The 72,089-nt window shown below is 41.0% G+C and overlaps 1 long non-coding RNA gene across 1 annotated transcript; it reads right to left on the bottom strand.

The window, feature by feature from the left end:
• Positions 1-48,780: 48,780 nt before the first annotated feature.
• LOC147917362 (uncharacterized) lies at positions 48,781-57,003 on the bottom strand. Its single transcript, XR_015552099.1, has 3 exons — positions 56,877-57,003; positions 52,909-53,879; positions 48,781-49,639 (listed from the first exon to the last, which is right to left on the bottom strand). It is a non-coding gene; the product is annotated as an uncharacterized LOC147917362 (long non-coding RNA).
• Between the last annotated feature and the right edge of the window lie 15,086 nt (positions 57,004-72,089).

Here is a 72,089-nt window from a genome sequence, read left to right as displayed (position 1 = left end):
ATTTAAAGTATAAAATTCAATTGTTTTTAGTATATTCACAGATAAGGTGCAAACACAACTGATTTCAGGGAATTGTCATCACCTCCAAAAGATTACCCATTACCACATTTCCCCTCTTCTTTCAGCAACAGGCAACATCTAATCTACTTTCTGTGTCTATAGATTTGCCTGTTCTGGACATTTTATGTAGATGGAATCATACAATATGTGGCCTTTATGTCTGGCTTCTCTCCTTCAGCATAATGTTTTCGAGGTTCATCCACAGTGTAGTGTGTATTAGTACCTCGTTCTTTTTTATGGCCGAAATATATTCCATTGAATGGATGTTCCACATTTTATTTGCCCATTCATTGGTTGACAGACATTTGGCTTGTTTCCAGCAACGATTTCTACTAATTAGTGTGTGTGCCAGATGAGCAAGGCAAGTGAGGGGTCCAAATCTGTCCCTTGGCCTGGTTACCCGTGGGCCCCTCTGGCTGCGGGGAGAGAACTCTCACCTGACTGGTGACCCAGGGCTTGTTAGTGCTTTTCAGTCGTCAGCAATCTCCCTTCCTCTCCTTCCATGGACATCGGGATTTGGTTATGCCGACCTCTCAGCCCTTCCTCAATTCCATTGGTCCCCGTTTTGTCCTCTCCTCCAACACTGTAGATTTATCATTGCCAGTGGTTCTGGTTCTACCAGCCTCTGGCAATACTTCAAGTGCTAGATAACCTCTCCAGCAGTGCAGAGATTTTCAGTATCATCTCACATAATAAACTCCTATGAAGCTGCCTCATTTTGTACTTAAAATCTCTTTGACATCCAACGTCATTTGATGTTAATGTTTCCTATAGGCATCGTGCTTTACAATTTGCAAAAACACGCTGACATATTATCCCACCTGATTTTCATGCCTGTGCTGGGAGGGAAGAAGGTGGACATGTCTGTGCTCATTTGGCAGAGAAGCCGAGACTTAGAAGCCGAGGCAGCAGCAGCAGCATTGGCTCCAGGTTCAGATTTCCTGACCAGCCCTCTACTCCTCTTTCGGAAGGGCCCGTGCTGATTTCCACAGTGCTGTGCTAACCCCAGCAAGATGTGGCCGAATTGGGCTGCCAATGACAGCCTGTCCACGTGTGTCAGGGTCCTGATCACTCTCCCCGCTACCTTGGCGGGACTCTTAAGAACTGTCCTTCCTATCTGGAGGTGACAGTGGCATCTGCTTTCCTGCTTGCCTTTTCTCCGGTACCGCAGATGTAGCTATAATGTCACTTCATCTAGACGGGGGAGGTGAATGGATCTGCATGGTCTTGGTGACTGACTAATTGCAGTTGCTGAGGACACGCTCCTATTTCTGTTGATGCGCCGTGGGAGTGCAAAGAATGGAAAATGGTGTGTCTGTGGGAGAGAGACGCCAGCAAGAGGGGAGACAACAAGTGGGCTCAAGTCAGAGGAGGGAGGGTTTGTTCTTGGTGGCGTTTTGTTCAACATGACTGTGGGGTGGTAAAATTGTTTCTGATTTCAGTCTCTTTCCCTTAAACTGCTGTGGGAACACTGGGAGAGCAGGCATAGCGTAAATACATGATTTGACCTTTAGTTTTAGCCTCTTTTCTCCTATAAGCCCAAGCTACTGTTAAATATGTTCTAGGATTTTCTCAGTGGTGTTTTGTCCATGAATAGTTGCTACTTGTTTTTCTTGTGAAGGGGAGCAAAGCCGGGAATGACCTGTGTTGCCGTCTTGGTGACACCACTCTCCTAAATATGTAAACTAGTTAATATATCTCTTATCACTTTCATTTATCCTTCTCAACTTCCCAAAATAACAGGTGGTAAAACTGTCCCTATTTACCAATCCTCCTCACAAAATACATAAAGTCACAGAGAATCATACCACCATCACCACCACCACCAAGCAACCAGAATGCCAAGGAGTCTGGATGATCCATCCACAGACACAAGAATTGCCCCTGTCTGATCTAAGTGTGTCCTGCCCAGGAAACTCCACACCGGTAAGATTATGCCCTATTGCTTGTTGCTGCATCCCTAGATGGGGCCTACTGAACGTGATGACTGTTACAGAGTAGGCACTCCGTAAATATTTGTGGAATAAAGGAACCAATGTACATAGTAGGCTCAACAAATATTTGATTGATTCCGTCTTCTTTCTCATGTTTAAAGTAGTTTCATCTTCTCACTGAAAGAAAAAAGAACATATCCCTTGGCTGTGAAAAAGTCAAGAAAGATGAAACCTTTTGGGCGAGTGTAAGCAGTATGTGGGAAATGATCAACTGTGACCTCATTTTTGTTTTTACCTCAGATCATTTCTTAGACTTTATTCAATGGGACTCCCTGGATGAAGACTCTGGAAGGCCCCAATATTTTTCTTCTTGCCTTGAAAGAACAATTAGCCAAGGAAAAGAGAGGAAACAAACAAAACAGGCATCTGTTTTAAAGTTTTCCACAGAAAATTTCTGCAGAATTACTTCAGAATACAGCCGAAGTAATGTACTTTAGCTTAATAGGTTTTGGACTATATCCTGAGATTACAATGCCCAAGAGGAAGATTGAGCCAGGTGGGTTGGAATAAACTCTGAATTGGCCAAATTCTCTCTTTCCCACGTGACAGGAGAATACATTTGATTTAGGACATCATGGAAGCCGTGAAGGCAAGAATCCAAGAATGGCCCTGATCCATGGTGTAGTCAGTGCAAACCAGGTTTTCTGTGAGGTCTGCTGGGCCAGGAATGGCCACTGGGGGAGAAAGAAATCAGGTGCTTGGACCCAGCCCAGTGATCTAGTCCAGCAGGGCTTCCGTAATGATAGTGTCCTAAGGAGCAGGGAGAAAGAGGGTTTGGTCAGCATTGAGGTCCCCAGTCTCCAAGCCAGTGAGTAGGATATAAATCAGGAGTCTCCAGAAATTGACCGTACTTGAAATGAGGTAGGTAACAGTATCACGCTTCTGGATAATCCATTGCATTCGGGGGAAAAGATCCAACCCTCACTAGATGGTGTAAATTAGAGCAAGGTACCTCTTAGCGTCCCAGGCAAGTGAGCTCATAAAAGGCTTAAGTCCAGGTGCTAGAAAGTGGGGAGATAGTTAGAAAGCCTTCAAAGGATTAGGGATTAGGCAGACATGGGGGTAGTTGCGGGGTGGAGGGGGACAGTAGTTCTGAAGGCTTGTGGGTGCCCGAGTTCACTACATATACACTATATGTAGGATGGCAAGACTGATTCCAGACCCCATCTTCTGATGGGAATGATCCTACTGAACTTTCTGGGGACTTCCTAGGCTCTAGGATTGCAGGTTGGATGTGTCGAAAAGTATTTGGAAGAGACCAGGACTGATGAACCATCGTTGGCCCTGTGTTTTAGTAACAGAGCTCTCAGAAAAGCCACCCCTAAGATGAACATGTGCAAAAAAAAAGATTCTGGATTTTTCTCCAAAAGCTAGAGAGTTTGAGTAGGACTTGTAGCCTACGTGCCACTGAAATACAAAACACAGAAGAAATCTTACTGTCGTGATAAAGACCTATAGCCTCTTTTGTTCTGATGCCGTGACTCTCGGTGGGCTCCTGGGTAGCTTCAGGATGGGTGCTGGTCACCAGCAAGACTAAGCCATGAGTAGAAGCTTGGGACTCTCAGCCCTATCCCCCATCCTCTGGGGAGAGGAGAAGGGCAGGAAACTGAGTTAATAATGGATCACGTGTGTGTGATGAAGCCTTTGTAAAAACCCTTAAATTACCGGGTTCGAAGAGCTTCTGGGTTGGTGAACACCTGGAGGTACTGGGAAGGTCCATGCCTGGAGAGGTCATGGAAGCTCTGCGCCCCTTCCCCACACCTTGCCCTATACATCTCTTCCACCTGGCTGTTTCTGAGTTATATCCTTTGTAGTAAACCAGTAATAGTAAGTGAAGTGCTTTCCTGAGTTCTATGAGCCATTCTAGCAAATCATCGACCCCAATGGAGGGGATCGTGGGAGCTCCTGATTTTATAGCAAGTCAGTCAGAAGTACAGGAGGTCCAACTTGCAATTGGCGTGTGAGGTGGGAAGCAGTCTTGTGGGACTGAGCCCTTAACCTGTGGGATCTGCACTAACTCCAGGTAGTTAGTATTAGAATGAATTAAATTATGGGACACCCAATTGGTGTCTGCAGAAGATCAGAGAATTGCTTGGTGTAGAAAACCCACACATTTGGTGTCAGAAATGTTGTGAGTAGAGAAACAGGTTTTTCTTTAACCTCCCAATGAAACTATTTGCACTTTAATCCTTGTCTCAGCGTCTGCTTAAGATAAAGATTAAGATAGATTTTTTTTAAATAGACTTTTTTATTTCGTTTATTTATTTATTTATTTATTTTTTGCGAGGAGGACCAGCCCTGAGCTAACATCCAATGCCAATCCTCCTCTTTTTTACTGAGGAAGACTGGTCCTGGGCTAACATCCGTGCCCATCTTCCTCTACTTTATATGGGATGCCGCCACAGCATGGCTTAACAAGGGGTGCATCGGTGCACACCTGGGATCCGAACTGGCAAACCCGGGGCCGCCGCAGTGGAGCACGTGCACTTAGCTGCTTGCGCCACTGGGCCGGCCCCTGGACTCTTTTTTAAATGACAAGATCATTCTATTTGCAACAATATGGATGGACCTTGAGAGTATGATGTTAAGCGAAATAAACCAGACAGAGAAAGACTGTATGATTTCACTCCTGTGTGGAAGATAAACAAACAGGGATAAAGAGAACCGATTAGTGGTTACCAGAGGGGAAGGGGGGAGGGGGAGGGCATAAGGGGTAAAGGGGCACATACGTATGCTGATGGATAAAAACTAGACTATTGGTGGTGAACACGATGCCTTCTATACAGAAACTGATTTATAATAATGTACACCTGAAATTACACAATGTTATAAGCCAATATGACCTCAATAAAATAATTGAAAAAAAATAGACTCTTTTTAAAGATGTCTAGGACGATTAACACCTCCCCCCAAAAAATTCATACACAAAAACTTAAAAAAACAAAAACATAGACTTTAGCCACTGGAAGGTAGCATGAGTATCTGACAGGTGTGCATAATATTTTTGTCTTCTCTGTCTGTATATACCCTCTGAGAAGCTGAAGTTGGGTGTAGAGCCATACCCAGCGTGAAATGTACCTGGAATGCTGTTAAAAGAGGAATGAGAAGAGAAATAACATTAAAGGAGTATTTACCACAGAGCTGGCACCAAATCAGGCACTTTTCCCATATAATAATCTCATTTAAACCTCACAACCCTGGGAAGTGCATATCACTGCCTGATTTTTCAGCTGGAGACATTACTATATGAAAAGGCCAAGGAAGATAGGGATTGTGTCTTATCTGCCGTTGTATCCAGTTCTTAGCACAGAGCCTGGCGCACAGTTAACCCAGAAAAAAATATTTTTTTGATGAATGAACAAGAGATATTTTAAGAGGCTTGTGCAAAGTCACAGAGCAAGTGACTTGCAGAGTTGGGATTGCACCACATCGAGCTGCTCAAGGAATAGCAGCTTCTAGCAGTTGCCCCAGACCGCGCAGCAACACTTTGATAAGTACAGCAAGCCCAAACCGATTTCTTCTCCATGTCTCTAGAAGAAGTAAAAGCTGGGGCTTCACACTCTTTTCTATGTATTATGTATTATGTAATTTATAGGCAATTGAACAGAATGATGGAGCCATATTTATTGTCATCCAGATAACAAACAATTTGCTGTGACTTTTTAATTAAGAAAATGTTACATCTTGGTGAAAAGAAAAAAAAAGCTGACTTGGAGAAATAAGAGGAAGAACTTGATCACGACAAGGATTTCTGGCGCATGACAGCCCTCATGCCATTTGGTGTGTGAGGAGCTACAGGCTGCTCATTCTGAGCGGCTCTTCTTGACTCATCTACCACTCAGACTGTGGTGATTCATCAAAATGAAAAGGACTAGCTCTTGATAGCTCTTGATTGATGGAATTTGGGGTGCTCGTGGTGGATGACAGGAGTGATAGATGCTCCAGGAGGAAGCAGAGGTCAGAGAATGAGAGGGAAGATGGGTTACTGTAGAGAATGGATATTGCAGGAAAAGGACAAACCAATTCCCAAATCCATTGTAACCAACACATGTTTGTAACTGGAAACCAAATGGACTTCCACTACGGACATGTTCCAGTTCGCAAGGCAGTGGGCCTAAGAAGGAAACAGCAAGATCTGATATGCACTGCAGAATGAGCTTATGTTGACTGCTTGATGCCAGGGAATCAAATATGGCAGCAGAATCCATGATTTCTTAATTTGGTAATATTTTTCTCTCATATCCAGATGGGATCCCACCAGCTCCAAAGCTTTGTTGAATGGAACTTTGAGTGAGAAAGTAAACTTGTGAACCCAAGGCTGATCGTGGAATTCCCTGTTTTGGTTTAGTTCATTATTTTTGCTCAACATGAGAAAACAGTACCAGTTATTGGCTGGGCTACATGATGACCCAGATTGTCAAGGGGCAAGGCAGGCTGGATAGGGGAGAAAAAACACACTTCCTGCAACAAGAGTTTGTCTTCTGGCCCTCCACCATCGGTGTGATTCAGATGCTCTCTGCTTCTGTGCTGTGTAGTGTGTCTCTTCCTTATACTTCTGTTTAGGCGTTTGCTTCTTCTGCTTTGTGATGAGAACCAAAACCATCCACACAGCTGACTGTCTTCATGAACGTAACTTTACTATTCCAGGAGACTCTCGCCCAGGAAGATAAAAGTTGTAAATAACTTTATTGTTCATCCCAGTAACTTCCTGAAAGATCCATCAACCATTCAATGGAATGCATCAAAGACCAGTTTATACCCAAGATTCTTTGAACCCTTTCCCTCAAATTCCTCACCTTGCCATGTGCATCAATCCTAAATTATTATATCATAACCCTGACCTAATCCTAGTTAAGCTCCTCCTCCTCAGCCAAAGAGCCCATCTTAAACCAGACTTGAAAATTTCAATCAATATCCTGACTTTGCCATTTACCCTTTGAGACGCTACTAAGACTGTTGAGGTGGTCTTCTCTCTCAGCAGGTAAACAATAGACTCAGCTTTGTCTCATCAATAGGTTGTTTTGGTGACATGTTGGGGAGCCAGCATTTGACAGTGGCATTTGTATGCTGCATTCTCTGCATCTTTCTGCTTCAACTTCCTTTACTTGCTGCCAAATTCTGTACTTTAAATCCCAAATCCCAGAAGTGTAAGAGTTTAATAAGTTTGATTAACTGCTGTCATCCCTGTTGGACGAAGCTGAAGGACCAGGCCTCTTTATGGACTATGGTCAACTCAGGGATTTACTGCCTTTGGGTCAGGTCCCTCCCCTGGTCCAAAACATATCATTGAGTGCTGGAGATATGTGGTACAACACGTGGCCATACAAGTTTAAGGAATTAATTGCAACCACTTTCTTAAGCAAGTATCTGTGGAGAGGAGCTCTTTAGCAGGGGACTAAGGGCATAGTAGGCATTCTGAGAATGGACTCTGGTGGAGCTATAGAGGAGAAGAGCATTATCTAGGAGCTGAGAACAAGGCTGTGGTATTAACATCATGATTTAAAGATTGGGCCGCTTCTATCTGTTGACAGCAATGGATACAACCAGCAAAGAACAGAGGGTGTCAAATGTTTGAGGCTCTCCCAGGATTTTGTTTCAGAGGCTCATGGTATCTACCAAGCTTGTGCCAAGTATTGTTGTGAGGATTCAATAAGATAATACACAGGAAGTTATTTTTTAAACCTGTAAAGTATAAAATGGTATCAGGTGTCATTCATTTATTTATCCATTCATTTAAGAAATAATCATCTAGGGTTTACTATATGTCAGAAAATGTTGTAGGCTGCAGGCTTACAAACACAAATGAGTCCTTCCCTTCAGAAAGCTCACAATCCAGTGGGAGAAACAGATACAAGAACAAATCATTGAACAACAGAGTATGGGCCATGATAAAGGAATGTATGGAGTTTTATAAAAACATAGATAAAGAATAGATGTTGAAAATATTTGTACTTTACATATATTTCACTAATCCCTAGTTTGTCCTGTGAATTATTATTTTTCCCTTTTTATAGGTTAAATAACTGAAAGGCTTGGTAATGCAGGCTGTAAGTGATAGATCTGGTACTCAAAGCTAAATATTCTAACTCAAAGTCTAGTTGTTTTCCTTCCCAATATTTCAAGCTGCTTCATTTAGGAGTGGGGGAGGCCTGAATCAAGACTGGAAATCCAGGAGTTAGTGAAAAAAAAATGCACGTTTTGAAGAATATTTAATGAAATAGGAAGCTCTTTATTACATAGTGTTAAAATGAAAAAAGCAAAGTACAAAACACTCAGAAAATGAAATTCCCATATCATGAAAACTTATGACTGTTTAATATGGTTTTCATAGGCCTCGCCTGCCTGTGGATACTAATGGGTTTACACTAGTGGCAAACCCCCCTATTTCCCTGGCCCTGCCTCTTTCCTGCATTATATGGAACTTAAGCTCCTTACAAAACATGTTCCAAATATGTCTTGGAGTCCTGGAGGTGGGAGGCTCTTATATATGCTCACCAGCAAGGCTGTTCCCATTGGGCACTGAGGCCAGACCTCTGTTCCACCCAGCTCATCACAGATGCACTCAAGCCATCTCCAGGCCCCAGGAAAGAATGCCTCTCTCCACTTTGTCATAATCTGTAAAAGGGTCTCAAGGCAGTGTTGTCTGAACTCCAGTGTGTCAGAGAGTTTACTGAAATTTCTTTCACGATTTTCAGTCACAGGGCCCTTCCATACCATCACAGGGCTCAGATTGTAATTGGCTGGGCAAGCCCAGGACATCATGTATGTAGCAAGTAGAGCCACCCCTGCCCTCCAACAACTGAGGGCTTCCTCACCAGATCAGGCCCATCATGGGCACTCCTTCAGGAAGGCTTCCCAATCTGTACACAGATAGCGTGCTGAAGGGCAGCCCCCAAGCTGAACAGATAAACCCCAGGTGTATCTGAGTCACCCATGAACTCAAATGCTCAGACTCTGCGTGCATTTCAGTGATTAGCCCTGGGTGCCAGTATCATGTGGGTGGAGAGGGAGTTTCTCTTTATTATTTTCTATATTATGTACATTAAAAAAATAAACATTAACTTTATAAACAGGAAATGTTTTTTTAAAAAAACACAATGAACATAGACTATTAGATATTTTGGTGGTGAACATGATGTAATCTATGCAGAAATAGGAGTACAATGATGTACACCTGAAACTTTTACAATGTTATAAACCAATGTTACTGCAATAAACAAAAAATTAAAAAAAAAAATAAATTAATTAAAAAAAAATAAATAAATAAAATGCTTGCCCTAAAAAAAAACAAACAAAAAAACATAGACTATTAGAATACGGAGTTTGAGAAGGTTATAGATATTTAAAACAGGATGATTTCTCATCCCCTTGAGTAGTTTGAAATGTGACCCTTCAAATTAACTGAATGACCTCTTCATCTTAGGTTTCTATGAGTCCCTTGGGTTTCTTTGACCCTTTTCTTTCTTTGACTCATATCTAAGCCAGAGACAGTAGGATTCTGTGAGAATTACAGAACGTTGAAATTATTGAAGCACTGACATCAGAGTTTCTTTGAGTTTCACGTTGAAATGACTTCCATATAGATCTCATTTAACTGTGGTTGATAGAAAATAGCAATATTCACTTTAATGAAAGTTGTGTGGAATTTAGGAAAAGAATTACGAACAAGGGTAGCTTGACACAGAAATAAATTCTCCTCACGGAACTTACCCAAACTCATCTCTGTTCCAAGGCTCGCAGCTGTATAATAGAAGTTTCTTTCAGAGTTATTTTAGTAAATTTCAATAAAAAATATTATCAAATATAACAAAACATTCTTGGAAACACAGGAGGGATTCATGGCATTTCAGTTGACATTAAAAGAACTAATGAGCTTTGCTCCTGATAAAGAGTTTTTGCATTGTTATTTGCTTCAAAGAATGATACCCAATTAACAATTCTGAAACACATACATCTTTTCCATTTTTATTTTTCCTGCTTGGTGCCGGAGTTTTCTTGGCTAGTGCTGGAATATACTGAATAGGCTGGCTCTACTTCCGATCTGCATATTCTATGCATCTGGTGGCTCTGAATCTTAGTCACTTGAATAATGATGGAAACCAAATGTTCCTGATGAACATACCTTGTATATAACCAGGTATTGCTAACAAATAGAAAAAAAAAAAAGGCTGATGTGGGCCCGAGCAGTACATGTAAACTGTGTTCTTGCCAAGCTGATGTGTGCACAGCCACAAAGGGCCCAGATCCTTTGGTAAGCAATCGTCACAGCTGAGGTATAGGGCACAACAGTTTAATATATTTACCATTAAAAAAAATTCCCGTTACTAGTTTGTTTTAAAATCCCTGTGGCTCTCCCCCCATTTACATTCAATTTCCTCTGGGAAGGAGTGTTATAACAGAGAAAAAATTAGGAATTAATTCTCAGGTTTGAGGTTAAAAATGGACTGTTGAACCTCTTTACAGTTTGAAAGAAAAAGCTTTGATTTCAAAAGCCTGAATTTTGAATATGCAAAGCTAAGATCCTGAAGGATTCAGTGCATAAAAGTTTTGTCATTAACACACTGGATGGGAAGGAATGCATGTGGGTGTCAGAGCGTGTTTTTCCTGTTGGAAAGGAGCCATGGATCCTACAGATTAGGGGAGGAGAGGAGAGTCGGAGGGCAACATGGGGTGATACCACTGAGTCTCTCCGAAAAAGAGTCGTGTGCTCTGATTCCCAAGTGGAGCTGAGCCCAGGGTGGAAGATCAGAGGCCTGCGCGTGTTCCAAACCATATGTAGATTTGGGTTTCTGGCAATAGGCAGGATCTGTGCTTTGCTTTCTAATCGAGGCCAGACCAGGTGTCAAACCTCTGCAGAAGCAATAGCATCCAACAAGGCATGGGAGCAATAGAGTAGAAGTGGAATGTATGCGGCATCTAGGCAGATGGTCTGAGAGAGTCCATAGAACCCCCTTTGGCTACTGTGAATAACGCTGCAATGAACATGGGGGTGCAGATATCTCTTCCACATAGTGATTTCATTTCCTTCAGATGTTTACCCAGAAGTGGGATTGCTGGATCATATGGTAGTTCAGTTTTCAATTTTTTGAGGAACCTCCATACTGTTTTCCATAATGGCTGTACCAGTAAAATTCCCTCTGTGTTCAAGAGTTCCCTTTTCTCCACATCCTCACCAACACTTTTTATCTCTTGTATTTTTGAGAAAAGCCATCCGAACAGGCGTGAGTGATATCTCATTGTGGTTTTGATTTGCATTTTCTGGAAGATTAGTGGCTGAACAACTTTTCCTGTACCTGTTGGCCATCTGTATGTCTTCGTTGGAAAAATGTCTTTGCCCATTTTTTAATTGGATTATTGTTTTTTTGCCATTGAGTTGTATGGTTGCTTATATATTTTGGATATTAACCCCTTATCAAATACATGGTTTGAAAATACTTTCGCCTGTTCCGTAGGTTGCCTTTACAATTTGTTCATTGTTTCCTTTGGTGTGCAGAAACTTTTTCATTTAATGTAGTCCCAGTTATTTATTTTTGCTTTCGTTGCCTGTGCTTTTGGTGTTATATCTAAAAAATTGTTTCCAAGACCAATGTCAAGGAGCATTTTTCCCTATGTTTTCTTCCAGGAGTTTTATGGTTTCAGCTCTTACATTTAAGTCTTTAATCTATTTTGAGTTAATTTTTGTGAGTAGTGTAAGGTAGTGGTCCAGTTTTGTTCTTTTGCATGTGGATATCTAGTTTTCCCAACACCATTTATTGAAGAGACTATCCTTTCTCCATTGTGTATTCTTGATGCTCTTGTCATAGATTAGTTGACAGTATATGTGTGGGTTTATTTCTTAACTCTCTACTCTGTTCCATTGATCTATGTATCTGTTTATATGCCAGTACCACACTCTTTTGATTACTATAGCTTTGTAATATAGTTTGAAATCAGGAAGTGTGATGCCTCCAGCTTTGCTTTCTATCTCAAGATTGCTTTAGCTATTTGGGGTCTTTTGTAGTTCTGTATGAATTTTGGGATTGTTTGTTCTATTTCTGTGAAAAATGCCATTGGAAGTTTGCTGGGATTGCACTGAATCTGTAGTTCACTTTAGGTAGTATTGACATTTTAACAATTTTAATTCTTCCAATCTATGAACACAGGATATCTTTCCTTTTATTTGTGTCTTCCTCAGTTTATTTCATCAACGTTTTATAGTTTTCAGTGTATAGATCTTTCACCTCCTTGGTTAAATTTATTTCTAAGTATTTTATTCATTTTGATGCTATTATATTTTATTTTATTTTATTTTTTTGTGAGGAAGACCAGCCCTGAGCTAACAGCCGAGGCCAATTCTCCTCTTTTTTTTTGCTGAGGAAGATTGGCCCTGGGCTAACATCCATGCCCATCTTCCTCTACTTTATACGGGATGCTGCCACAGCATGGCTTGCCAAGCAGTGTGTCGGTGCACACCCGGGATCCGAACCAGCAAACCCTGGGCCGCCACAGCAGAGTGCGTGCACTTAACCGCTAGCGCCACCTGGCCGGCCCCCTTTTTGATGCTATTTTAAATGGGATTGTTTTCTTAATTTCTCTTTCCAATAGTTCATTGTTAGTGTATAGAAATGCAACTGATTTTTTATATTGATTTTATATTCTGCGACTTTACTGAATTTGTTTATTAGTTCTAATAGTTTTTTGGTAGAGTCTTTAGGGTTTCCTATACACAAGATTATGTCATCTGCAAACAGAAACAAATTTACTTCCTTTCTGATTTGGATGCCTTTTCTTTTTCTTGCTTAATTACTCTGGCTCAGACTTGTAGTATTATGTGGAATATAGGGCATCCACTATCAAGGATGCATACTGTCACTACTCTCAGTGCCTTTTCATTTTGTTGATGGTTTCATTTGCTGTTGAAGTACATTCCATCTATACTTAGTTTGTTGAGAGGTTTTATGATGAAAGGATGTTGAATTTTGTCAAATTCTTTTTCTGCATCTATTGAGATGATCATATGATTTTTATTCTACATTCTGTTAATGTGGTGTATCACTTTAATTGATTTGTGTATGTTGTACCATCCTTGCATCCCGGGAGTAAATCCCACTTCATCATGGTGTATGATCCTTTTGATATGCTGTTGAATTCAGTTTGCTAATATTTTGTTGAGGATTTTTGCCTCTGTGTTCATCAGGGATATTGGCCTGTAATTTTCTTTTCTCGTAGTGTCCTTGTCTGGCTTTGATATCAGGGTAATGCCGGCCTCATAAAATGAATTTGAAAGTGTTCCTTCCTCTCCAATTTTTGGAAAGAGTTTGAGAAGAATTGGTGTTAGTTTTTCTTTAAATGTTTGGTAGAATTCTCCAGAGAAGCCATCAGGTCCTGGGATTTTCTTTGTTGGGAGGTTTTTCAATATTGATTCAATATCCTTACTCATTATTGGTCTGTTCACATTTTCTTTTTCTTCATGATTCAGTCTTAGTAGTTGTATGTTTATTAGGAATTTATCCGTTTCTTCTAGGTTATCCAAATTGTTGGCATATAATAGTTTATGGTTGTCTTTAATGATCATTTGTATTTCTGTGGTATCAGTTGTAATGTCTCCTTTCATTTCTGATTTTATTTATTTGAATCTTCTCTCTTTTTTTCTAGTTAGTCCAGATAAAGTTTTGTCAATTTTGTTTATCTTTTCAAAAAACCAGCTCTCAGTTTCGCTAATCTTTTCTACTGTCTTTCTAGTCTCTATTTCATTTATTTCCACCCTTATTTTTGTTATTTCCTTCCTTAGTAATTTTGAGCTTTGTTTGTTCTTCTTTTTCTAGTTTCTTGAGGTGTAAAGTTAGATTGTTTATTTGAGAATTTTCTTTTTTCTTAATCTAAGCATTTATTGCTAGAAACTTCGCTCTTAGAACTGCTTTTGCTGCACCCTTAAGTTTTGGTATTTTGCGTTTCCATTTTTGTTTGTTTCAAGGTATTTTTTGATTTTTCTTTTGATTTCTTCTTTGACCTATTGGTTGTATTAGCATGTTGTTTAATCTCCACATATTTGTGAATTTTCCAGTTTACCTCCTGTTGTTGATTTATAGTTTTATACCTTATGGCATGAAAAGATGCTTGATATGATTTCAATCTTGTTAAATTTGTTAAGACTTATTTTGTGGCCTAACGTGTGGTCTATCCTGGAGAATATTCCATAAGTGTTTGAGAAAAATGTGTATTCTGTTGCTTTTGGATGGAATGTTCTGTATATGTCTGTCAGGTCCATGTGTTCTAATGTGTATTTCAAGTCCAATATTTCATTATTGATTTTCTGTCTGGATGATCTATCCATTGTTGAAAGTGGGGTATTGAAGTCCCCTACTGTTATTGTGTTGCTATCTGTTTCTCCCTTCAGATCTATTAGGTGCTCTGATGTTGGGTGCATAAATATTTATAATTTGTATATCCTTTTGATGAATTGACCTAATTATAACTATATAATGACCTTCTTTGTCTCTTGTTACAGTTTTTGACTTAAAGTCTGTTTTGTCTGATAGAAGTATAGCTACCCCTGCTCTCTTTTGGTTTCATTTGCATGGAATATCTTTTTCCATCCCTTCATTTTCACCCTGTGTGTTTCCTTAAAGCTGAAGTGGGTCTCTTGTAGGCAGTATGTAGTTGGGTTTGTTTTTTTATCCATTCAGCCACTCTATGTCTTTTGATTAGAGAACTTAATCTATTTATTTGAAGTAAGTATTGATAGGAAAGGACTTACTGATGACATCTTATTAATTGTTTTCTGGTTGCTTTGTAGTTCCTTTGTTCCTTTCTTGCTGTCTTTCTTTGTGAATTGATGATTTTCTGTAGTATTATACTTTGACTCCCTTCTCTTTATCTTTTGTGAGTGTGTACTGTGGGTTTCTGCTTTGTGGTTACCATGAGGCTTACGTAAAAACATCTTATAGTTGTAACAGTCTATTTTAATCTAATAACAACTTAACTTCAATCTCATACAAAAACTGTACCCTTTTATTCCCCTCCATTTTGTTTCTGATGTCACAATTTACATCTTTTTATATTGTGTATCCATTAACAAATTATTGCAGCTATAGTTATTTTTAATATTTTTGTCCTTTAACCTTTATACTAGAGTTAAGTGATTAACACACCACCATATTACATTAGAGTAATCTGAATTTGACTATTTATTTACCTTTACTGGTGTGTGTTTTATATTTTCATGTTACTAGTTAGTGTCCTTTCTTTTCAGTTTGAAGAACTCCCTTAGCATTTCTTGTAAGGCAGGTCTAGTGGTGATGAGCTCCCTTAGCTTTTGTTTGTCTGAGAAAGTCTTTATCTCTCCTTCATTTCTGAAGGACAGCTTTGCTGGTTAAAGCACTCTTGGTTGGAGTTTTTTTCTTCTTTCAGCTCTTTGAATATATCATCCTACTTTCTCCTGGCCTGCAATATTTCCACTGAGAAATTAAACAGTTCATTGATCCCCTGCCCTGCCTGAGCCCAGTCCTGGCCCAGCTGGGTCCCATCTACCCATCCTACCAGTCAGCTCTGCTCAAAACCTCTCATTATCCAGGGTTGACTGTCACTCTGCCCTCTCCCCAGAATACTTCAACCCCCTGGCTCTGAATCTCCCTGCCCCCAGCCTGTCCTTTCACACCTGCCCTTTCTCTGGGCGGGGGGTGGGGTGGGGGCGGGGGTGGTGGAATGCTGCTGGCCCGCTCTGCACTGCCTGTACTCCAGAGTCAGCAGCCTTGAGACCTCTGCCCTCAGGTACCCAGGCCAGACGCCCTCCAGAGGAGCCCCAGGGAATGTTTGCCTAAGGCCAGGCCGGGAAGCAGGGGCACTTGCTTGGGGGAATCCTATCTGGCTTTGTGGCTTCCAGGAATGGAATTATCATGAACGTGGAAAGCGGGTTACACTGTACCTAGGGAAAACATAAACAATGGTCCATTGTAAAGATGCAGAGCTCTAAAACAGAAAAGAAAAAAACTGGGTCTGGTTCTGTAAAGGTAATATTAATTACAAGAATTTGTGAGAACTTACCATTTATGGTTAATTACCACATGAACTAACATTTATATAGAGAGGTAATTTGTGTCCAATCAATTTTGTTGTAAGTTGGAGACATTTGGGAAGAGGACCTTCTATAAATGCAAGCAGAATAGTTTCCTGCTTCCTCACACTATTCTGGAAAAGGACAAAAGTTACCAATTTTAAGTTTTACAATATCCTAGAAGGGCACATGTTCCTCTGTGGACGTCCAGCCGTAGTGCTCTGAAAATTTAAGATTGAATTCAGTTGAGGCTCAGTGGTTCCATTAACAAAAGGAGTCATACAAAAGGTCTCTGTGACACGCTATTTCTTTCATAGGTTAGGAATTGGTTCCACAGTGTGCGTGATGACTCGAACATCAGGCAGACTTCTCTAGAAGGTCTGTAATCCAGGGTATTGCACTTCAGAATGCAATTTTTGTTCACTGACCTTTATGAAAAAGAAAGACACCGCAAATTGATGGTATGAAAGTTGGAAATTCATGGGCGTGAGCTCTATCCTAATGGCACATTTAAAGCTTGAGGGAGCTTTCAAGAAAATTTTAAAATGTGAAGAGTCTACATTCAAAAGAAAGATACATTTGAGAATAATATGTTAAGTATTTTATGGACTGTTTATGTTCATTTGATAAGCAGTTTCTTTTGGTGAAGAGTCACAATAAACAAACCCTCTTTGTCACGTCCTAAGAGAGAGAGTCCTACTTTTAGGAATAACTGGCTAAGGAGCTCCACTCTGCAGCTTTTCTTCTGTCTCTGATCATTCGAAGGGCAGTGGGTACAGTGGAAAATGTGCAGGGTGAGAGAGCTGGATTCTAGCTTATGCTCTGTCACAAATCTCCTATGTGGTCATAAGTCCATCAACTGCTCTGAGTCTCAGTCCTCCTATCTATAAAATGGGATTGTTGGATCCTATGTTCTCTAAAGGTCCCTTCCAGCTCTAAAATGCTGTGGTTCCGAGTGGTGATGATTAAATGTGCCTTTATAACCACACGAAACTTTGTCCTCACTTTTGTAAGCCATAATGCATGGACAAATCTTTTTCTGGTGGAGATGCTGCTTTGGTCACTTGTTTGAATACCCATCCATTGCTGGCCCATCATGTTAATGGAAGGCCACATTAAATCTAATTTGTTGTTGAAAGAAAGCAAGTTCAAAGCTATGTCCCAAAACCAATCAGACTTTTTTTGCAATATTCTGCAAAAGCCATTTAGATAAATGAAATTTATGTTTTGAAGAATATTGGGTTCTTTTGCATAAACTTTCATTTTGCACATTTTTCTCCCAGAAAGTGTTAGTGGATTTCATACTGATAGAAGAATTTAATTCTATCATCTCTTCTAAGTTTGAACTGAATGTGTCTTTCCTGGTTTCTTTGCTTTTTCCAAGGTAAATTGAAATAAACCTTGGAGTGCGAACTTTCCTTTTTCAGTTAACACAGCATTGGTACTTATCATTTCCTTTCCCCAGGGCCGTGCTTGTGTCAGTCCCTCACCAGACAGCTTCTTGAAAGGATCCCTAGCTCAGGGCTGCAGTGATACCTCCCAGGCTCCATTGCACCTTCTTGGTACTGCCCTCTTCTCATTCATGTAAGCCCTCCCTCACCAATTCCTTTCTTTCCTTCTTCCACACATCTCGAATCTCTCTACTTCCTCCGTCTCCACTCCTTCCATCCTAGTCCCAGCCTCCATCATCTCTCACCTGGACAACAGCCTCCTGACTGGTCTCTCTGCTTCCGAGCTTACCCTCCCCACCATCCAGTCTCTACCCTGCACCCATATTCCTCATGCATGTGGAATCATGTCACTCACCTCACTCCCATCCTTTGGAGGCTTCCCGTTGCATACAAATAAAATCCCAACGTCCAAGGTGATGGCTGTGGTAAACACTATGGTGTCCTGCCCAGATCCCCCTTCAAGGAAGGACTTGTCGCCCTGGCTCCTGGGGGAATGCTGTTGGTAGATGCCTTCAGCTGTCAGCCTCTTCAGGAATGGCCTCAGCAGCAGGGAGCTGCCTTGCCCAAGGTCCTGCCCTTCCCAAGGTGGTCCCTATCCAATGAGAGGTCAGTGCAGGTGTACAAAGGCTTGACCATCAAGCCCCAATTCTGAACAACCTTGAAGGACCATTCCAGCTCCACATGGGATTGGCTGCTGCTGTCATTTGGGCTGAATCTCAGCTCACTTCTTGCTTTGCCCCATCTTGCTTGCTTCCTTCCCCTCTTCTGCAGGTGTTGACCCAAAGGGAACTCTTTAACAAACGTCCTGCGAGCTAAACTCGGTCTTAGAACCCAACCTGTGACAGTGGCCTATAATGCCCGGTATTATCGTCTTGCCTACTTCTCCAACTTCATCATGAGCCTCTGGTGCCCTGGCACACTACACTCCAGTCTACTCTCAGTTCTTGGATTGTTCGTTTCTATTAAGATCTTTGCACCTGATGTTTCCTCTTCATGGAAGCTCTCTTCCAACTCTGTCCAATTCTTGCTTATCTATTAGTTCTCAGCTTGAATGTCACCTTCTCAGAGAAGCTTCCCTAGCCCTGCCCCCTCCTCCCATCGTCACTCACCTAGCAATATAAGTTAGATTATTTCTCCTATTCTCTCTCATAGTATTCTTTTCTTTTCCTCCATAGGACTGTTCACAATTTGTGATTATATATTCACTTGTCTGTTCACCAGTTTATACCCACTGTATCCTCGGCATTTAGCCCAGTACTTGGCCCCTGGTAGATGTTCAGTAAATATTGACTGAATGAATGAATGGACTAGAGAATGCTGAGGGAGAGGCCTGAATTTCTCTAGCCCTGTGGCTACTTCTCCTTGAGATCACCATTCAGGGAGCTGGACTCCTTTAAAGACTAGATAGGACTACCCTGGGGCAGGACCAGCACCACCATAGTCAGTTGCCCCGCTGAATGTTTTAATGCAGGTAGGTACCTTCTGCATCTAGTGGGGAACTATCTGGGCTCCAAGCCAACTGCTGCCATGCCTGCCTTCTTACTCTCCTGTCTCAATCACCTCCTTTCTTCTAGAGCAGTCTGCTTCAGTTTCCTGTGATCCCTTCATGCTTTATGTTCTCACCTTGCCTCGTCCAGCTTTGCTCATACCACTGTATCCAGCCCCAGTAAAGGCATCTCATTATCCTATACTTTCATCACCCTTTGGGGAGACCCTCACCTCAGGACACATACAGCCTACCTGTAAAACACAAAATCACTATTCAACTCCATTGAAATTTAGATGCTATTACTTAGCATTTAGGTAGGACCAAGCAGAGGCTGAGATCTTTATGAGGATTATTGCATTCAATTCTTATTCAATCCCAACCATTCTATGGAGTCATTATTATTATTATCTCCATTTTAGGAAGCTTAGACTGGGGAGAGTGATTCCCCCAGGGTAAGAGGTGACATTGGGATTCAAACCCAGATGGTCTGACTGTAGGGCCAAGCCATACTCTTAGTTCTCCACTGCATTAGACTCTAACTACTTAACTCACTCCAGTGAGACCAAAGGATGTTACTTTATTTCCTGGTAAAGAGTTTGTTTTGAATTCTGCTTTGGTTTCTTTCTTTCCTTGTTTTAAAATATAAAGAAATTTTGAAAAAGGAAATTAGAATGACTTAGGCCTTAGAGAAATCAGTCATTGTGTCATCGCCTTCTTACTAGTTTTGCTTTTGAGTCCTGTTCTACCATGGGGAGTGGGGAAGGGTCCATGGTCATTGTGGGGCCATTTGCACTTAGGTCCCTCCTCTACATGGGCAGAGAAGGTGAGGGAAGAGGCAGTGAGCACCCATTGGTGCTGGTACAATGGACAGGAGCAGACTGAGCTAAAAACTTTTTTTTTGCATTTTAAGTCATCCTGTGTTCTCTATCTTATGTACTAACCTTTGTTACATACGGAAAAACAGCAGAAGCTTATAAAATATTGATATGAAGAAATGTTACCAATGTATTTAACTACATGACAAATTTACTAATAAGAAATGTCCATGGATTTGTTATTTTTTTAATATATTACCTATAATGTAATAGTTTATATACTGATTTTTCTCAGACATGGTTGAAATTTATATTTGACTTCCCAATATGAATGAAACGAAGTATTTTAAATTAGATACTCAAAAGCAAATTAAATAAAAATTTAAAAATTCATTATGTGCTTTCTCTTTAAATTATAAGAACATTTTCCACCCACTAGATTGATAAAAATTTTACCAATTTTTTAATCAAAAGATTAATAATATTTAGTGTCTGGTATTGGTTAGAATGTAGGAGAAATGTGTTCTTTTATATACTGGGGTAGGAGGGAAATATCTCTGAAAGCTGACTCAGCGATTCCATTCCTTGGAATCTACCCTCCAAAAATACTCAGCCGTGTGCACAGTAATTGATGTATAAATCATTGCAGCACAATTTTAAATAGTGTAAAACTAGAAACAACCATCAATAAGGAAGGGGGAATAATTAAAAGTATAATTAAGGGTATAATTGTCAATACTGTAGATGCCATGGAACTGTTCCGAAGCATGAGGAAGATCCAAATGGGCTGAAAGATGTGTCTAAGACGTATGAATGATTGCAAAGGCAAGCTGCAAAAGAGTAAACATAGTATTTTCTAGCTTATGTCAAGAAATATATGACATTTATATATGTAGAGGCATCTGAGAGATCAGGAAGGCTGTCATTAGTGTTCACCTCTGGGGAGGGCCTGGGATTGGCTGGCCTGTGGTGAGGAATCAGAGAAACTTTCACATTCACAGTTTTTCTATGAATTTCTGTACCTTTTAGATTTTTTTTTAACACTGACTATCCGTATATAAATTACCTTTGTAACCATATAACAGAAATGAAAATTGATTACTGAAAATCTATTAATTTTTGGTTAGATTAAAATTATAGATTTCTATAAAAAAAAATGAGCTCTATGTGTGGTACGGGTGGCATCTGATTTATGCTCCATTATTGAGACATTATTGCAATGTGACCTTAGGGTGTATTTTGTTATAAGGAAGAGAAACAAAAAAAGCATGAGTAGAATTAAGGGAGTTTTTATTGAAAAAATGTAGGAGAATCTTAGGAAACGCATACAATCCAGGCTTGCAGGCACACGGAAGTTCAGAAGCTTCTCTTTCCATCTCTCTTTCCAGAACCCCGGGGTCTCCTACATCTGCTTCTCTTTGCACATCTGCACCATTCTCCTTGCAGACTGACCTCCTCTGTTTTTTGTTGTTTGTTTGTTTTTAATCATCCTTGGATCTATGATTTTACAGGTCCACCACCACCTTGGGCCGAGGAAATTCTGGGAAATACTTTGAATAAAGACTATGATTCTATCAGTTTGCTCCATCTAATGTTTTATTTTTGAATTTTGATATTATTTTCCAACTATTAATAGTATTTAAAAGTTCATCCACGTGTAGTCACTGTTTTGGGTTCAGGTCCTGCTCCTAAAGGGCAGCAGAGTTTCATACGGAAAGGCCTGTTTAGCTGGAAGCTTGTGGGCAGTGACGTGTGGGGTGGGGCCAGGCAAAGCTAAAAGATGCATTATTTTGCAAAGCTTCAGTTTACATGGCTAAAGGCAAACATCATCTGTTATGCACAGAGGGAAGGGCTTGCTGATGCTGAGATGTTCTGAGCTGGTGTTGAACGGTTATTCACCTTTCATTTTGCTTTTCCTTCACTAATTCACAAGGGTGAAAGTTGGCTTACACCCCTGTTGATCCTCGTTGGAACATGGTCTTTCAGGCTATCCCACTAGGACGGGAGTTTAGGACAGGAGCTGATTGCCAGTTGAGCAGTGTGTCACTTGTTTGTCACCATAAGCAATTGCATCCGTCAATGCAGGCAGTCCTTGCTTCGCAGTCGTGTGGGGCATAAAAATGACCATGCAAACTGAAACCACGAATGTCGATCTTCAGAATCAGTGGGAAAATTATGATTGTTTTGTGATCTTTTAAAAATTTTGTCAAAACATTAAAAACTCTCTTCCCATAGGGAAATGAAAAAGATAGTAAAACTAATATGCATCTAGTACACTGTCATTTAAAACGTTAGAAACATTGAGAATTAAAGTGTTCTGTTTCTTTGTAAAAAAACTGTCAAACATAGTTTGAAGAAGAATTGCCTTCTCTTCATATTATGTCCAATGTGGCACTAGCATCTTTTCTGTGCCTTAGTGGTCGTCGTACTCCTTTCCAAGTTTGGGATGGCTTCCAACATTTTGTCTTTTGTGCTTCCAATGTGGTGAATGTCCCTGAGAGCTCATTTAATGGAGAGTCTTTGCTGGTGTCGCTTTCTCTGGGACACTCATCCTCTTCGTCGTAATCACCTCCACCATTTGTGTCAATAAGTTCACCCCGGCCCAGTTCCTCTGGCTGTATGTCTAGAGTCTCTCAGACGGCGGTGGAGTCAACATCCCCGCGATCGGCTCTTTCTTCTATAACTCTATTGTGTTCGGTTTGAATTTCACCTCTAGCATTCGCACTTCGTTATTTTTTTTCACCTTCATCTTTGTTGGCCAATTCCCTTTCTCAATTATCGATTTTTACAGAATGTCACGTGGGTTTATCACTGGGAGACAAGAGGCGACACAATGATAGGCTTTGCTGTCTGTGTTTGAACTGAATAACGTATGTGCAGACTTCCTTCAAAGTCCACAGAAAAGATTTTGAAGGAAGAGACATGATCGTCTCTGATCGTGATGTCCATTTATTGTTTACATAGTGATTCGTGGACTGAAGGGCTATTAGTGAAGTTTGTACTTTCTGCAATTGTTCACAGTTAATATATATGTTAACTGAAATTCAAATTGTGTTGTTGAGGGACTGGAGTTATTTAACTAAACTGTGGTAACAAAAATTTGTGCATATTGGTACTGTGCATGGCGGGAACTGCCTGTATATGCTCAACAAAAAATCATGCATGTATTCACCAAAAGACATGCACAGGAATGTTCATAGTGGTACCATTCATACTGTCGTCAAATTGGAAACTATCCAAATGCCCTGTATTTTTCTTCAGGTCAGGTAAAACAAGAACCCAGAGGTATCATGCTACTTAAAATGCAGTTAACTCCCAAATCTATCCCTTCCACCCTGACTCCTGTCCTGCCCTGGCAGTGTCACACAGCCTGGACCGCATCTGTTCAGGTCTCTGCCTTCACTCACCTGCTACCTGGAAAGTCTTTTCTCCTCTCTTTACTTGGCTTCCTTCGTCTTTTAGTTCAAGTCTAAGTTCAGCCCGATCTCTTCCAGCCAACCTTGCCTTGTCCCTGCCTTGGTTCCTCCCCAGATCTCCTCCCTGGAAACTGAACTTTACTCCTTCTACTATCATCCCATGTTGACAGGAGATGTGCAGGAATGCCTCCACTTCAACATGATCAGCTCCCGGAAGAGAGAAACCTTGCTTCCTCGTCTGTGTGATCCTGGTCCCAGTACTACACCTGGCACGTGATAGGAATTCTGTAAATGTTTATTTAGCAAACACAAGAGGAGTGATAATTGGCACTTTCACTCACCTGTGCCTTCAGGTTTTGGTTTTCTTAATATCTCAAACCTTTGCTTTGATGGGACAAAATCATGTTCTACTATTGAATGGTGGTCCTCTTGGTTCACAACAAAATTTGCAGGCCAGGCACAATTTGCAGAGACTAATATCTCATAGACGAGAGTCTTTTCACACCTGATTTACTTCTTATCGGGCGTGTTTCTTACTCCAAAGTGTGACTGCTGTCTTGCCTATTAGAGTTGCCTTGTGCCAAATCAATAAAAGAGCATTAGAGGAAAGGGCAAATACTCCTTGTGGTAGTTACAGCACTATTTCATGATGAGAAAACAAGATTGGAAGGTTTAATGACTGAAAGGATTTAAAGTGCAAGAGATTCTTAATCTTTGTTACTTTATAAATGAAATAGATAATCCTTAGGTCACAAGAATATCTTTTTTAATGTAATTTTGTATTCACTTTATCACTTCCCTAAGACCCTACAACTTTTTTTTTTTTTTTATGGCTGGTTGTAATCTATCTTTCTTTCTTTTTTTCATAGACTTTATTTTTAGAGCAGTTTTAGGTTTACAGCAAAATCGAGAGGAAAAGTACAGAGATTTCCCATATACCCCATGCCCCTACACGTGCATAGCCTCCCCCATTATCAACATCCCCTATCAGACTGGTCCATTTGTTACAACTGATGGACCTACATTGACACGTCATTATCACCCAAAGTACATAATTTATATTAGGGTTCACTCTTGGTGTTGTACACTCTGTGAATTTGGACAAAGGTGTAGTGACATGTATCCATCATTATAGTATCACGCAGAGGTTTCACTGCCCTAGAAATCCTCTGTGCTCTGCTTATTCATCCCTCCCTCCCCCCCTTAACCCCAGCAACCACTGATCTTTTTATCGTCTCCATAGTTTTGCCTTTTGCAGAATGTCATATAGTTGGAAACATACAGTATGTAGCCTTTTCAGATTAGCTGCTTTCACTTAGTAACATGCATTTAAGGTCCCTTCATGTCTTTTCATGGCTTGATAGCTCATTTCTCTTTAGCATTGAATAATATTCCATTGTCTGGACGTACCACAGTTTATTTATCCATTCACCTACTGAAGGACATCTTTGTTGCTTCCAAGTTTTGGCAGTTATGAATAAGGCTGCTATAAACATCTGTGTGCAGGTTTTTGTGTGAACATAAGTTTTCAACTCCTTTGGGTGAATGTCGAAGAGTGCAATTGCTGGATTGTATGGTAAGAATATGTTTGGTTAGTTTTGTAAGAAAGTGTCAAATGGTCTTCCAAGTTGGCATTTTGGAATTCCCATCAGCAATGACAGAGAGTTCCTGTTGCTCCACATCCTCACCAGTGTTTGACGTTGTCAGCGTTCTGGATTTTGGCCATTCTAATAGGTGTGTAGTGGTATCTCATTATTTTTAATTTGCATTTCCCTGATGACATATGATGTGAAACTTCTTTTCAAATACTTACTTTCCATCTGTATATCTTCTTTGGTGAGGTGTCTGTTAAGGTCTTTGGCCCATTTTTTAATCAGGTTGTTTGTTTTCTTATTGTTGAATTTTAACCCTATAGCTTTTTATGCCATAAGAGTATCCACTCATATGTAAAACTTTAATTTATTAGTTTAATAAACTAAGAGAAATAATCTACTTTCAGTAGTTTTACCCGGAGTATTAAACACCAAAGTTTATAACAAACTAAAGACCTCAATGGCCTTTTCTTGGAATTTCATACATTACGCACATTTCTTTATGAAAGATCTCTCTATAAATGATGCTTCAGCCTGCTTTGAACCCAGAGATTCTTCCCAGTGTGTCCAATGCCAGCCTCAGTTTTATGAGAGAAAATAAAGAATAAAGAAACTTATCCTTTCTTCCATCATTATTTATTGCTCACTTAAATCCAAATAAGCAAAAAATTGGTTGCTTCTTTAATAAAGTATGAGTACTACCATTTCATGAGTTTAAGATGGAATTCCTAATCAAAAGCTTACTTTCTTGGGGCCAGCCTGGTGGTATAGTGGTTAAGTTCACATGCTCCACTTCAGGGGCTCTTGGTTTGTGGGTTTGGATCTCAGGCGCGGACCTATATATCGCTCACCAAGCCATGCTGAGGCAGTGTCCCACATGCAAAATAGAGGAAGATTGGCATACATATTAGCTCAAGGACAATCTTCCTCACCAAAAAAAACAAAAAACAATAAACAAAACCCACCTCACTTTCTCTACAATTTTTAAAACCAGATATCTGCATTATCATATAAAGCCCAGGGACTTGCTATTCAACAAATGCTTGTTGTGAAATACCCATGCGGTCTATTTGAGAATAAAAGATGTTGCTTGAAGGGTGTTGAAAAAACCCACCTCGACCAAAATTACTGTGGCAGGAGCTGCCAGTTTTCTTCAAAATAGCTGTTTTCTTCTTTCCCAGTACTAGAAATTTAAGGCAAGCTTAAGGCCATCCAACTAAAAATGACCTTTCCAAGTTTCCTTTCAGCTCCCGTGAGCAAATTCTAGTTAATGGATGTGAACATTAGTATGTGTGCAACTTTGGGGTTATTCCTTCAAACAGGAAGGCATGTGATTGCCCCTTCTCCTCTCCCCTACTCACAAGGTGGAATTTAGATGTGATGGCCAGAGCTGGAGCAGTCATGTTAGATCATGAGATGGAAGCTGCGTGCTGAGCATGGCTGAGCCATGAGACAGAAAGGACCAGGATCTCCAGCACCACAGAGCGGTTCTCTCAGCCTCGGTGGCCTACCTCAGTCAGTTATATGACAGAGAAAAAAGTTTCTATGTTGTTGAAGAGATTGTTTCTTTGGCCTTTTCTACAGCTGGACCTAAACCTGTATCCTAACCGATGCACAGTATCATAATTTCCACTGTTCATAATTTATTCCTAGGAACTAAAGCATAATATCATCTAGATTTCCCTGTTAAAATTCAACTATTCTGGGAAATGAGACATATTAAAGTGTTTTGGTCAACTTCTTAACATGAATTAGCTTATCAAATTACTTTTATTCATTCTGTATTTTCAAGGTTCTGGATTAAAGGAAGAGTCCGTTGTTAAGGTTGGCGTGTTATTCAAATTAGGAAGTCTGACTTGGGACAGAGAATTTGGCTACCTCTACACAGGGCAGAGTCTGGAAGTGCCCATTAGCACAGCTCCAGAATTCTCTACATGAGCAAGATTACATTCTAATGTGAAAACTAACAAAGAATAAGGTCCTTCAGGAACAGAGTCTAGCTAACAATTCACGGGGAAGTAGATGAAAAAGTTTAGAGTTTGGGGTACTGCTTGAGAGAAATATGATAAATACTTTTTGATCAACAAATGGCTTGTAAGTGGGTACAACCATTGATGTATATTATTTTTATGTGATTTTTCTCCCAAAATGCAAAAAATATTTTGTTCCCAATGGAGTTGGCCATGGAACTTAAAATAATCCTGCCGTAAGGACAGATCTGTTCTGCTTTTCTGTATCTCCTCATCCTTTTTTTCAGGACTCAATATTGTCTCCTCTTTCAGCTCCTTCATTCTCTTGTTCCTCCACCCCTACTATTTTCCATCTTTGTTTTTTCCATCCTGTCTGCTCAACATTGCAAAAGATTTATAATCTGCAGACTTCCAAATTGCAAAGCAATGTTTCTCCAAATGAAACACTGCATCTGTAACTGCTATGCTAAACTCTGAAACATGAGCAACAAGGAGATAGATGGTTGACCTTGAACAAAACACTTCACCCCTCTTGATTTCAGTTTTATTGTCCTAAAATATGGAAATGGGTGATCTCTTAATAGTCTTTTCCCTAACAGCATATTCAGGGCCTCCTTTTTGTTAAAGACTCCTTTGGAGGTGCAGTACTCATTTCAATATGTATTAAATGCCCTTTCTCTCTCTCTCTCGTTATGTGCTCCCTCACCCTTCTGTTTGCTTTGGGAAGAGGACTTCTTATTGCTGCCAAAAGGGTCTGTGGAGATGGGGGAATTAACTTATCTGAATAGAAGTGTTTCAATGTTTTTATACATTTTAAAAAAAAAGGTGCAGAACGTGAATTTTTGCAAAACAAAAAAACAAGAGAACTAATTCTACGAAGTTGACTAAGAACTTGGAAACTGCTTACTACTTCCTCTAATGGTTTGCTGGCATCCACTTTTGTGGCTTTATGTGTGTAGTATAGCTTAATTCATGTTGTCGTTTTGGCCTACGGGCAAATATCCTGGGAAATTAGTATTCAATAATCAAATCATTACTAATTTCTTCATTGATATATGTGTGTTAGCAAGCCAACTAAATTGCTTTTTGTTGATTGGGTAAAGAAGTGTTTATTGCTGAAATCTCTGTCCTAGCCAAGCTGGAGGATGTAGACTGCAGCCTTTCTCTCCCACTGATCACAACTAAACTCTGGACAACCACCTGAGGGCTCAGAAAGGAAACAGTAGCGTGAGAAATGGGGACTGAAGTCCAGACTTGATTAACAACGTATAGTGAGAAGGAGTTTCATATTTTTGTTTATTTTTTCTCCTTTGACTCTTGGATTTGAACTTGGGGTGGGCTGACCTGTGTAAAAGGCAGCAAGTGCTGACAGAAAAACTCTGGAAGAAGTCATCGCTTTCTTTCCAGGACTAGGAAAAGGGATCCCTGCATTCCAGAGAGTAGGGGGTAAATCCATCCCCCCACTTTTCTTCTATTTTTTATGTTTTTTCTCTTCCAGTCTTGACTCAAGGCCAACCTCAGACATGGCACTATACTGCCACCACTGTGATGAAGGTAACTTTAACCCCAAGGGAAGACTGAGTTCTGGGCAAAAGGAACTGGGAAAAGGGGCACCTGTTGTCCAAAGCGTGTAAGAGAATCTCCTTTTTTTTTCTCCTTTCTTTCTCTCTCTTCTTCATTATTAAGGCAGCACCAGTTATGTGGAACTGTACAAAAGAACAGGAGGCTAGCGCCCTATCTTTCTGGCCAGAGGAACTGGAGAAAACTGGCCACTGTGAACCAGAGTGGTAGAAATCCCAGGGAAGAAAGACTGGAGATGAGGTTCCCTTAATTCTCTGCACAGACCAACATTAGGTCCAGGCTCACCTCCAAGTTGAGCACATGTAGACCAGAACCAAAGAAACATAATAAAGCCTTCAAGAAATAAGTTGCCGTAGAGAAAACTGACCAGATCCCAGGCTAACTTCTGGGTCTCCACCAGGCAGACCCAAACAGCATAGTGAGGATTTAAAAATGAACTGATATTGGGACAAACACCCACTAGAGGCAAGATAGATTCTGTGGTTCAAAACAAACCAGATTGGTTGTTTGCTTAAAAAAAAAAATCACATTCTCCAGAGGATTTTAACAGGACCAAGTGTCTTACAACATAATAGTCAAAATGCTCATTATAGAATCCAAAATTACTCAATATACAAAGAATCCAAAAAAAAAAAAAAAAAAAAAAAAGACCAATATGCAAACAAAACCAGAAACAACCCACAAAAACCCAGGAAACAATAACCAACAGAATCAACAGAGGGCAACATTGAATGACCCAGATATTGGGATTATCAGAAAAAGACTTAAATTGGCTATAATGAGCATGCTTCACGAAATGATGATGAACACTCTTGAAATGAATGGGAAGATAGAAATTCTCAGCAGAGAAGTAGAAATTATAAAAAAAGAAACAAATGGAAATTTTAGAACTAAAAATTATAGTATCTGAAGACCTGAACAAGACTATCAATCAACTTGGCATAATTGATATTTATAGAAAATTGCCAGCAACAACCACAAAATACACATTATTTTTAAGTGCACATGGAATATTCACCAAGGTAGATCATATCTTGGACCATAGAACAAAACTTAAAAAAGTAAAGAGTTGAAATCATACAAAGTATGTTCTCTAGCCATAATGAAATTATATAAGAAATCAATAACTGAAAGTTTCTGGAAAATCATCAGATATTTAGAAATTATATAGCAGACTTCTAAGTAATGAATGGGCCAAAGAAGATGTCACAGGAATAATTAGAGTATATTTTTAATAAAGTGAAAAGGAAAACAGAGCAAATCACAATTTATGGGAGACAGATAAGGCAGTGCTTAGAATGAAATTTATAGCATTAAATGCTTATGTTAGAAAAAGGGAAGCTCTCAAGATAATAATCTAAACTTCCACATTAAGAAGCTAGGAGGAAAAAAAGAAATCCAAAGCAAGCAGAAAAATGGAAATTAAGAAGAGAAATAAAAATCACAGCCAATAATATTAATGAAACTAAAATCTGGTTCTTTGTAAAGATTAAAAAAAACAAAACAACTTCGACCTGGATTGATCAAGAAAAAAAGAGAGAAGACACAAGTTACCCATATTAGGAATGAAAGAAGAGATATTACTACAGACCCTACAGATAGTAAAAGAATTAGGTGTAAGGTAGAGGTAAGGGTTTCATGTTTTTGCATATGAATAGCCATTTGTTCCAGCACTATCTGTTGAAAAGACCATCCTTTTTACATTGAACTTCTTTTACATCTTTGTCAGAAATCAATTGACTATATCTGTGAGTGTTAATTTCTGAACTCTCTAGTCATTTCCATGGATTTATATGGCTATCCTTTCACAAATTCCATACTATCTTGATTACTGTAGCTTTATTGTCAGTCTTGAAATCAGGTTGTGTGAGTCTTCCAACTTTGTTCTCCTTTTTTGAAATTGTCTTAACTATTTTAGATCCTTGGCATTACCATATGAATAATAATGAAATATTATACAGTAATGAAAATGAATGAACTATTGATGTACCTAACAAAATTGATGAATCTCAAATGTACTATCCTGAGTGAAACAGGACAGATTCAAAAGGTTATGTATTTTATGATTCCATTTATATAACACTTTGGAAAAGCAAAACTAGGACAGAGGTCAGATTGGTGGTTGCCAGGGTGAGGGTCTGACCACAAAGGGACAGCACAAAGAAGTTTTTTGGGGTTGATGGAATTGTTCTGTATCTTAATGTGGTTGTAGGTACATGACTCTATCCATTTGTGAGAACTGAAGGAACTGTATAACAAAATGGGTGAAATTTACTATATGTTGACTTAAAAAATTTTTTAAATAGTATTTATTACTGGTCTTTTATCTTTGCATATCTTGTTCAAGACTGCAAGTTCCACGTGTGAGAATCTGATTGGCTGAGGCTGGCTAGTGACCATGCCTTAACTTCCAGGGGTGGAGAGAGGCAGTCTTGGGTTGCTCTTAGCCTATTTAATTGGACCCCCACAAGATTTCATGCAATTTGGAAGTTTGCCCAAATAGGGAGAATTTAGAAGTGCCCGTGGGAATAAAGATAAATGTCCATGAGAACATCTTAATCAGAACAGAGCATGAGGATCAAGAGTTGTGTTTTGATCCAACTAACTTAATCCCACTGGGAGTGGTGGTGAGGAAGAGAGAAGGCCCCAGGTTTTGCCTTTGGAGTGATCACTCACTCTATATTTCTTTTTATCTCACTTTTGCTTACTCTTTCTGCAGTCGCAATTCGGAACCCACTCCCTGCTATGTATGTGCCCCATCCCCTCCCTTGGAAAACTCTACCCCTTTCCAGATTAGGGAGGCATCATAGTCCTAAGACTCTTCTACTGTCTTAAAAATTCTTGTGTCTCAGACTCAGATGCTGAAAGTTTTCTTCTCCGCAAGCTGTGCTGAATACATAGGTGGGGCGGCAGGCGAGGGCATGAGCTTTGGTCTGTAGAGTGAAAAGAAGATAATGGGTGTCCTAGTTCCAATAGTGGCCACCACAGCTCATTTCCTCTTGAGTTACCCAAAGACAGAGTGCACTTGACTACAGCAAATATAATTTTTTTCTAGTGACAAAAACATCCATTTCAAATGAGAAAGGTATAAGCCCTTATTAATGTTTGTGTCAATTGTCTCCTTACACAATAATCACCCTGGACCTTATTGGGCTAAGTAACATTTGTCTCCTCCTTTATCTTGCCATTATTAAAAGGGCCCCAAAGTTATGTTCTTTATGTTTTCCAAATTTTTATCAAAGGTGGGAGGTCTTACTCTACCCCACAAAATATCAGTGAAAACTATTAACTAACAATGACTGGCAAATTTCTATAATGGTCAAAGTTAAAGAAACATATTTTTGTAGGAGCATAATCGGGAATTTCCTCCTGGAAGCAGCCTTCCCAGAGGCCCTTGTTTAGATTAAGTGGCCTTCTCCTGTACTTTCATAGCAGCCCTCATGTACGTCTATTTCCTCCCTTGTCATGTTGCATTGAATTCTCTGTTTATGTTTCCTCTCCTGCACTAGACTGGCAGCGCATGTAAGGCAGGACTGCATCTCACATTCATAAGGTTCCCAAGTGTGTTCAATAAGCTGTTACTAGGTATTATGCTTTCAAATGTGGTTTTTAAAATACATATGCTTGGGAATGGTGGTTAAACAGGTTTATTTACTGCAGGGTCTCTCAGAAACTTTCATACATTTATTTATTCAACAAATGTTTATTGAGTACCCACTATGCCAACCACTACTCTGGACACTGGGAACTCAGTTGAAGCCAATAAGAACAAGACCTTGCTCTCATGGAGCTTACATCCTAGTGGGGAGACACATAATAAACAGAGATATGACGAGCTGGGTGGCGATAAGTGCCGTGGGGAGAAAGAGAGTATAGTGAGGAAATGCAGAGTGACAGTCTGAGGTGAGGAGGTGGGGGAAGTGATTGTATAGAGTGGTGGTCAGGGAAGGCTTCTTTGATAAGATGACATTTGTGTAGAAACGTGAGGAGGTGAGCCATGCAGATATCTGGAAAAGGAATATTTAAGGGAAGAGTAAATACAAAAGCTGATATGAGTATGCCTCGTGTGTTCTAGAAATGGCAAAGAAGCTGGTATGACAGGAGTGGATTAATCTAGAAGGAAAGTGATAGAAAAGGAGGTAAAAGAGGCAGATAGAGAGTGAAGGCAGGATGGGGGAGCAGAAAAAGGGACCATATATGGTAGATCACATGAAGGTCATGATGGGAATTTGGCTTTTATGCTGAATTAGAGTGGGACCCATTGGTGGGGCTTGGACAGAGAAGCAACATAATTTGGGCTGTTGACAGTATGCTGAAGGGCAGCAAGGACAAAAGTAGGGAAACAAGTTTGGAGGCTGGTGCAGCAATTTAGAGGCGTGTTGGTGATGGTTTGAACCAAAATGATAGTGGTGGAGGTGGCAAGAGGTGAGACAAATTTATTTTTAAATTAGGCCCAACAGGATTTCTTTTTTTCTGTGTGTGTAAGGAGATCAGGCCTGTGCTAACATCTGCCAATCCTCCTCTTTTTTTTTGCTGAGGAAGACTGGCCCTGGGCTAACATCTGTGCCCATCTTCCTCCACTTTATATGAGACACCGCCACAGCACGGCTTGCCAAGCGGTGCATGGGTGCGCGCCCGGGATCCAAACCGGCAAACCCCAGGCCGCCACAGCAGAGCGCGCACTTAACCGCTTGCGCCACCGGGCCAGCCCTGCAACAGGATTTCTTAATGGACTGGATATGGTTGTAAGAGAAGGTGAGGAGTCGAGGATGACTCCAGGGATTTTAGCTCAAGCAACGAGAAGAACAATGTGGCCATTTACTGAGATAGGAGGACTTGGGCAGGAGAGGATTGTGGGAGAAAAGCCTGAGTCTTGAAGCCAACTGGGGAGTCAGCATAGCTACAGCTGAGCTCTGGGGGGCTTTCGATGTGCTCGTGTGCGTTGTGAATATCCAGGAGGGAATACAGTAGGCTGAGTTTCTTGAATTTATTCCATCCTAGAACTCTTGCTTTGTCTTACGGATCCAGTGTTTCACGGTGCATACTTTGGAAATAAACATCATTGAATTGAACTAAGCCAGAAGACAGTGTGAAGAGAACATATCTGAGGAATAGGCCATCACCAATGAATCTAATCATTACCAACACTCAAATACGCTATGTTTTTCCAAAAGACCTCACATAGAGGGGAGGGATTAGGAAGTTATTTCTCACTTTGATGAATTATAATATAGTAAATATTACAAAGTAATATGACTAAAACAAACGTATGAGAACTTCTACATTCAGAAAACTACTGAAGTAGTCCCTTTAAGATGACTAAATACTTATTCTAATGATACTACAATTGGTCAAAGTATATTTGGAAATCACACTTGGACTATCCTTCATAGACATATTGCTTTGAGAACCCTTAGAGATGGCAAAATGTCTTTTGAAGGTAGATTTCAATTTCTAAAATTGCCAAAAGTCATTCAGAGTCAAGCCAGATATAAGTGGATGAATAAATTGAGAAATATTTTACTGTTAAATGTGAGTTGGGTCTATAAGGTTGAATTCCTGATGGCCTTGAGAGACATTCTGAAGAAGGAATTGAAAAATATGTTGAATGATGGCAATATCCTTGGAATAATTATTTTTCTTCCATGGTGTCTGCCTTCATTTAGATACATAAGCTTTGCTGTTGAAGTCTCTTTATATTATAGTCACATGCTCAAAGTCAAATGAATGATTCTAATTATCTTAAAAATGAGGGAAAATGGTAAAGAGGTGAAATTAGATTCCCCTATGCTGACTCCCACCACCCATCCTCTCTTTCTGTCACTTTCTATTCTTGGTCTATAGTTTTGTATATAAAAATGTCATAAGATATTAAAACTATCTTGATTATTTCAGTCTGGGTTTGAGCTAGTTCTGTCCTGATAATCTAGATGGTAGGAAGAAAGGGACAAGGATTCTTGTGGATGAGGGTAGAAAAAATGAGTTTGCCTCTAAGATCTATTTTAGACTGAGTAATTAATACATCAAATGGACCTGGCCTGGTGCCTGGTGTTTACTGTTTTCCAATTGGGTGCAAACATGTTTGCGAATTTTTGGTGGCAAGCCAGCTTCTCTATACTCATTCTGGTTGATTAAAATGCTCTCAGTAGAGATTCTGTTCAGAATTCATCACTCCGCTTTCTGCCTGCTGGGAAACGGGAACTGCCGTGCTTCTCCAGCTGAATGAAAAGATTATTCCATCTCAGCAAGGCTCTCTCAGATCCAAGCGTTCCACATTTTTCAAGGTTGGAAAGCTTACCTGGATTGTATCCCATGTCAGGGAATCCCAACCTGTGCTTTATGGGGAATATTTTGGCCACAGAAAGTAACAAAGGACATTCCAGTTAAATACAACTGCCCCCGTCGAGGGATTTGCCTGACCATCTAGAGATGCTTCACAAAGAAAACTGTACATGTCTATATCTATATCATCTACATCTATATCTATCCGCATCAAGGAGAGAGTAGTGATTTGTTACCATTCTGGATTCGGATATGGATTTGCCTTCCCTGTTCGCCATGCTCCTGCCAACAGCACTATTTGTGGCCTTACAGAAAGCCTTATTTACCATTATGGTATCCCACATAACACTTGTTTTCACCAAGGAACTCATTTTACAGCAAAGGACGTAAGGGCATATAAAATGCTAATTGTTATCTCCCCTGCTCCCCCATCAAGCAAGGAAATCTTTTGAAGTGATTGGTGAGGAGTAGTACAAATAATAGGAAATCATACTCATGCAGCCCAAAGAACTCACAAGTCTTTATCATAACCTAGGGGTTCAGTAAGTATAGCCAGTGAAAAGGGAATAAAGATTGATATCCCAACTTGATTTTAGTGAGACTGCAGTGGAGAAAAATGAAATAACCCTGACCAAGACAATTCAACTGACATTGTTGAACTTCAATCGCTTCACTTCCTTTGATTTCCAGTACACTCTTCTCCCACATTTTTCTTTTTGTTTCCCTCTCTACCTCCCTCCCTCCCTTCCTTCCCTTTGCTGACTTCTCTTTCATCTACCTTAAATGGAGAGATTCCTCAGTGTTCCATCTCCAGCTTTTTTCAAACTGATTGGTCTTTTTCACTCTCGTGGTTTCAAGCATCTTTTATTATAAAGCCTCCCAAATTTCTAGACCTCTTTCCAAAGCTCACTTCTCCTTCCTAAGGTCAAGTGCTTTTAGATGCATCCCATTGTATATTCCAGAGGCACCTCAAATCCAACATATCAAAAATACTCATATTATTTCCCATAAAACATGTTTCCTTTCGTGGGTCCACTCTCTCAGTCTCATCATATGTTATGGATGCTTCAGCGTCCCCCCCATGTCCCTCAACCTCACTGATGTCATGTGCTTAAACCAACATCAGACTTCCAGTATCTGCATCTCTCTGCTTGGGTGCTTCATCCAGAAACCCAGAAAGCTTTCCCCCTTGTGCGACCAGGCTAGAAATGCCAGAGAGCGGACAGCCTGCACCAATGACTGACGACAGTTGGTATACAAATGCCTCAGCTCTCTTGTTCCTCAGGTGGGATAAATCTGAGGTGTGTTTTACACCATTTTCCTGATTTCTTGCTCCCCTCCCCACCATAGGCTTAAGCTCCACTCTCCCATGATGGAAGTTGTTTTCACAATGCACCCTTTCTTGGCTGCCTTCTTTTCTTTGTATCACTCCGCCACTCCCATGCCAGTGTTCCCTGCACCTCCAAATAAGCAATTTGCTTTGGATCTTTATCTCTGTGTCTGCTTCTGGGGAAATTCAAACCCAAACTGTTGATGCCAAGATCCTAAGGAGCAGATTCTCAAGATGGGATTCTGTAATTGGTCACTCACTGAACAACAAGGAACCGATTGCTGGAGGTAAGTGAGCTTGTAACCAGCCCTGGCATGCTGAAGCATAACAATACTAGGATTCTCATTGGTGGTGAGTTCGGTTGGGATAGTCAAAGGGGACGCACTGCCTTACGCATTCTCTCTAGCACTTGAGAGATATATGGCAATGTTATTTATAAGGACTGTGGAGTTACTTTGGTTGTTGTTAAGTGCTGTTGATGCGCTAAAACAAGAAAATGACAGGCTATGTTGTTCGACCACCAATTCAAGGCAAGTAATAAAAGCTAGAAGGTCTCTAAGGCAAGATTTAAAGAGCCCATCATCTCTTGTAGATGGAGGGCAGTTCAGGTTGAAAATTTGGACCAAAATCTGATGGTAAGAGTAGTAGAATTGCAAATAAGGCTCAATTCAGTCCCAGTAAGTCTCCTACACTAAAGTTAGTGCTTGAGATAAGAAGTGAAATCCTAAGAACAGGGATCTTGACATCTGGGTTGATGCCCTTGAGAATTTTGAAGCCCCAGAAGTAGTTCATTCTCTACTGGTAGAGGAGAGCAGCCTCTCCTTGCCTATAAAACATGCAGAGTGTTCACAAGAGGTAGATGTCACTCAGGTTAATACTTACTCTCCTTAAGATTTGCCCCAACCTACCCTTGTGACTTCTAGATCATTTTTCACTGTCTTCCCCCAATTAGAGTAGGAGTGTGCAAAGGCAAGATGATAAATGGAGTCCATATCAGAGAGTTGCAGTGGATTCATGGACTCACCTCATGGTCATTTCCCCATTTCCTTAGTGCATAAACAAGAAGAATATACTTAACAGTTGGCAGAACCCTTACATTGGTTCACTGGCCTATGGAGGAAGAACCATGATGATGGGAAAAGCCTGGAAACACCTGAAATTTCCCCCAACCCTGGACAAGATAGTAAGTCAGGAGTAATACCACATTTTGGGTGGAATGGCAGAGATTAGTAACACTCTCTAAGACATAAAGGATGTAGACATGGTGGTTCCCAGCATGCCTTTGTTTAATTCACCAGTATATCCCTTGCAATAAAGATATAGTTCATAGCCAATTACTATGGACTCTATAAATCTAACGGTGGTAGCTCCAGTGGCAACTGCAACTCTAGTATCTTTACTAGAACAGATTGACACAGCCTCTTGATATGCAGCTATTAATCTGGCGAATATCTTTCCCTCAATCTGTATCGGGAGGAAGGATCACTTCCTTCACAAGCTGTATTGGGAGGAAGAAATGGATAGCAGTACGTATTCAGACTCTTGCCTCAGGGCCACTATTAACTCTTCCGCTCTCTGTCGCAATATAGGTCCAAAGATACTTGATCATCTGGACATTCACATAACATCACGTCTACCATGTTGTTGACATTATATTAATTAAACCTGAAAGGCAGAATATGACAAGTATTCTGGCTGCCCTGGTAAGACACGTGTGACACACTGTAGGAGATAAATCCTACCAAGATTTAGGGGTCTGCCATATTGAGGAAGTTTCTAAGGGTTCGAAAAAATGAAGCATGGCCAGACATCCCCCCCAAAATAAAAGGGAAGTCATTATACCTTAAACTTCCTACATAGACAAATCATTGTATCTTACACAGCTCTTGGTAGGCCTCTTTGGATTTTGGATCTGGACATACCTCTCTTAGGAATTCTGCTCCAACCCATTTGTCTCATCACTTGGAAGGCTACCAGTTTTCAATAGGTCCCAAAGAAAGAGAGGGTTCTAGAATAGACTCGAATGGCCTCTTTAGCACATCCCCATGGTGCTACATGTATCTTTGGTAGTTTGGGGTACAGTGTGGAGTTTCTGGAAAACCCCAGTAGGATGTTTGTGGCACAGACTCTTAGAGTTCTGGAATGATACCATGCAATCTGCATCAGAGAATTAGCCATCATTCCAACATCAGCTCCTGGAGTGCTACTGGGCCCTGGTAGAAACTAAGTGCATGATCATGATCAAATAATTATGTGACCAGAGATGCCTAGCATGAGCTGGGCATTGTTAGGCCCACTGACTTATAAGGTCAAGTGGACACTACAGCAATCTGTCATATAATGAAAAGAAACATTCAGGATTGGCCCAAGTAGTTCCAAGTAATTAACAGACCCCCAAAGTTACCTACTTTTGTTGCACCAATGACTTTTCCTCAGCTCATGCCTATGGTCTCATGGGGTGTTTTCTATGACCAGCTGATAGAAGAGGAAAAAACTGAAGTCAGCTCCACTTGTTGATGAGAGGCAAAAATGGACTGCTGCCACACTATAGCACCATTCGTGGGTGGACTTCTGAATTATTTTATGGGTCACAGCTTTGGAAATTACACCTGGTTGTCAACTTCATATGAATGGAGAAGTGGCCTGAGGTAAGAATGTACATACCCTTCTCGGCAGTATGAGTGACCTGGCTGATTGTTCCTAGAAGGAGCAAGATTGGGAGATCGAGGAGGAGGAGGTCTGGGGAACAGGCACATAGATGTGTCTATGGAAGTGGACATAAAGTGAACAGATCTCACATCAGATCTTACATCAATACCAACCAGAGACCATCCACTGCAGAAGAGGCACTGATCAACCAGGTTGAGAGGAAGGCTCATCCAGTAGAAGTCGGCCAGCTACTATGTCTAATCACTCTAATGCTTGCGGAACAGGCCCATGAATTTAGAAGCCATGGTGGCAGGGACGGAGGCTACCCATGGGCCCAGCAGCATGGGATTGCCAAAGCTGCTCTGCCAACTGCCATTGCTGAATGTCTGACCTGTCAACAGCAGAGACTGATGCTGAGTCCTTGAGGAGAATGTGGTGACACCTCGAGGAGAATGTGGTGGCAGGTTTATTACATCAGATCCCTGCCATCCTAGAGGGGACAGCAATTCATCCCTGCTGGAACTGGTACATATTCTGAATACAGGATTGCCTTCCCTGCCCCACAGTTCCCCAGCCAGTCCAATCACACAGAGTGTCTGATTTCCTCATGGGAGCCCATTAACAATGCTGTGACCCAGGAACTCACGTTAGGGTGAGGGATGTGCAACAATGGACTTATGACCACAGTATCCTTTAGTCCTATCTCGTATCATATTACCCAGAAGCTCGCAGGATAACGGCAATCATATGGTACTGTGTTCCCAATAGGTAGAATGCATGGGTCTGGGAAACAAGAGGTGAAAGTAGGAGTGGGCCCTCTCCCCACTGCTCATAGTGGCCCATTTGGGAAATTTCTGCTTCCCATACCTGTAACTTGAGGCTCTATGGGATCAGAAATCCTGACTCCCAGGAGAAGGACACTTTTCCTAGGAGACACAGAAAGAGTTTCACTAAATCTAGGGTTACAGGGGATTCACTGGGGCATCTCTTGGTGCTTCTACATCCATAGATGGGCAGTTGCGGCAACCATAGCCTGACTAGGGTGCAAGGGTTCACACCGCTGTTGGATGAAGGTGTGTGTATTCCCCACAAGCAAGCAAGCTAGGCCAACAGATACGCTGGCCAAGGAGGAGGGGAGTCTAGAAGGGTGGAAGGGAAGGAGATGATGGATATTGGTTGCAGCTTCAGGACTAGCTGCAACAGCACTGATTGTGGCTTTTCTCACTAATCCTCCTCTTATAAGTCTTTCTTTTTAAGAAATTGTGACCAGCCACCACCTTGAAGAATCAGTGATAGGACAGAGTGAACTTAAAGCAGGGTACAAGGGGACTGAGTGATGGAAGAGATGTGCTCTAGCAGACACTGGGAGTGCCTCAGACTCACCACCCCATGTGCTACCGCCCACTGCCCATCCCAGGTCTACATCTCTGTGCTGGGCACTTTCCCTCAAACACCGAAAACCACTCTGCCTTCATGTACACCAGGCCTTAAATGCGGGGGAATTCACGCCCCAGGAGCAGTCCTCACTAAAAGACTGACAACAATTGGGGCAGAAAGCCCCGGGTCCCTCACCCCTCAAGGGGATGTTCTGGGGTGTGTGTTTTACACCATTTCCCAGTTGCCTACAATGGTGTCTGGCTTAATTACACACCCCTTTTTTGCTGCCTTCCCTTCCCTGCCTCACATCCCTACCTCCCTACCAAACTAAGGCATCATCTAATCAATCAGTTATAGTACAAGTGATTGGTCAGCGGTGGTGGGGAAGCATCATTTCACAGCTTGGACTCTGAGTCCAGAATCAGCATTCTCAAACATGGCATTGCCTCTCTTGTTCGCTCTCCACCATAAATTGAAAGGTATCAGTGTACAATCTGGGGTAATTTGTAGATGACTGATGGATACCCTAAGAAATGGTTTGAGAAACACTGAGAATATCTAGATAACATACTTCTTAAAATTCAGAAAACCTGTTTTTTTTTAAACCACTAGTGACTTTCTGAATTCAGACCTTAACCAGTGTATCCATTGCACTGAACAAGTGTCACTCGAGAAACAATTTTATGCCCTTGATCAAACCCACTTGATGGGCTAGTTCCTTCTCTCCCTGGAACACAATCTCCGGTAGACCCAGAGTCTTTTCCACTTGCACGTAGACAATAAGAGTCTTCCGGTTACCCTTGGTCACACACACACAAAACACTAGTTTCATTTCAGGAATTAAAAAATCCACCTGTAATAATTAAAACTCTAAACTCAACTTGATGTGAAAGCTCCGTTTCGCCCATAATTTCGACCTGCAATAGGAAAGGTGGCTGAGGTGGCTTCTGTTTCTCTGCTTTGAGATTATTCTCCTCTAGGCCTTTTTTCCAGAGAAAGTGGGGGTGGGGAAGGGCTTCTTTACTGGGACTGTCGTGATCTGGATGGGGTTTGGTGGGTGTTGAAGCTGACTCTCAGTGGGCTTAGTAGACTTTCAAAACTGACTCTCCTGCAATGCATTCTTGAGTGCTTTGGGGAGACCTCATGGCTGGCAGTTTTTCATCTGAAGTTCCATAAACGTGAAAGAACTGCTTTCTCTCTCTCTCTCTCTCTCTCTCTCTCTCTCTGTGGGGGCCAGCCCCCACAGCCCCCACCCCCTCAGCCCCGGACTTCTGTATCTGATGGTATTCTTCCTGCTTCCTTCTGTTGAGGCACCTTTGTCTCTGGCAAGAAGCCCTCTTGGGCACGGTTCTCTTAAGGCAGCCCCCAATGGGCCATGTGTTTCCAGAAGACATTCTTGCATCCTTTGCCCTGACAAATTCTGGGAGGGCAGACCCTCTCCAACTTGGCCACTTGTCTGTTCCCTTTCACGTGAGCAGTTTCCAGTCGCTGCCTCTGGCCTTGGAGGTTTCTCAGGTACAGGTTTCTACTGGTCTCCTAGGCTCAGGGGACGTGTATCAAATTCCCCACGGTTCTCCTGGAAGTGGAAGTGAGGTGGGGCATGTGGTCACAGCATACCAGCACTTGCCTCCAAGGAAACCTTCTCCCTGACCTCTTGACCCTTAACCTTTGGAAACTCTTGAAGCGCACACTGGGATAAGAGTTTCAAAACACTTCCTTTGCATAGGTGATCTGGCCGTTCTGTCTGGCAAATGTGGGCCAATTTCTACCCAACTTTTGTCCCCTTGCCTTTTCAGACCTCACACCAAAATTGTGACAGAAAGTCTCTTGTTAACATCGGTTTTTATTCATTCACACATATATTCTTTCACCACTTATTTATCAAATACCTGCTCTCGGCACCATGGTAGCCGTTAGTGATACAAGGATAAAGAAGACAGGATTTTTGACCCAAAGAAGTCGAGTTGAATAAATTATGCCTTGAAGACAGGCAGATCAGTACCTCTTTTGTAATTTTCTGCTCTTTGTTTGGGTGGAGCCTGTCCTAGGCAGGGACCTGTGCTCTTTGCATGCCACCTGCATAGAACAGTCCCTTCTTTGAGCTTCTGTCCTTTGTTCTGTGCTCCTTCCAAGGAAATCCAGACATAATCTGGAGGCATTCAGTTGCCTCCGCACTTACCCTGTTTACTGTCTCATGCGGTGTTAAGTAGAGAGAACTGATGGTCCCCATCTACCTAATGCAGTGGTTCTGGGCTTGCCTCATCTTTGGGGGTAGGTGGAATGACAACGATACTTTTAAAACACTCCCAAGTGATTCTAAAATGCAGCTAGGGTTGAGGCTTATCAGTGGAATGCACACACACATCCTTCCAATCAAACTACTGCCCAAGGAATTCAATCTAGCTTCTATGATCATTGGGAGAAACATCAATTATGCAAATCCAGAGATGACATAATATACACTTCAGACAACATTACTTCATTGTTACTTTCTGGAGTCCATTGCTCACTTCCTCACTCTTTATGTATCTTCTGTCAGTCCGAAGATAGAAATACCTGATTTTGCAAAAGTTGTTCTTTCTGTAGAGGGAAAAGAAATATAAGACCAGTCCTATTCATAAAGAAATGAGAAATTACACTAAAAATCAATACTCTTTTAAAGACCTGGAGCATTATTATGGCTTCCTCAGACAAAATTAGCAGTAATGCTTCTACATCACATTTTTATTGTAGAGTGAATTTGATGAAAAGACTTTATAGTGAAAAATGATATTCAAGCTTAAGGTATGAAACTTGCTTAAGAGTGGCTTCATGGGATGATAGAGTCTTTTTGCTAGCATGCCCCCTCCTAATTCTAATTCTTCCTGATGCTATTTTTCATGTGACCTTGAAGGTCAATCAAGTATCAACCAACTCAGAACTCATGAGTGTTTTCTAGAATAACCATGTTGTCAAGTGCCTGACACTGTCTATTGCTCTGCTCTTTTATGACTTTTTACAATCTGTTTCTAATATTTATTGCTCTGTTATTTGTTGTATTTATGAGTACCTTGTGCATGCCTGCGTACCTGCATTTATTCATTCCCCAAACACGTACGCAGTGTTCCTATTAGAGATACAAAGATGAAAGGACGTGGCCTTGCCCTCCCTTGTGCTTTGACGCCACTTTGCACTCACCTCTGTCATAGCCGAATCCACTGGGCTGTCCAAGTGGGTTGATTGACTCCTAGGGACTCTGTCTGGTGCCTCTTTGAAGGCCCGCCCCTAATATTTGTGGGCCGGGGCAAGAAAACAAATGGAAGCTCAGAAGCCACGCATCTACATATTTAAAAGTTATGGGCCGCCCCGTGGCTTAGCGGTTAAGTGCGCACGCTCCGCTACTGGCAGCCTGGGTTCGGATCCCGGGCGCGCACCGGCGCACCGCTTCTCTGGCCATGCTGAGGCCACGTCCCACATACAGCAGCTAGAAGGATGTGCAGCTATGACATACAACTATCTACTGGGGCTTTGGGGAAAAAAAAAAAAAAAAAGGAGGAGGCTTGGCAATAGATGTTAGCTCAGAGCCGGTCTTCCTCAGCAAAAAGAGGAGGATTAGCACGGATGTTACTTCAGGGCTGATCTTCCTCACAAAAAAAAAAAAAAATTTAAAAGTTATATATTAAGCTATTACACCTTTACATAAAATACGCTGCCTCCTCTTAGCTTGCAAATACACCTTCCTAATAGTAAAATTGAAAAGTATATGTAAAGCCATGGTTTCTATATGACTGAAAGACAGCAGGTATCAAAGATGACTTGGTTTAATTATTTTTTGCACATGTCTAAGTGTTCTATCAGTGGGCTGGTGCTATTTGGATGAATAATAAAGACACATAATGCATAGATTACTATGTTTATTCCATTAAATTGATTTTTCCTGCCTGCATTTTAGCAAATTTACTGATTATGTTGTTGTAATCAAGATTTTTAGATAATTTGTATTCTATTGAAGCTAATGATCTAAAGCAATCAAAATTGAAGGTAAATGTATATAAATGTAAGGTATAATTAGAATGTTTTTTTAAAAAATGTAAATTAAACTAAATATGAAATAGAAACGAATTATTTTGTTTTAAAATTTTTATTTTATTCAAAATTACAAAATATAATTAATAAATATCAAAATGCTAAATAAAATTACTTTTAAAAAGTGAATTTAATTTCTGTTTTGAAATTTTAATTACATAACATAAAAGAGTTTAAATAAACCATTCACAATTTTAGTTTTCAAGATCCATCTGGTTGCCAATGTAAAGAATTAGTATACATTTCCGTACATATTACATTTAGTTCTACATAAATGCAAACTTGAAAGTAATATAAATTGTTTCATCATACAAAATGCTTGTAAATATTATGCTAATTAATGAGATAGGGGAGGGGAGACATTGGCGTAGTTCTTTTACTGTCAGGCTTGCAGTAAATCCCCTCCCTCCTGTTTTCAGCTCCCTTCTCATTCTTAACTTTCATAGCTGCTGAATCTAAGGCGAAGGCTCTCTGGCATCCTCCTCCATCAAAGACCTCTCCAGAATATTCTTGGGTAAGGCTTTCTCCACCATGTTCTACCAATCAATACCCTTCCTCCCCTTCCTTTCAGAAATTTTTGGAAATCCGTACTCCATTCGTGACCCCTCTCTTACTCTCTTTATTGCTGTGAGTTTATTCCTTTTTTATTCTTTTGCCATCGTCTTAATGGGCTTTTGGGGTGGGGAAGGTGGTTAACAAATACGTGTATTCAGTTGTCATCATGAAGTTTCTGTTACTTTTGCAATAATAACAGCAATTTTTATAACTAGTTTAAAGAAAACAGATAATAGAAAGAGGATTTAAAAATCTTTACATCTCAATAAAACCCATAATTGCAATAATATATTCACTGGTAGAGTCCAATAAGATATATAAACAAAACTCTCCTTTTTTTATATTTAAGGTGACAGAGTTAGAGGGATGTGTGCACGGGGTTGTCTTTCTGTGGACATCGCAAACATGCGGACACGTCCTCTTGTTCCTGCCTCTGACCAGGAGCACACTCATGTGAGAACGCAGTGAAGGGAAGGGCATCGTCCGTGGCCATAGGAGACCAGGGCTTGCTGCCCAATCACCTTGGCCTCAGAGACATCAGACTCTCACAAAGCGAACTCACTCATTACAGTCCTTGGTCAGGGCAGTATGGGGTAGGAAAGTGGAGCGGGTTGTTTCCTCTCCTCCTGGAATAAATATTTTTCTAATTTTTTTATTGTGGTAAAAAATATATAACATCAAGTCTCTATCTTAACCATTTCTAAGTGTAGAGCTCAGTAGTATTAAGTACATTCATCATGTGCAACCATTGCTACCATCTATCTCCAGAACTCTTTTCATCTTGCAAAAACTGAAATTTCATACCCATTAAATGCTAACTCCCCATTTCCTCGCCTCCCAGCCCCTGGCAACCACCATTCTACTTTCCATCTCTGTGAATTTGATTACTCTAAGTACCTCATATAAATGGAATCATACAGTGTTTGTCTTTTCGTGATTGGCTTATTTCACTTAGCATAACGTCCTCAAAGTTTATCCATGTTGTAGCATATGTCAGAATTTCCTTCCTTTGAGGGCGGAATAATATTCCAGTGTATGCATATGCCACATTTTGCTTATCCATTCGTCTGTTGACAGGCACTTGGGTGGCTTCCATGTTCTAGCTATTGCGGATAATGCTGCTCTGAGCATGCTGTACAAATATCCTATTGAGATCCTCCTGGCAATTCTTGAGTATAGACCCAGAAGTGATACTGCTGGATCATATGGTAGTTCTGTTGTTAATTTTTTGAGGAACCGCTATACTGTTTTCCACAGCGGCTGTTCCATTTACATCACCAACAACAGTGCACAAGGGCTCCAGTTTCTCCACATCCTCGCCGACACTTGTTGTTTCCTGTCGTCTCGGTAGTAGCCATCCGAATGGGTATGAGCTGGTCCTTCTGGTATAATTTTACACATTTATTCTAGACTGAATTTTTGGATGCTACCTACTATTGTATAGTTGCTAGGGATATAGGAAGAGCAAATACTAGAGCTTCTCAAATGCTGGAAGATTATCTCCAATTTTCCAGAGAAACATGAAAAATCAATTACCTAGCATAGTTTTACTTGGTTGTCAAAAATGCTCACATATAAAAAAGGCAAAAGATTAACATTCCCATATTAAATCCTTTCCAGATCGTCAGCTTCATGAAGCAGTAAAAAAAAGAAAAGAAAGAGGCTAAAATTGTTACTGTGTTGAGCTTCTGAACACAATGTGCAGCCACGGAAGCAAAGACCCTGTGACAATTGCACTCCATCTGGCTTCCTGAAGCCAAGTATTTTCAACATTATTGATTACCTGCCTTCAATACAAATTGTGGAGAAGAGTGTAGTCAAGAAGGAAAGCTGTCCGATCTATAACTAACCGAACTAACCGCTGGGAGTTTTATACGATCCAGTGCTGAGTGCCCTCTGGTTAGACATTACTGAGACTTACACTTGGCCTTTCATTTGAATGTCTCATTACATGGAATACATTCATCTAAGGGGAGGAAGAAACAAGTCAACTAAGGTTTTGTGTGGGAATCACACTTCCAGCAGTCAAAAAATGAAGATGGTGGGGCTGGCCCAGTGGCGTAGTGGTTAAGTTCACGTGCTCTGCTTCAGCAGCCCAGGATTCTCGGGTTCAGATCCCGGGTGTGGACCTACTCACCACTCATCAAGCCATGCTGTGGCAGTGTCCCATATACAAAGTGCAGGAAGATGGGCACAGATGTTAGCTCAGGGCCAATCTTCCTCAGCAAAAAAATAAAAGCGGAAGATTGACAACGGATGTTAAGCTCAGGGCCAATCTCTTTCACCAAAAAAACAAAAAAGAAGATGGCCATACTCAAAAGATGTTTTTGCTACCTTACTACGGTGTGTGGTGGGAAAACACACGTAATGCAAAGACCCAGCTTTAAGCCCTGGGCTTCATTTCTTACTAATTACCTGACTTTCTGCAGATATCTGCAACTCTTTAGGAAATAGCTGTATATATTGCACAAGGAACATGATTATTGAGGATCGAATGAATAAGCTGTGTATGCTATGATTACTTTTTTTTTTTTTTTTGTGAGGACGACTAGTCCTGAGCTAACATCTGATGCCAATCCTCCTCTTTTTTGTTGAGGAAGACTGGCTCTGGGCCAACATTTATGCCCATCTTCCTCTACTTTATACCGGACGCCGCCAGAGCATGGCCTGACAAGCAGAGCCTGGGTACACGCCCAGGGTCCGAACCTGCGAACACCGGGCCACAGAAGTGGAGTGCGTGCACTTAACTGCTACGCCACCGGGCTGGCCTCTACTTTAATTTTTAAAAAATGTATCCTTTTTGGTGAAATTCTTAGTACTCAAATGACCAAAGGGTCACATTTCTGCAAGTAAACCCATTCTTTGATCCTCTTCTCCTCAGATGATAGAACATTCTTTCATTCAAAAATCATTAATGGAGCACCAGTTATGTGTTAGGGACTGTTCTAGATGCCTGAGATACAAGGTAAACAAGATCTCTACCCTGGTGGTGCATACAGTCCAGCAGGAAGAGATGGACAACAAGCAATAAGTAAAGTACCTAGCACATTAGAACGTCATATAAGTGCTAGCGAGAAATGAAAAAGTCAGGGTAAGAAGGATCAGGTGGATGGGGGTGGAGATAGGGGGTGGCCAAAGTTTAAATCAGGTAGTGGAGTAGGCATCATTGAAATGAGAGTTGATCCAGGTCTTGATGGAAGTGACTGAGTTAGCCGTAGGGCTCTCTGGAGGAGAAGCGTTCCAGGAAGAGAGAGTGCTGGTACAAAGGCAGGAACTGTTATATTTTACAGATGAGGAAAATGAGACCCAGAGAGGTTAGGACACCTGCCCTGCATCACACAGCTAATCAGTGTCAGAACTGAGATACAAAGATAATTTGTCTGTTTTCAGAACTGGTTCTAATCTCTTCACCATGCCACCTTGTAGGCTCATGATAAATATTTGTTGAATGCATGCATGAGTGAAGTATACTAACCACAGATGACCTCTATTAGTAGTTTAGAAAATGGGTGTGGGAGGATAGGGTTTGGAATGGATCAATCATAAGGTTGGATACTCTTTTTTATTTTTGAAGCTGATTACCCTGGAGGAGGGGCTTCTGAGAGATGTCGGTGTACGTTTGTGTGCCTGGAGGCGAACACAGCGCGCAGCACAGCTCAGTGCAGATCTGGCTTTCCCACCCCAGCACCCTCTGCGGTTAAAGCCTCATCTGCCCCACGGCACTGACTTAAGGGGCAAGAGAGGTAATGGGACGTACAGCACTGACGCTCCCTGAGATGTCCCCTTATTACTCCTCCCGTTTCCCTCCCACTCAGCGTGGGCGTGCCTGGGACACACACACCGCAGGAAATGACAGGCAGGATGAGGGGGACAGTAGGCTATTGAAGGATAATGAAACTGACAACAGTGAAGCCAAGAGGAGTGTGTTTGCCGCTTATAACCGAAACATGAAAGACGACACAGAAAACATATCAAAAGGGATATGTGACTTCAAGTCCATTTTGCGATTCTTCAGCCTTCTTTAAACAAACTGCCAGACTCTTGCATCTCTTAACTGTCTGGAAATTTGCTAGGTTTGAGTGTTACTTAAGTTACTTACCCTGGGTCTGCAGTAAGGACTCTTCAGGATAAACCTCAAGACTTAAAGAAAGTGATGGAAAAATAAACCCCTTTGTTTATAAAAATCATATTAGAGTGTCACATTGACGAGCTTTGATAGAGCAAACACTTTTTGAGAGCTGGGAATAGGCAAATGAGGCACATAAGAAAACAGCCGTGATCTCCATCTTGAAGGATTTTGCAACCTGGTGTGGATACAGCTCTCATCCCTCCGCTATGCTGTCTGGTAGGCGAGCAATCCATGGATTGTGAATGAATGAGTGAGCGAATGTACTAGTTATAGGCTACCACTACTAGATTATGGAAGAGGGTGTGTCAGTCTCAAGGTCAGATAATATTTTTATTTTCTAAGTGGAAACATGTAAGTCTGTATATCATTGTCTTTGGTGGAGACAATGTTCACCACACCTCTGTTCCTGGATGCATGGGAAGAGTCTGTTGTGGTTAAATTTGGGCCATGTGACTAATTCTTGCCAAGGGAATGTGAACAACAGTGATGTGTGGGTTCCAGTCTAAAGTGGATAAGAGTAGGGAGTCTTCTCTATGCCCTCTCTTCTCCTGCCCAGACAACCTCGGAAGCCATGTTTTCCAGATGGCGTAGCCACAGGATGGAGGAGGACCAGTTCCACATCAGTCCATGACATGAGCAAAAAATGGGTGTTTGTTGGATTGGGCCACTGAGGTTTAAGTTTATCTGTTTGTGGTTTTTACATCATAGCATTAATTATTCAGATTAGTACACATGCCAAAACCATGTGAAGGAAGAGATGGGTTAGAACTGCTTTTAGATAGTGTAAGCAACCAACCAGAAGAGGCTTTCTGAGAGGGTCGACACAGAAGTGTGTTTTCCAGGAGGGTCAGCCTACGAATTGAAAGAGAGAAGAGGGGAGATGAGTACATGCACAACATTTTGAATGAGTGACATGATAAATACATTGTCTGGTTGATTTGGTTTATGTTTAGCCAGAGATCAGTATTATGAAAGACTTTATGGAACAGCTCTGCAAAATAGGAAGCTGTTCTCTCCGTCTTTATCAAGGGAGGCTCTGAGTCTGCTCAATAAGTACTTGTCGAGAGAATGAATATGTTTAATTTGAGTGAATGATGCGTGGTGTCTAGTATATGGTATGAGCTCTCAAAATATTTGGTGATGATGGATAGACTGACTTCAGTTCATATGAAATCAGGAGCCAAAAAAAATCTCTAGAAAGATTCATTCTCTCTTATGTACACTATTTTTTCTTATTTCTTTTAGGAAGATGGGAATATGAAATTATTAAAGGGATTGAGGACCATGGACAAAAAATAAGTTACAGCTGAAAGTTTAATAAATATAGTTTAATAATAATATCCAAGGAGACCAACTTATAAATTCACTCTTTGTATCACATTGCATTATTATTATTATTAATTTTAAGAAATTCTGCCTTCATTGAAACAATAATGATCATGAGTTAATAATGAAGTTTTTAAATTTCTACATATATATTTGAATTTCTTGTACCCTTAAATTTCATGGCAAAAACCCAAATTCAGCCAGTAATTTTATTTGCTAATATTTTACATTGAAGCATAGAGTCTGACGTAACAAATGATTTGCTTTCAGAGTAAGAGCCTAAATAAACCACTGCGGCAACTTTTTAATTTTCTAAAAGACATACTTTCATTATTTTCAAGCACAAGATACTCAAAATAGGCCAAAAGAAAGTGATTTATTTAAGTTTGGCCTGGTACAAGTCCTTCAGGACATCTACCTGTTTTAAATACCTAAGAAAGACCGTCATGAACACATCTATGCAGATTTCAATGAGCTTTATAGGCGTGTGCTCTCATCCTACCAACCTTGTCCACTACAGGTTTTGGACAATACAACACATATTGGTAAATTATACCAAAATTATTCAGCAGTACCCTTAGAAAATCCTTCAAAAGACCTCATGTGGAGTGACTGGTGTACTAATCATATTATTAACTACACACATTTCAATTTTCAAGTAAATCTGACCAAATTGAACCTACATAAAACCTCTCCAGAAAAAAAGTTCAAGTTAATATGAGACTTTTTTGCTAGTGAAGAATAAGGACCTTAAAGAAAGATTAGGGTGATTGTATAGACACTGAAGAGAAGGAATAAATATGAGCTACATTTGTGGCTCAGAAGAGATCTTTGGGATAGAAGAAGCCAGCCAGGAAAAAGACCCTTAGAGTAGGATGCAGAGAAATAAACTCTTGTGACATCTGGTCTAGATTGGCATCTGTTGCTGAGTCACCCTGGGCCTGTTTCACATGGTTTTGGTCAAGTGTAGCATTGTAGCAAAGTATTGTAAACATTCCACTCTACAGACTTATGTACACGTTTAACTTGAATGGCCTGCATTTTGTGTGTGTGTGTGTGAGGAAGATTGGCCCTAAGCTAACATCTGTTGCCAATCTTTCTCTTTTGGCTGAGGAAGATTAGCCCTGAGCTAACATCTGTGCCCATCTTCCTCTAGTTTGTATATGGGACACCACCACAGCACGGCTTAATGAGCAGTGTGTAGGTCGCCGCCCGGGATCCAAACCAGCGAACCCCAAGCCACCAAAGCAGAGCATGTGAACTTAAGCGCTATGCCACTGGGCCGGCCCCCTGCCTGAATTTTTTAAGAAAGGTATTCTAAACAAAGACAAATCATAGCCTAGTCCAGAGTGTCCAAGTTTATGACCTTTCTTTCTGGAGACCTTTCATCTGGACCTTACGACCTTTCATCTGGAGATGAGGATGAAGAATTTCTCAGAAAAATTGCATGAGACCCCATGCCCACTCCCAACACCACCTCCAGGTGGCAAATCTCAACCTAGGGTGTGAGCAAACTCCTTCCATAAATTCTCATGGCTCGGGGGCCGGCCCCGTGGTGTAGCGGTTAAGTGCACGTGCTCCACTGCTGGCAGCCCGGGTTCAGATCTTGGGCGCACATCGGTGCACCGCTTGTCAGGCCATGCTGTGGCGGTGTCCCACATAAAGTGGAGGAAGATGGGCACGGATGTTAGCTCAGGGCCAGTCTTCCTCAGCAAAAAAAGAGGAGGATTGGCATGGATGTTAGCTCAGGGCTGATCTTCCTCACAAAAAGAAAAAAAATTCTCATGGCTGGTTGCAGACCTTCCAGATGTGTGGAGAAAGGATATATGGCAGAAATACTTTATATGCCAAAAAAGATAAAAGTCAATCTTCTATATGCAATTTGACCTGCATATCTGGTTTAGTACTCTGTCTGAATTTTTAAAATTCCAAATCTATGCAATCTAAATGACGATATTTTATTATATTAACTGGGCAGTGATAATTAATGTGTTTCCCCATTATAGACCCCAACCAATACTTAGCTTTTGTGCCTATGTAAATATCTATGTAAATATTGAATTGTGTCCTCCAGGTTCACTTTCGTGCCCTATACAGTACAGGTATGTTTTGCTTAGTGGAAAGCCAAAATGCAAACTCAGATTTTATAAAATATGAAAAGTAACCAATTAATATCCACATCTATGAATTTAACTTACAAAGGGAAGCACAGCTCTTGCTATGGGAGGTGTGATACCATTCCCACCATCCCACCATGCTATCACTGTTTCTGCAAATCAAATAAAAGGAGCCCAAAGAGAGTGGAGGCTAGACCTCTGAGCATGAGCATGGATGGGGAGTCACTGTCATTCAGGGTCAAATGAGAAGAGTGGTTATTCCATTTGATGACAATCTCAGATAATGGCTTCAGCCAAGGATACATATTTGAAGAAAAAGTGAAAGTAGCTTGAAAGAATCTAGCTTGCTTTATTGACATTTCCCTTAATAGTTCACTTTTCAGGACGATATCAGTCCAACCGTCATCATCAGCAGCAGCATCATCATCATCATCATCATCATCATCATCATCATGGCTCTCATTGAGTGTTTACTTTGTGCCAGATACTATAGAAGACACTCCTCATGACCCTTTATCTATCATCTATCTACTTTTATCTATCTATCTATCTATCTATCTATCTATCTATCTATCTATCTATCTACTTATCTAATCATAATCCTCTAACTACATAAAGCAAGTACTATTATTACTGCCATTTTACAGATGAAAAAAGAGAGGCTTCTAAGAAACTTACCAAAGTCACAGCAGGAAAGCAACAGTGGCAGGAACCCAAGCGGTACAGTCTGTCCCTAGAGCCCGTGCTCTTGACCACTATAGCGTGCTGCCAGCTCCTGTAAACTGATGGAATGTCGTGGCAGGTGACTCCATTACTTTCAACAGCTGGCGTGAGGGTCATTCCATTACAAAGCGTGCAGCACCTGACCCTGAGGTGGTGCCACTAAAGAGCCACACCAAGAAAACCACAGCACCGCCACAGTCCTGCAGCGTTGGTGATTTTCAAATACAGATATGTGGGGCTTGCTAGAACATAAATTCAGGCCAGATCACAGGAGTGCACCTGGTGAAACACTGTTAGTGTGCATTTTGGTGGTTTGGAATATTTATTAAATGACAGTAGCAATTGTTACTCTTCAGGTCAATTTGATGTCTGCCTAAAATTAAAGGAAAGAGTGGACTTGTGAATTCATCAACTGAACTTGGATATAAAGGACCACATCTCACATGTCAAAATCCTAGCCACATGCCTATAGACACATTTTATTTTCAATTCATGTAGGAATTTATTTAAGACTTAGAGGATGCCTAAGACCTATTCTTGGCCCTTTCCTGTGTCTCATGTTGAATACGATAATGTGGTGCACTGGGTGTGAATCTCTTGTCAGCATTCTCAGGCTATATAGCAGGAGAGACCCTTCATAGAAGGATTGGCATCCTGAAACCTCTCTCCCCGGTTCTAAGAACTGGCGATGGAAAGGACATTCTGGCTTCCAGGATGAAAGGCTGCTTTAATTATGCTTTATATGCAGAACCTTGGGATGCATGTATCACAGGCCCTGTAAAATAGAGAGAGAGTGGGATTGGTGAGGCTCTAGGGAAAGCCTCTGAGCACAGCTGTCTCCACACAGTGACATAATGAACCAGAAGAGCAGTGAGGCTCACGCAGCATCAGTCTCTCCATCCCTTACAGCCTGGCATTCATCTGTCCTGTGTGATAGATAAAGAAGGGAGAAGCTTAAATCATGTTTTTCTGTTCTGAAAGAGAAGGGTTTTATGTCAGTAGCTGTAATCTCAAATCATTAACTTTAAGTCAACACTGCAAAAGATCAACAATGCAAATGTGCTTACTGAAGTAGTGCAGGAATATAGTGCAAGGGCTTGTGTGAAGAGCACACTGGAATGGCAGGTATAGGTTAATTGAGAATTGTACGCAAAAAGGAAAATAGAATTGATATGTTTGTTTAATATTGACTTGTTTAAAAGCCGTGGATCAATGCCAAGCTGCTCTTCATTTCCTCTCTCTAATACCATTTTTTCTTTAAGAAGATGTTTTCAAGTTTTTTTCTCTCTTTTGAAGAAGTGGGGCTAATTACGAAATAAGAAATGTGCAGACCCTCTACTGAGTACAGAGAAAGACCTGCAGTTATTTCATGCCTTAAAGCCAGCAAGGGAAAAAATGGAATTCAAACTCTTCATCGACTGCTGTTAATTCATAATTTTCAATGTAATGAGATTGGAATGAGCTGTGCAGAAAGGCTGCAGCCTGCATAACAACAGGCTCTCGGAGAGAGTCCAGTCTGCGTGGTTCCGTTCCTTACTCCTAGGGTCTTCCCAGAGAGCTCACAACAAAAAAAATCACGATTGGTTGGAGAATATCATGCTTTTTTTTTTAACTTAAAATCCATTCCCAGATCCCATTCAACAGGCATTTTTAATATTTGAGATAAAGTCCAGTAAGTTCTCTGTGGAAAAAAAAAATCTATTAACACAGTATGTTGGGAATTTAAATAAGAAAAATTATATGAACAATAGATACTCAGAAAGTAGTTGATAAAAATCCCACATTTCCAATTTAAAACTTTAGAAATAGACTACTTCCTTAATTTGAAAAAGTAGCTCTCTTCCGAAACAGCAGCTAAATCACACTCAGTGGGAGAACAGTAGAAGCTTCTCCATGGATTTTAGGAACAAATCAAGGATGCTCGCTGGAAGTCATTATGGTTTAAGCTTATCACAGCGGGTCTGGACAATGCAATAAAAATGAAATGGAAATGATAGAATGGGTATTGGAGTGGAGAAGAAAATTATTATTTATATTCTCAACATGTTTTGCATAAATAACAAATATAGATTATTTACCAAACCCAAGAAAATCTACCAAAAATTTATTAGAGGCTCTAGTCAATGTCTTCTGTTCTGGTCAAAGAACAGCCGCCACATCCCCTCAGCAGGACTGCAGGCGACCCCACTCAGAAAACAGAGCCATCTAAAGTGGACTTTCATACACTCCCACCAGCACCTCTGTGAACATGTACGTAAGCTCCATGCCTGTTGTAACAGGTGTACTGCCCTTGCTTTACCCACAGCCAATCCCTTCACCTGTGCACTGGCTCTTATCCTCTCATCTAGTTAAGGACATCACTCTTGCACTTATCTCCTCTCTCTCACATTATCACATTTACCATCTTTACTGGATCATTCCCATTGGCATCCAGACATTCTGCAATATCTTCCATCTTAAAAAGCCATCCCTTGGCCTGACATCACCATCCAGCTACTGCGCTATTGATTAGCTCCCCTTTCCAGTAAAACTCCTTTTAAAAGTTCTCTTTACTCACTTTTTGCACATCTTGACCTCCCATTCTTTCTTGAACCCAGGTCTATCAAGTTTTTGCCCCTACCACTTCACTGAAACAGCTCTTACTGAGGTCACCACCGACCTCCTGCTACTCTGAGCCAGGGCTCAGTTCTCAGTCCTGTCTTTACTCCATCTGTCAATAGCATCTGAGTCAGCTGGCCACTCTTTCCTCTTGAAATGACTTGCTCACTTAGGCCATGGGACACCATTTCTCTTGGTTCTCCTACCTCAGTGGCTATACGTTGTAGCTCTTCTTTGCTGGATATTCCTCACTTTCCTATTTTCTAAATATTGGAGTGTCTCAGGGCTTAGTTCTAAGACCTCTTTTCTACATACACTCACTATCTAGACAATGTCAAATAGTCCCATGGCCTCAGATACTGTGCTGATGACTCTCAAACTTACCATATTCTATCAGGTCTAAGGATGACTCTTAAACTTACCATACTCTATCATTTCTAAGACACACTTTTTCCACATTTTATTGTAGCTTAAGTTGGGCTGTGTCTTACAGTTGATGCCATCTTATAATTTTTTTGTCATCCAGGCAGGGGTCATGAAGTGGTTGCTCTTGCCTGCACATGTGAGAATTTGGTCATGTTTATTTATATTATCAATAGTCCAGTTGAATTATGTATATAGTTCCTATTACTTGTGTTGACACCACACACCAAACAATACAAGTGAATGGAGAGAGATTGCCAAAGACCTTGGACTAGATGAAAGATATGTTAAGTAATGAGAGTTTGATGTGACCAATCCATGTGTCATAGGAACGTCATTAAGAGGCCGAGCATCAGTTTGTCAGAAACTTTGAATAGAAGTGCTTACTTTTGGGGGAGGAAGTCAAGATGGTGGCATAAGCAGACTCTGAACTCACTTCCTCCGGTGGACACAGCCAATTTACAACTATTTGTGGAAAAATTACCCCTGAGACAGAACTGAAAACTGGATAAGAGGAACTCCTGCAACAACGGACAATCCTAATTGAGGTAGAAGAGGCAGAGACTCCCTTCCGGAGAGGAAAACGCCGCCTTCACAAGCCGCCAGCGTCACGGCCGCCGGGAGCAGCTCACAGGTACGCAGCCTCCCTGGAGGCGCGGGGCCCTGAGCCGGGGAGCGCCGCCACTGGGGGCATTTTGTGGACCCAGCACAATTGAGACGAGTGGCACAATATCTGACTGTGCCTGCTACTAAAGCATTGGGGAGTACCCCCAGAAAACCTGGTTCACAAAGAAATTAAAACTGGCTCTTAAAGGGCCCACGCACAAACTCACCCGTTTCAGAAAGCATCCTAAAATCACCAGAAAGAAAGGTGCACAGTGCTTTGGTGAAAAGAGACTCACCTAGTGGGCCCTGGGTGCATCTCGGTGAGAGGTGAGACCTCTCCAGGGACTGGGACATTGGCGGCGGCCATTGTTGTGGCCTGGTGTGGGCGTACTGACACAGACGCCATTGGAGTTCTCCCTGAGGCCTGCTAGTCCAGGGTCTGCCCCACCCGCTAGAGCACGGATTTAATCCAGCTCAGTCAGGGCAGGCAGCCCACCCTAGAGACTGGCCCCACCCAACAACAAGCCCTCAGGCAACGTGTGGGCCTGCATAGATTGGTGACTGGATTCTCTGCAGCCTGGCAACTGAGCTGACTTGAGCGGGGCAGGGTGTGCACAAGGAGCGGGTGGAGAGTGTGGGGCGGTGGCGGAGTGTCTGGGTCTCCCGCCGTGGTGAGACTGGGTCCGCTTGGGGAGGTCGGGGTGCTCACACGGGGCAGGACTGTGTTGACTGTGTGTGTGGACCTGTGGGCAACAGGGCTTCTCAGCCGCAGAAGACTTGTGCTTCTCAAAGACCCACATAGGGGGTTTGCCCCACCTTCCAAAGCCTGAAACAACTGGGTGCTCCTGTGCCTGAGGCCAGCCCCACCCAGCTGCAATCCTCAGAGAGCTGACAAGAGACCTAATAGGCTGGAGGCTTATAGCAATTGTAAGGCTCTGAGCCTAACAACCTGCCACACTGGGGCCCCACTCACTTAAAAGAAATACTGCAACACAAATATGGTATTAGACTTGCAGCCAACTGTGCTGGGGCTCCCCACACCTGATAAAGAGACTGAAGGACCCACAACTACTACAAGCAGCTGAGCAGTACAACAGCTGGCCAGGAGCATAACTCGGCCTCCCTGGGCACCTACAGGGAGAGCAAACAGGCCACAACAGAAGGACACACGTAGCCCACATAGGGGCCACCCCTGGAACATTGAGAACTGAGGGAAGCACACTGCAGGCCTCCTAAGCCATCACTTACATAAGGTCACCTATCCAAGAGCAGGAGACGTAGCTGACCTACCTAATACATAGACACAAGCACAGGGAAAGAGGCAAAATGAGGAGGCAAAGGAATACATTCCAAGTAAGGGAACAGGACAAAACCCCAGAAAAGGAACTAAGTGAAACAGAAATGAGCAACCTACCTGACAGAGAGTTCAAACAAAGAGTGTTAGGGATGCTCACTGATGTGGGGAGAAGAATAGATGAACTCAGTGAGAATGTCAACAAAGAAATGGAAGATATAAAAAAGAACCAATCATAAATGAAGAATACAATACTGGAAATTAGAAATTCGCTAGAGGGACTCAAAAGCAGAGTAGAGGATACAGAAGAACAGATCTGTGAGCTGGACGAAAGACTAGAAAAAATTACCCAAGCGGAACAGATAAAAGAGAAAAGAATTAAAAAGAGTGAGGGAATTAAAAAGTCTAAGGGACCTCTGGGGCAACATCAAGCACACTAACATCCGTGTTATAGGTGTCCCAGAAGGAGAAGAGCGAGACAAAGGGGCAGAGAATCTATTTCAAGAAATAATAGATGAGGGCAGGCTCCGTGGCTTAGCGGTTAAGTGCACATGCTCCGCTGCTGGCCGCCTGGGTTCGGATCCTGGGCGCGCACCGACGACACTGCTTCTCCAGCCATGCTGAGGCCGCGTCCCACATACAGCAACTAGAAGGATGTGCAGCTATGACATACAACTATCTACTGGGGCTTTGGGGGAAAAAATAAATAAATAAATAAAATCTTAAAAAAAAAAAAGAAAAAAAAAAAAGGAAATAATAGATGAAAACTTCCCTAGCCTAAGGAAGGAAACAGACATCCAGGTACAGTAAGCACAGAGAGCCCCAAACAAGATAAAACCAAAGAGGCCCACACCAAGACACATCATAATCAAAATGTCCAGAATTAAAGATAAAGAGAGAATCCTAAAAGCCGCAAGAGAAAGTCAAGTTACATACAAAGGAAACCCCATAAGGCTATCAGCTGACTTCTCAGCAGAAACCTTACAGGCTAGAAGAGAGTGGCACAATGTATTTAAAGTGCTAAACGGAAAAAACTTACAGCCAAGAATACTCTACCCAGCAAGGTTATCAATCAAAATGGAAAGAGAGATAAAAAATTCCCAGACAAGCAAAAATTAAAGGAGTTTGTCACCAAGAAACCAGTGCTACAAGAAATGTTAAAGGGACTAATTTAAGGGGAAAAGAGAAGACCACAAATAGGAAAAATTATCTATTTCTATGATAAGAACGTAATGGATACAAACGCACAAAAAAGAGGTTAGATATGATATCAAAAACATAAAAGGAGGGAGGAGGGGAGTTAAAGAGTAGAGCTTTCAGAAAGAGGTCAAACTAAAGAGACCATCAATTATGTCTAGAAGAAGAAAGGAACAGAGAAGGACTACTAAAACACTGAGGAAAAAAAAAAAAAGTTAAAAAATGGCAGTAAGTACGTACTTATCAATAGCTACTTTAAACGTCAATGGACTAAATGCTCCAATTAAAAGGCATAGGATGGCTGATTGGATAAAAAAACAAGACCCATATATATGCTGCATACAAGAGACACACTTCAGACCTAAAGACACTCACAAACTGAAAGTGAAGAGATGGAAAAAGATACTCCACGCAAATGGCAATGAAAAGAAAGCTGGGGCAGCAGTACTCATATCAGACAAAATAGACTTTAAAACAAAAACTGTAAAAAGAGACAAAGAAGGGCATTACATAATGATCAAGGGAACAATCCAACAAGAGGATATAACACTTGTAAATATCTATGCACCCAATGTAGGGGCACCTAAATATATAAAGCAATTATTAGCAGACATAAAAACAGAAATAGACAGTAACACAATAATAATAGGGGACTTGAACACTACACTTACACCAATGGATAGATCATCCAAACAGAAGATCAATAAGGAAACATTGGCCTTAAATGACACACTAGAACAGATGGACCTAGTAGATATATACAGAGAATTCCATCCAAAAACTGAAGAATACACGTTCTTTTCAAATGCATATGGAACATTCTCCAGGATTGACCACATATTAGGCCACAAAACAAGTCTCCGTAAATTTAAGAAGATTGAAATAATACCAAGCATCTTTTCTGACCACAATGGTATGAAACTAGAAATCAACTATGGGAAGAAAATCAGAAAAGCCACAAATACGTGGAGATTAAACAAAATGCTACTGAGCAATGACTGGGTCAACAAAGAAATCAAAGAAGAAATCAAAAGATACCTGGAGACAAATGAAAATGAAAATACAACATGCCAGAATTTATGGGATACAGCAAAAGCGGTTCTAAGAGGGAAGTTTATAGCAATACAGGCCTATCTCAACAAACAAGAAAAATCTCAAATAAACAATCTAACAATGCACCTAAAGGAACTGGAAAAAGAAGAACAAACAAAGCCCAAAATCAGTAGAAGAAGGGAAATAATAAAAATCAGAGCAGAAATAAATGAAATAGAGACCAAAAAAACAATAGAAAAATTAATAAAACCAAGAGCTTGTTCTTTGAAAAGATCAACAAAATTGACAAACCTTTAGCTAGACTCACCAAGAAAAAAAGAGAGAAGGCACAAATAAGTAAAATCAGAAATGAAAGAGGAGAAATTACAACAGACACCTCAAAAATACAAAAGATTATAAGAGAATACTATGAAAAGCTATATGCCAACCAACTGGACAATCTGAAAGAAATGGATAAATTCTTAGAATCATACAACCTTCCAAAACTGGATCAAGAAGAAGTAGAGAATTTGAATAGACCGATCACCAGTAAGGAGATTGAAACAGTAATCACAAACCTCTCCAAAAATAAAAGTCCAGGACCAGACAGCTTCCCTGGTGAATTCTACCAAACATTCAAAGAAGACTTAATACCTATCCTTCTCAAACTCTTCCAAAAAATTGAGGAGCTCCCTCAAAAATAGGGGGAAGCTCCCTAACTCATTCTACAAAGCCGACATTACCCTGATACCAAAACCAGACAAGGACGACACAAAAAAAAGAAAATTACAGGCCAATATCACTGATGAACATTGATGCAAAAATCCTCAACAAAATACTAGCAAATCCCATACAGCAATATGTTAAAAAGATTATACACCATGATCAAGTGTGATTTATTCCAGGCATGCAAGGATGGTTTAACATTCACAAAGCAATCAACGTGATACACCACATTGATAAAATGAAGAATCAAAATCACATGATCATCTCAATAGATGCAGAAAAATCATTTGACAAGATACAGCATCCATTTATGACAAAAACTCTGAATAAAATGGGTATAGAAGGCAAGTACCTCAACATAATGAAGGCCGTATATGAGAAACCCACAGCTAATATCATCCTCAATGGTGAAAAACTGAAAGCTATCCCTCTAAGAACAGGAACCAGACAAGGATGCCCACTGTCACCACTCCTATTTAACATATACTGGAAGTCCTAGCCAGAGCAATCAGGCAAGAGAAAGAAATAAAAGGGATCCAAATTGGAAAGGAAGAAGTGAAACTCTCACTATTTGCAAATGACATGATTTTATATATAGAAAACCCTAAAGAATCCACCAGAAAACTTTTAGAAGTAATAAACGAATATGGTAAAGTTGCAGGATACAAAATCAACATACAAAAATCAGCTGCATTTCTATACACTAACAACGAAGTAGCAGAAAGAGAAATTAAGAATACAATCCAATTTACAATTGCAACAAAAAGAATAAAATACCTAGGAATAAACTTAACCAAAGAGGTGAAAGATCTGTACACCGAAAACTATAAAACATTGCTGAAAGAAATTGAAGAAGACACAAAGAAATGGAAAGATATTCCGTGCTCTTGGATTGGAAGAATTAACATAGTTAAGATGTCCATACTTCCTAAAGCAATCTATAGATTCAATGCAATCCCTATCAAAGTTCCAACAACATTTTTCACGGAAATAGAACAAAGAATCCTAAAATTTATATGGAACGACAAAAGACCCCGAATAGCTAAAGGAATCCTGAGAAAAAAGAACAAAGCTGGAGGTATCACACTCCCTGATTTCAAAATATACTACAAAGCTATAGTAACCAAAACAGCATGGTATTGGCACAAAAACAGACACAGAGATCAATGGAATAGAATCGAAAGCCCAGAAATAAACCCACACATCTATGGACAGCTAATCTTTGACAAAGGAGCCAAGAACATACAATGGGGAAAAGAAAGTCTCTTCAACAAATGGTGTTGGGGGCCGGCCCCGTGGCTTAGCGGTTACGTGCATGCGCTCCGCTGCTGGCGGCCCGGGTTCGGATCCCGGGCATGCACCGACGCGCCGCTTCTCCGGCCATGCTGAGGTCGTGTCCCACGTACAGCAACTAGAAGGATGTGCAGCTATGACGTACAACTATCTACTGGGGCTTTGGGGAGAAAAATAAATAAATAAAATTATAAAAAAAACCAAGTGATTTAAAAAAAAAAAAAACAAAAACAAATGGTGTTGGGAAAACTGGATAGCCACATGCAAAAAAATGAAAGTAGACCCTTACCTTACACCATACACAAAAATTAACTCCAAATGGATTAAAGACTTGAATGTAAGACCTGAAACTATGAAACTTCTAGAAGAAAACATAGGCAGTATGCTCTTTGACATCGGTCTTAGCAACATATTTTCAAGCACCATTTCTGACCAGGCAAGAGAAACAACTGAAAAAATAAACAAATGGGACTACATCAAACTAAAAAGCTTCTGCACAGCAAAGGAAACCATCAACAAAACGAAAGGCAACCTAGCAATTGGGAGAAGGTATTTGCAAACCATACATCTGATAAGGGCTTAATCTCCAAAATATATAAAGAACTCATGCATCTCAACAACAAAAAAACTAACATCCTAATTAAAAAATGGGCAAAAGACCTGAACAGACATTTCTCCAGAGAAGATATACAGATGGCCAACAGACACATGAAAAGATGTTCAAAATCATTAACTATCTGGGAAATGCAAATCAAAACTACAATGAGATATCACCTCACGCCTGACAGAATGGCTATAATTAACAAGACAGGAAACAGCATGTGTTGGAGAGGATGTGGAGAGAAGGGAACTCTCATACACTGCTGGTGGGAGTGCAAACTTGTGCAGCCACTATGGAAAACAGTATGGAGATTCCTCAAAAAATCAAGGATAGAACTACCATATGATCCAGCTATTCCACTGTTGGGTATTTATCCAAAGAACTTGAAAACACCAGTGCGTGAAGATACATGCACCCCTGTGTTCATTGCAGCGTTATTCACAATAGCCAAGACTTGGAAGCAACCTAAGTGCCCATCAAGGGACGAATGGATAAAGAAGCTGTGGTATATATACACAATGAAATACTCCTCAGCCATAAGAAACGATGAAATCCAGCCATTTGTGACAACGTGGATGGACATTGAGGGTATTATGCAAAGTGAAATAAGTCAGAGGGAGAAGGTCAAATATCATATGATTTCCTTCATTAGGTAGCAGATAATAACAACAATAAACAAACACATAGAGACAGAGATTGGATTGGTAGTTACCAGAGAGGAAGAGGGGAGGGAGGAGGGTGAAAGGGATAATTCGGCACATGTGTGTGGTGATGGGTTGTAATTAGTATTTGGGTTGTGAACATGATGTAATCTATGCAGAAATAGAAGTATAATGATGTACACCTGAAATTTACACAATGTTATAAACCAATGTTACTGCAATAAACAAAAAAACAAAAAACAAAACAAAACAAAAAAAGAAGTGCTTACTTTTCAGCACCATGTGATTTCAGTGAAGAAAAAATGTGTGAGTTTAGAAAAATAGCATCAAGAATTGCAGAATGGGTGTCATGGCTTGGAGGAAAGCCCTGCAGACAACAGTAGCACTCTTTTAAGAAATGCTGCAGTCACCAATTCTTTTGAGGGCGAGGATGATAACTGTGGTGCAAATATATTCTTACTGTTCGTAAGTCTCAAGATAAAGAAGAGCCACATCTAATCTGATGCAGATCACAAAATCACGGGCTTTGAGCCAGAAGCCATGCTTGGATAAGCTTTTTAGAGGCCTTTACAGGTGATGAGTAAATTTTGCATGTAGGTGTGATTGTGAACAATGTGGCTGGAGAGAAGATTGTGGTAGACTGGTTGTATTCATAGCCTCATTTAATGGCTTCCCTGTATCCACGCCCTGTGCCTTATAACCATATAGTCCCCTCCCTGCCTCCGAGCTCGGCTTCGTGACTTGCTTCGGTCAACAGAATGCTAACAAACGCGATCCAAGCAGAGGATAGAACAGCACTTGTGCTTCTGCTTTCTTTCTTGCATAATTGGCGTGTTCACTCTAATTCTCCACTCAAGCCATAAGAACACGCCTGCGTTAGTCTGAGGAGGAATGTAAGAGACAGCAGAGGAGAGCTAAAATGCCTGGTTGTCTCAGCCTTCCCCGTCAGCATGGCCACCCCAGCTGAGGCTCTTAAATCAGCCCACAGCCATGTGAGGGAAGCCAGCCAAATGAGAAGTGTGTCTGGCTGAGCCCCTCTAAATTGCCCACCCACATAGAGCTAAATAAATGCAAAGTGGCAGTGTTCAAATATTCTAATGGGAACCATGAGAACAATGGAATAGACATACAGCTTTTAGGTGCAGAGGCAGAATTAAGATGAGTGGATATAAGTTACAGAAAAGCAGCTTTAAGTCTCAGGTGAGGGAGAATCATCTAATAAGCTAAAGGAGAGGGGACAGATGGGCTCTTCATTTCTTACGGGCCTACTATACGCCAGTCACTGTGCTGGGTGCTCCACCTCAATTATCAAATTATCAGAGAGGCGGTAATTTACCCACTCTATCAGTCAGGGTTCCACCAGAAGTAGGACAGTGATAGAGATAGACAAAGAGAGAGAAGAGATCTAGCAAAGAACTGGTTTGTGCAGTTGGGGGAGCTGACTAGGCAAATCTGAAACCCACAGGGCAGGTATTAGGAAGAGTAGGCTGAAACTCTCGTGCTTGACTTGAAGTTTCAATCCACAGACAGAATTTCTTCTTCAGGGAAGCCTTAGCTCACTCTTCAGGCTTTTCAAATGTTTGAATCAGGCCCACCCAAATTATCTAGGATAATCTTCCTTTCTTAAGGTAAACTGATTATAGACTTTAATCACACCTACAAAATAGCTTCACAGCAATACCTAGATTCATGCTTGATTGACTAACTGGGGACTATAGTCTAGCCAAGCTGACACACAAAAGTGACCATCACACTCATAATCATACCATCTCTAAGTGGCAGAACTGAGTTGTGAATGCAGGTCAACCTAACTCCGAAGCCAGTGCCCTCTTCAGGATATCATCTCATTCACTACTCCAAAAACGTCCTGCCTCTTAAAATCCAGTCCTCGCTATTACCAGCAATATGCAAACATAATCTGCTTAACCATTTGTCAGAAATGGGGAAAGGTGTTCTTGCTCTGGGTAGAGGTTACACTAGAGTGCATTTCAGCACTAAAATTCAGTAACGTTGAATTTTGAATAAATTCAATAATTTATTAAAAATTATTTGAATATTGAATAAAATTTCAAAAATATTGCAGATACTGTTTCCATAGGTTTGAAAACATTATCTTTGCAATATTATTTAAAATATTAATCTGAAGAATCTCAGACCAAAGGGCTTATTAAGTAAATGAAATCTTGGGTCTGTCCTGTTTGTATCTATAGTATCACTTTTTGAGTTGATTCTGAATTAATAGTTTTACAATATATGACATTTAAAGAAATAACTCTAACATTTTATTTACTGAAGTCAGTTGTGGTATGCTGAATAATGGCCTCCCAAAGATGTTCATGTCCTGATTCCAGGAACCTGTGAATGTTACCTTGTATGGCAAAGGGACTTTGCAGGTGTAATTAAGCTAGGGATGTTGAGATGGGAGAGTCTCCTGGATTAGCCCGGTGGGCCCAATGAAATCACAGCAGCTCTTATAAGACAGACCCAGGAGGAGTCAGAACCAGAGAAGGCGATGTGGTGGTGGAAGCAGAGATTGGAGTGATGTGCTTTGAAGATAGAGGAAGAAGCCACAAGCCAAGGAATACAGGTGGCCACTAGAAGCTGAAAAAGGCAAGGGAACAGATTGTCCTTTCAGTGCCCTCAGAAGGAAGCAGCCCTGCCGACACCTTGACATCAGTTCAATAAAACTGAGTTTGGACTCCTGACCTCCAGAACTGTAAGGGAGTAGATTCATGTTGTTTTAGGCTACTAAATTTGTGGTCATTTGTTACAGCATCGGTGGGAAACTAATGTATCAGTAGAGAAAGTGTTTTCTAATTAATTGTTCTAGCATAATGATAGTTATAGGACAATCCTTTAAAGGCAGATGATAATCTTTTGGTTGGCTGACACAACTTCCATCCACAACCTCATTCTGCCTAGCTGGAGGTGCCTTTGTTGGGAGACAAGTATCCACGGGCCTCTTGCATTTCTTTATGTCTTTGTCAGCTTTTGGTCTGGACTATCGTTTCAAGGATATTTGTATAGTGAAGAGCCTTGGCAGATAGAGATATTGTCTTCCTCTCAGGCAGAGGGCAGACATGTTTGCTGCCAGGATAATAAAGATTATGCTTTCCTCCAGAGCATAGATGGGCATGATGCCAGCAACCCCTTTAAAAGATGGGGGCTGACTAAGCTTAGGGTTTCTCATTTGTGACACAAACCCACCATGTTCTCAGCATCATTGTGGACCTGCCTCTATATTGCCATCATGGAACTCGTGGGGAGAGAGGAAGAAGGGAAATCAATGCAAACATGAAGCTCACACAGCTGTGCTGTGCTGTGCTGTGCTGTGCTGTGCTGTGAGTGATGCCTTCTGTAAGTCTCATGCCTTTCGCCAGCATCCACGAAACTGTGCCAGGCGAATCTGTTAGCTTGCGAGTCAAGTCAGTTCTCAGAGCCTCCCAGTTCTTGATGGCCTTCTAGCTGGGAGTAGTCAGGTAACATGGTTTTGGCTTGTGAGGTGTAAACACAAGTCAGCTGAGGGTGCATCTGAAGACACTTTCTTGATTACTCCGTCAATCCCCACCCCTTCCTATAACTCAGATATGATGTCTGAGCTATCTATCTTGCAACGATGAGGCCAAAAGACATTAAAGATGACAAAGCAGAAAATTACAGTCCAGATGCCCAATGGCATCTTTGAGCGGGAAAACCAACCGTGAACTACCTACCTCCAGATTTCTTTTTTTTTTTTTTAATTAATTTATTTTTTCCCCCCAAAGCCGCCACTAGATAGTTGTATGTCATAGCTGCACATCCTTCTAGTTGCTGTATGTGGGACGCGGCCTCAGCATGGCCGGAGAAGCGGTGCGTCGGTGCGCGCCCAGGATCCGAACCCGGGCCACCAGCAGTGGAGCGCGTGCACTTAACCGCCAAGCCACGGGGCCGCCCCCAGACTTCTTATTTTGTGAGAAAAGGCAACTCCTGTGTTGACTCTTACGTTGAGCAGACATTCTGTTCCTTGCAGCTGAAGTCATCTCTGATTAAAGGTGAAAAACGTTTTAAAAGAAATATTTTACTCTGGCTGTATTCATTTCTTTCTCAAGATAAAAATAAATTTGTTATGTTTTAAGTGAAAAAATTATATTTTTGAAAAACTGAAACAATATTGAAAAACATAAAAACAAAACAGTCACAACTACACCCCACCCCCAGGGACTACCATTAATCCTGTCTTGGCGAGGCTGCATGATTAAACGCTCAGAGTGGGCTGGTTCTGGGGTCAGGGTGTGAGTGTTAGAATCTCAGCTCCATCACCTGTTAGCTGTGAGCTCAGGCAAATTGTTTATTCCATGCATCAGATTTCTGGTCTGTAAAATGAGTATAACAATAGCATCTACCTTTTGAGAATTAAATCAGATAACATACACAAAATATTCAGAAATTCTTTACATGGAGGAAGCACGCACAGTGTGGTAATGTGATCCTTGTAGACTTTTATCTGTGAGCTCGTGAGAATGTGTACGTGCACATGCACATACACATTTACATCAAGAAGGAACTTTACAGCCGCATTGTCACTTTCTTCTATGTAACATTGTTTTGGGGGCATATTTCCATGCTGATAAATATAAATTAATATTGTCACTTTTAGTGGTTGTCTGGTATTTCAATATATAAATACATTTTAATTTATTTTACTTTTCCTCTATTGATCAATTCGGTTTTTTAAAAGCTTCCCTGTATCATACAAAATGCTGTGTTGAACATTTTTATCACTTTGCACATTTCCTTGGAATCATTTTTCGGAAATAAAAGTTGTGAGGAGCTCAGCTGACCTGTCACATGTTGGAGTTAATGACAACAACAAAGAGCCAGAATTAAAGTAGACAATCAAGGCTTTCACTTTCTGAGATAAAGTAATAGGCTAGAGCCGGAGAGAGACCCCAGCCCCCTCTTCCATTCTCCCCATGGAAAGGCGCACTGGTTGGCAGTCAGGGATTGTCTGTTCAGGGAGCCCGAACACAAGGCTCCGGCAGGTTTATAGACCCTGGGACTGTGGGGAGCGCCGGGGAAGGGCTAGGGGTAGAGAAGTATCGCGTTCTCAGCCAGAGTCGGGGAAGTGTCTTCCAGGTTCCCCTCCTCCCCGATAAGGAGGCCTCGGCAGAGGCACCCGAAGGCCTCTGCCCATGGCCTCAGAGAGAAAGGGACCTAGGAGTGAAGGTGCTGGCTTGGAATGTAAATACGTGAGGAGCCGGACCACGGGGGGCCTGAGTCCTTGACCGCTCTCCCCTCGGAGACTGCCCTGCACGAGCCCTCTGGTGTGGGGAGGGCAGCTTCCCCATGAGGCCTGCCGGGGAGAGCCTTTGGAATTGCCTGTGGTCGGGCCTGAGAGATCACACAGGTTTTTAACCAGGAGCCAGAGTCCTCATAAATGCTGGTCAAAGGGTATGTACCTTGTAAAGGCTTTTACACCTAATATCCTTCAGAAATGTGAAAATTTGCACTCTTACCACAACATCACCAACACTGGGAATTATTGTTCTTTTAAATATTTGACATCTGTTAGTTAAGAATGGTTTCTCATTGTTTCAATTTCTATTTACTGGTTACCAGGGAAATGGAACTCCTTTCCATTACTGCTTTAAATGGAGCAATTATTGATAGTCTGTCTCTTTCCTACTAATTGGAAAAGGCAGCTTTATCATATACTGAATTTACTTATTCTGGTGCTAGTGTCTTATTTTGAGTATTATAGCTTTAGACTTTATTTTAATATCTGGTAGGGCAGGTCCTGTCCCGTTACTCTTGTTTTGCAATTTTTTCTTGCCTCTTCTCGTGCATTTATTTTTCCAGACAAAATTTAGAATCATTTAATCAAGCCTCTAAAATTCCATTGGGATTTCAATCGGGTTGTGTTGTATTACTAGACGACTTTGTGAAGATGTGACTGACATCTTTATAATATTGAGCTTTACTCTTCACATCATGGTCTATATGTCCAATTTGGATTAGTTTTTAATGAGATAGCAGTGAAAATAACTTGGTTGAGAAAGAGCAAGAAGATTCTGTGGATGTAGTTTTTCAATTTTGCCTAAGTGGGAGTAGGACAAGCCCTTTTATATCAGGACCATAAAAATCATGGCATTTATATGTATACACACACACAGGTGCAGTCCTAATTTTGCATGGTTTTGATATACATGAATTTCAGCTACTATGGTTTAGTTAATAACATCAGTCCCCAAGAGCACAGTTTAAATTTTAGTTACCATAGTATACTAACTATGAGCAATTGCATAAAGTACAAATTTTTACTGCTAGCTCTTCAGTCTACAAATCACGACGTGACCTACAGATCAATGAACTGACCAGTGACCACTCGTGTCTCTTCTTGCAGCGTCTGTCAGAGCTTGGTCACGGTTATTCAGTCCAACCACAGACAGCAAGGTGTGTTGTTGTGTTCCCTCCTTGTCTTCCAGTGATGAACTCATGTGACATTTTACAAAAATGGATAATTGAAAGAGGGAATTGGCCGACAAAGATGAAAGTGTGGCAAAAAAACAAGCAACAATGCTGAAAGTGAAATTTGAGTTGAATGAAAGTGGAATCATAGAAGGAACAGTGACTGTGGGAATATTGACACCACTGCTGTTCAAGAGACTCTAGGGGGCCGGCCCAGTAGTGCAAGCGGTTGAGTGCGCGCGCTCTGCTGCGGCAGCCTGGGGTTCGCCGGTTCGGGTCCCGGGCATGCACCGATGCACCGCTTGTCAAGCCATGCTGTGGCGGCGTCCCGTATAAAGTGGAGGAGGATGGGCATGGATGTTAGCCCAGGGCCAGTCTTCCTCAGCAAAAAAAAAAGGAGGATTGGCAGATGTTAGCACAGGGCTGATCTTCCTCACACACAAAAAAAAGAGAGACTCTAGATATGCAGTTAGGAACAAGCAAACTTACTGATATAAATTCAAAAAGTGGTAGTGACAAAAAGAGTAAAGATGTTCCAGAGTATGTGACACTGGCAGAAAACTTCACCTGAAAGGAACTCTCAGACATTTCATGACATTGAAAATGCAACGGATAAAACTTTGGAAGCTGATCCAAACTTAAAGAGAGTATAATTTGCCGAGGAAAGCATTGGAAAGATGCTTGATCCAGATCATAAATTATATAACAGGAAGAAGGTGATTACTGTTCAAAGTACTCTTGAGAAGTAAAGAGTATTTCTGAGAAATAAAAACAAAGCAATTCAATCCTCAGTGTTTCTAATGTTTTAAATTACAGCATACAAAATTTTACTATATTTTCCATTTCTTTATACATTTGTTACCAACAGCAAGAGTTTTTAACGTTTGGACAACAATATGTCCAAACGTTGAAAGATCACAGAACTGTAATTTTGTGCATTGGTAAGATCATTTTGCATGGTGTCAGCTTGTATGATCATTTTCTGTGATCGTGCATGACCGTGCAAAGTGAGTGCTGCCTGAAGGAAAACAAGGAGGCAGGCAGGGTGAGCAAGAATGACCAGCTGAGTGACTATCTCCCTGCTCAGAGCAGATGGCAGGAGAAGGGAAGCCCATTCACCTCAGCAAGCTAATAACACTCAGGAGACCACCACTGGCCTAGAAGATGAATGTGCTACTACAGAGTTGTATGGGGACACTGCCACTCAAGAAGGTCCTTCTCAAAATAAAATCACTATGTCGAAGAGACATCTGCACCCCCGTGTTAATTGCAGCATTATTTACAATAGCCAACACATGGAAACAATCTAAGTGTCCATCAATGGATGAATGGGTAAAGCAGATGTGGTATATAAACACGATGGAATACTATCCAGCCATCAAAAAAAGAGAATCCTGCCACTTTTGACAATATGGGTGGACATTGAGGGGCATTATGCTAAGTAAAACAAGTCAGACAGAGAAAGACAAATACTCTATGATCTCACTTACATGTGGAATCTAAAAAAATCAAACTCATAGAAAAAGGGACCAGACCTGTGTGGACCAGAGGTGAAGGGTAGGGGATGGGGGGAATTGGATAAGGTCATCAAAAGGTACAAATTTTCAGTTATAAGGTAAATAAAAGTCCTAGGGATGTAATGTACAACATGATGACTGTAGTTAACACTGCTGTATGGTATATTTGAAAGTTGCTAAAAGAGTAGATCCTAAACACTCTCATTGCAAGGAACAAAACTTTTTCTTTTGTATCCAGATGAAATGATGGATGTTAACTAAACTTGTTGAGGTAATCATTTCACAATATATGTAAGTCAAGTCATTATGTTGTGTACCTTAAACTTATGTGGTGCTGTATGTCAATCATATCTCAATAAAAGTGAAAGAAAAAAATGATTTCCCCATAATCATTTTATTTAATATAATATGTCCCTCTGAAGCTTCTGCTTATGAGGGTAGAGGGAATTTCCGGCCCGGGTTCCCTGTGAGGGCCTCCTCTCTCTTTCCTTCAGGAAATGAGATTGTCTGGGTCAGAAATGCCCACTGTCCTGCTGTGTCAGGAGGGTGATGGTTCTTATTCCAGCTCGTTCGTGTGAAGTCATCCCGGCCACTTAATCTTCCAGAGCAGTGACAGGATGAAACCCTCTCAGCCTAATGGGTTCAGGCACATTTTCCCCTGGGCCCATAGCCAGAAATGGATTGATGTGCTGATTTAAAAGGAGAAGGAACGCACAAAGAATTCCTCAAGCCAAGGACGA

Source organism: Ceratotherium simum, chromosome 4 (assembly GCF_057802395.1).
Source record: "Ceratotherium simum simum isolate JZ-2026a chromosome 4, ASM5780239v1, whole genome shotgun sequence".
Lineage (NCBI taxonomy): Eukaryota > Metazoa > Chordata > Mammalia > Perissodactyla > Rhinocerotidae > Ceratotherium > Ceratotherium simum.
Note: the sequence above shows the minus strand (reverse complement) of the source record. Positions and strands in the feature narration are given on the sequence as shown.